Consider the following 72,089-nt stretch of genomic DNA (forward strand, 5'->3'; position numbering starts at 1 on the left):
CCAATAGACAGGACAGTCCATCCAATACAAAGCGCATCCGAAATATAAAGTGCATGTGTCACACTCTAGTTACGGTACTCCATCCGATGTGAGTGATACCGTTTCCCCCAGCCTCTCACCTCATATAGAAGTAAATCAAGCTTGAATATTCCACACTGGCCGGTCAGTTTCCTGGTAGGATTGATTCCCCAGACAGTCAGGAACAGTCAGGCTCTCAAATTGGCAACAATAGCGTGGAAAGGCAAAGGCAAGAGGAGGACTCCATGGTGTAGTAATTTTAACAGTTTTAATAATAAAGTAACAACTTACATGAAAAAAAAAACAAATGAACAGCATAAACAAAGGAGACTTCCGGTCTCGGGCCGCGACCGGAAGTGACGTCACCACGGCTCCTTTCCCTCACGCGTATCGTCACTGACCACGTGACTTTGTCAACGGGTTTAGAGCCGTGAGTGCAAACGTGACTTATATATAGAACCGCTGTCATGGAAACCGGTATTAATTGAATAATAGGTTAAAATCCAGATTCTTCAATACAACCTAATGCATCGCTTGCCAAATATTTCTGATAAAACGCTAAAAGTGGAAAATAAAAAACGTACCTTAAAACAAATACATAGTCACGATTTCTAATTGTAAACCATCAAGCTCCATCTAGTGGCCGATAATAAAATAACATATCACAAAAATGGGCACAGAGGCTGTATATGATGGGCACAGGCTGCATACAATGGGCACAGGCTGCATATGACGGGCACATGCTGCATATGATGGGCACAAAAGCTGCAAATTATGGGCACAGGCTGAATATTATGGGCACAGAGGCTGTATGATGGGCACAGACTGCATATGATGGTCACAGAGGCTGCATATGATGGGCACAGAGGCTGCATAAGATGGGCACAGAGGCTGCATAAGATGGGCACAGAGGCTGCATATGATGGGCACAGAGGCTGCATATGTTGGGCACAGGCTGCATAAGCTGGGCACAGGGTGCATATGATAGGCACAGGCTGCAAATCACGGGCACACGCTGCATATCATGGGCACAGGCTGCAAAAAATGGATACAGAGGCTGTGTGATGGGCACACGCTGCATATCATGGGCACAGGCTGCATATCACGGGCACAGAGGCTGTATGATGGGCACAGGCTGCATATCACGGGCACAGGCTGCATATCACGGACACAGAGGCTGCATGATGGGCACAGGCTGCATATCACAGGCACAGGCTGCATAAGATGGGCACAGAGGCTGTGTGATGGGCACACGCTGCATATCACGGGCACAGAGGCTGTATGATGGGCACAGGCTGCATATCACGGGCACAGGCTGCATATCACGGGCACAGAGGCTGTATGATGGGCACAGGTTACATATCACGGGCACAGGCTGCATATCACAGGCACAGGCTGCATAAGATGGGCACAGAGGCTGTGTGATGGGCACACGCTGCATATCACTGGCACTAGGGTGACCACGTGTCCCAGATTGCCTGGGAATGTCCCTGAATTCATATTTGTGTCCCGGGCGCCTTCATTCCGGGACAATACAGTGTCCCGGAATGAAATAAGGACACACAGCTACACTAATAAACGGCACGGACGGGGGCGGATCTGCTTGGCTCAGGCCGGGGCCAGGTCGGCTCAGTTTGGGCTGGTCCACTCTGCTCCAGCGGGGAGCATGTCCGCTCCGCTCAGACAAGCTACACAAGCCACCTCCCCCACCCCAGTCATCTCTATGGAGGGCTCAGTGTGCCGTGCTGCACGCTGGGAAGTGTAGTTTCCAGCACAGTCCCGCGCGGATTCACTTCTCACTCACATGGCAGACAGGAGGCGTGGAGGGGACACTCGCCTTGTCCCAGGACAGTGAGGAGGAAGAAGAGTCTGACAGGGAGAGCGCAGGCTTCAGGGAACAGCCTACTAGGAACAAGTGAGAACCAAGAGGTCGGGGAGACAGTCAGAGGCAAGTCCTTATGTGTAAGTGTCCCCCTGTCCATCCCACTGTCCCCCTGTCCATCCCACTGTCCCCCTGTCCATCCCACTGTCCTCCTGTCCATCCCACAGTCCCCCTGTCCATCCCACAGTCCCCCTGTCCATTCCACAGTCCCCCTGTCCATCCTACTGTCCCCCAGTCCATCCTACTGTCCCCCTGTCCATTCCACGGTCCCCCTGTCCATCCCTCTGTCCCCCTGTCCATCCCTCTGTCCCCCTGTCCATCCCACAATCCCCCTGTCCATCCCACAGTCCCCCTGTCCATCCCACAGTCCCCCTGTCCATCCCATTGTTCTCCTGTGCATCCCACTGTCCTTCTGACTACTCTGCGCCCCCCCTGACCACTCTGCAGCCCTCCCTCCACCCCACTGCCTCCCCCTGTGCATCCCGCTGGTGTGGGGTTCTTTGGGGTGCTGTGGTTAGGGTTGTCCACTTTGGGGTGCCTTAGATATGATGGACTGATTTGAAGTGTTGAGATAGAATGGGCCACTTTGGTGTGGTGTTGATAGTGTGGGTTGCTATATGTAGGATGGGCTACTTTAAACTGTCAGTGGAAGGGTGCAGTGGATAGAAAGGATTGTTGTAAGGTAGGGTGGGTTTTAAATGTAGGCCCCTTCCACGGTTAACACAATGTGGCTACACCCTCTGTTTGCCACACCCCCTTTAAGCCAATATTTAGCGCAATTTAAGACATGTCCACTGTTCACCACAATCTTTTTTCATATGCCCCTGTCCCAAAAATCAGCAAAAAAACATGTCAAAAATCATCTTTTTTTTTTGGGGGGGGGTCCCTGAATGGCAGTTTAGAAATGTGGTCACCCTAACGGGCACAGGCTGCATATCACGGGCACAGAGGCTGTATGATTGGAACAGGCTGAATATGATGGGCACAGAGGCTGCATATCACGGGCACAGGCTGCATATCACGGGCACAGAGGCTGTATGATGGGAACAGGCTGAATATGATGGGCACAGAGGCTGCATATCACGGGCACAGAGGCTGTATGATTGGAACAGGCTGAATATGATGGGCACAGAGGCTGCATATCACAGGCACAGGCTGCATATCACGGGCACAGAGGCTGTATGATGGGAACAGGCTGAATATGATGGGCACAGGCTGAATATCACAGGCACAGAGGCTGTATGATGGGAACAGGCTGAATATGATGGGCACAGATTGCATATCACGGGCACAGGCTGCATAAGATGGGGACAGAGGCTGTATGATGGGAACAGGCTGCATATGATGGGCACAGAGGCTGCAATTGATGGCACAGTGGCTGGATTTTATGGGGCACAGTGACTTCATATGATGGGCACAGTGAGGCTGCAATTGATGTTTTTTTTCAGAATTTTTCAGTTTGCTTGCACCCCCCCCACCCTCCCAAAAATTTTGAGCGCCACTGGCAGCAATGCTTGATAAATGAGGAAGATGATGAAAGTGCTTTCAACTCCGGATATCTTCAACTAGCCTGATGTTTAAACTGCAGTATTTGTAATCCACAAAGAGAAAATAAATGACTGTAGAACAAATATGCGGATGACAGAAGAAATATCACCACTTGTAGATTCCTCCTTACATGTGAGTGCAATAACAGTACTTACAGCTCAGGGGAGAAGAACAAGGCCCCAATGCCCAGCTGTATGATGCCTGTGAATAAGTAGATTCACCTCTGTGGAACTACAAGTCTCACCAGCATTCTGTAAAAAGAACTCACTCAGCAATACCGTAATCTCTACTGGAATGGGCAGGTGCCCTCTCACCACAATGTACTCCAAGAGCTGTGAGGCTCCATCCAGAATCCCCTCCTGATGTCTCCGTCTGGTGAAGATAGCGCAGCCGCGCCGTGCTGCAACTCCCGATGGACTGAAGTGCAGGGGCTTCCAGTTGCTCTGAAGCGCAGGCCGGTCCGCTTGCTAGAATAGCAAGGCTGTACTCCGAGATCCCTCAGAGGCGGGCGATCCGGCTCTCCGCTGTATAGGCCGCAGTCTCTTACTCCTGGTGGTCACACACGGACCTCCTGCTGGTAGGTGTTGAATGACATCCAGAGAGACTAAAAACAGGCCACGCCTCTCCTTTTATTACTCCTCCCAGCAGGGGCTTTGCATTGTCTGTCCTGTAGTTCAGAGCTGATCCAGCTGACAGAGTCACTTCCTCCAAACTACATCTCCCACAATGCTTTGCTGCATCCCTTTTCAGGAATAAGGAAAAAATCCTGACAGAGCCCAGCAGCCACTAGAGGGAGCCAAACTCATTCGAAACAACAACTGGTCAACTGTAATAACTATAGTAGCAAACCCTCGACTACAGATGTTTTATAGCAGGAAGTAAAAAATATTTTGTTGTTTTTTTTTCAAAAATTGTTTATAGCACAAAAAAAAAAAAAAAAACACCCAAAGAAAGTGGGGGAAAAAAGGACATCAATTTTATTTGGGTACAACATGCGCATGATCAAAAACGCATTTTGCGTTAAAAAAAAGAGATGTGAACGTGTCCCATAGGAAACCATGGCTAATGGACTGAAGTGCGTTTCTGCAAAAAGCACAAAAAAAAACAAAAACGCATAGGAGTGATCGGGGGGTTCAGTCATACTTTATACTGGACAGAGACGGGCGAGGTTTCTTTTGTTCGGCCATGGCTGCCCTAAATGTGACCCGACTGAGCCCACCGACCAATCCCGTGTATCTATGAGAAATCCTTGAGTTGAAGGGAGGATGAGGCACCCATTGGCCGGCTGCTTTCCGTCCAAAACCTGAATGACCAATCCCCTTCTCTGCTCAGTTGATAGTTCCGCCCAGTGACAGGCACAGCCCTCAGCCTCCTCCCCCCGGCAACTGCAAGTAGCCAATCACCAACGTCTAGTCCCGCCCCTCAGTGTCCATAGTGGGTGTGGCCCTGTTTATATACTGTGTGTGTCTATGGATGGATATACTGTATACAGATGGAGACAGACGACGGGCTCCGGGTTTTGGGGCTCAGTCACTTCTACACAACCAATGGCGTCTCCACGCCTTCCTATGTGCATTTTTCTGCACGGTACTTTTTTTTTCCCCCCAAAGACCTGAGGACCGTTCACCTGTGTTTTCCCTCATGGGTAAAGGCAAGTAGCCGCCATGACACCTAGAAAACAATCGTTCTCTGCGCGTCAAATTCATACCAGAACGCCGTGTACCCCTGCGTTCCAGAGCAGTGCGATTTTATCTAACATCTTTACATCGGCTACGCAGGTTGCCATTGATGCATTTTCCCAGAGAAGTTTTTCACACTTTTTTTGATGCGTTTTGATGTATTTTGCGGTTTTCACACTTTTTTTATGCTTTTTTAATGCATTTTGCTTTTTTTTATACGTTTTATATGTGTTTTTAAGTATTTTGCGTTGTTTTCACAAATTTTATGCGTTTTTTGATGTATTTAGCTTTTTTTGACACTTTTTTTAAAATGCATTTTTAATGTATTTTGCGTCTTTATACACTTTTTGATTTTTTTTTAAAGTATTTTGCGTTTTTAACACTTTTTTTAATGCATTTTTTATGAATATTGAATTTTACACTTTTTTGATGCGTTTTGATGTATCTAGCATTTTTCACACTTCTTTTTTTATGTGTTTTTTAACACTTTTTTGATGTGAACTCTGAGAAAATAGGGGATTGGCGCTGTTCACTGATAAAATAATAAACTATTAACAAACTCTCACCACAAGGGAAGAACTGCACTACAGATCTGGGTGAATGACTTAAAAGCGGTGAAACAGAATATGCTTCAGAATGTATAAATAAATATCCACGACTAAAACTACCAATAAGTGTGCAAACTGTTTAAAGTGAAGGAGTATATGAAAAAAAAAAAAAAAAAAGTATCTCCAAACAATAGATAAAGTTGGTAATCGATCAGGTGTACAAAATAACACAAAATCCAAGAATAATTATTAATAATAAGACGTGTAGGTGAATTGTGCCCTGAGAAAAAAACAGTGCTAACCAATCCAAAGTGGTGTTCTACCAATTATGTGAAATGGCAAACTGGATGGTGATCAAATGGAAGTGAAACAAACAAAAAAAAGCTATATATATATATTTCATGTGCATTTAAAATGTTGTGATCAAAAAAATTAATAAATAAAAATTTTTTGAAAAATTAAAAATAATAAAACCCAGCATAATAGTGCATATTTTCAAAAAAAGTGTCCGTGCATACAAAAATTCCGAAAGTGCCGAAAAATTGCTGCATATATTAAAAAGTGTCCAGTGTGTATAAAAAGTTCTTGTGCAGAAATCTAGTATATCTTCAAATGGTTCCAGGTATGTCCGTTCAGATAAATATGTACCGTCCTGTATGGAGCCCCCTCTAGTGTCCCCAGTCGCCGGAACGCCTAACCCCTGCAGGGGTAATAGGCATGTAGACGTAAATCCGATGGTCCAAGCGGTCGGTGTCCCCTTCACCAACTTCTCTCCACTTGTGTCACCAGAGTGCTCTCAATGGCATCCACCAGGATAAAATTCCATATACTCCATGGAAATGGTAAACAGCAATGGAGATGGGTGTGGCTGGAGATCTTTACACTTTTTTGATGTATTTTTAATTTTTTTACACGTTTTGATGTATTATGAGTTTTTCACACTTTTTTTATGCGTTTTTTTTTTTTTTTACACTTTTTTTGATGCGTTTTTTAATGTATTTTGCATGGTTTTTTTTTGTTTTTTTTTTACACTTTTTGATGTATTTTTCATTTTTCACACTTGTTAAACGCGTTTTAATGTATTATGCGTTTTTCACACTTGTTATGCGTTTTTTTATTACTTTTTTGATGCATTTTTTATGTATTTTGCGTTATTTTTACACTTTGTAATGTATTTTGCATTTTTCAAGCTTTTTAAACGCGTTTTAATGTATTATGTGTTTTTCACACTTTTTAAATGCGTTTTCTGATGTATTTTGCGTTCTTATGCCGCGTACACACGAACCGGTTTTGCCGTCGGAATAAACTCCGAAGGTTTCTCCGACGGAATTCCGCTCAAGCGGTCTTGCCTACACACGGTCACACCAAAGTCCGACCGTCCAGAACGAGGTGACGTACAACACGTACGACGGGACTAGAAAAAGGAAGTTCAATAGCCAGTAGCCAATAGCTTCCGTCTCGTACTTGCTTCAGAGCATGCGTCGTTTTTGGTCCGTCGGAACAGCACACAGACGAGCTTTTTCCCCCGATAGGAATTGGTTCCGTCGGAAATATTTAGAACATGTTCTATTTCTAGGTTCGTCAGAATTTTCGAAAAAAAAACACACACGAACGGAATATACAATGAAAAGCTTCCGTTGGACTTTTTCTGTCGGACATTCCGCTCGTGTGTAAGCGGCATTACACTTTTTTGATGCATTTTTTTTGTATTTTGCATTTTACATTTTTTTTGTGTGTTTTTGATCTATTTTGTGTTCATACACTTTTTTGTATGTGTTTTGATGTTTTATTTGCATGTTTACAATTGTTTTAAATGCGTTTTTGATGTATTTCGCATTTTCATACTTTTTTGATGCATTTTGAATGTATTTTGCGTTTTTTTACACATATTTTATGTTTTTGATGTATTTTGCTGTTTTCACACTTTTCTTTTGATGCCGGTGCCACCTCCTGGGCCAGTAAAAGATTCTGAATGCTGAGAAGCGGAGGCAGGCATTCCAATCATGTGACTGTTGTGATTGGCAGTCGCAGTGGTCACATGACCGGAAAGCTCCAAATCGCACGTGTCGCAGCTTTCCGGTGCCCGCCAGTTACTGTGGGAGCATAGCAAGGGAGCGCACTCTCAGCACAGTAAGCCCCCCCAGTCACACCGCGGAGATGAGCCGCCATCGTTGGCATCACAGCTCATCTCAGGTTAATAAACGCACACAACGTCATCATGTGGGGAAATGATCGGCCGTGACCCCTTATTCCTATTAGGAAACCTTGATTTGAATCAGGGGGCCCAGTCCCGCCGGGTGCGGTGGGAATGCGTTGGGTGTCTGTTCCAGAGAGTGCTGTCTTTCCTAGGTGGAAGAAGTGCCACCACAGGTGTGCCACCACAGTCCTCCTGACTGGCTCTGCACCCATCCCAGACGGCTCCATCCCTGTCTTCTCAGGTGTGCCACCACAGTCCTCCTGACTGGCTCTGCACCCGTCCCAGACTGGTCCATCCCAGTCTTCTCAGGTGTGCCACCACAGTCCTCCTGACTGGCTCTGCACCCATCCCAGGCTGCTCCATCCCAGTCTTCTCAGGCGTGCCACCACAGTCCTCCTGACTGGCTCTGCACCCGTCCCAGACTGCTCCATCCCAGTCTTCTCAGGCGTGCCACCACAGTCTTCCTGACTGGCCCTGTACCCGTCCCAGAGGGCTCCATCCTAGTCTTCTCAGGTGTGCCACCAAAGTCCTCCTGACTTGCTCTGCACCCGTCCTAGACTGCTCCATCCCAGTCTTCTCAGGCGTGCCACCAAAGTCCTCCTGACTGGCCCAGCACCGATCCCAGACTTCTCCATCACAGTCCTCCTGACTGGCTCTGCTCCATCCCAGTCTTCTCAGGCGTGGCCTCCCGAGTCCTCCTGACTGTGTGTCACCCACCAGCCCTCTTGGCTGTTCCTGTTGCTTCTGGAGACTTGACTGGCACTGTCCTCCTGCTGTCCTCTCTTTGCTCCCGTGCCTCCTGGCCAGGACATCTCTGTGTGTTTTGAGAAGGTCCTGTCTGCACCCAAGCCCAGGCCCAAGGTCACCCCTTCCCAGACTGGGGATCTCCCTCAAAGGCCACGACAGCCTATCACTCCATCTCTAGCTTCCACCCGAACTCTCCTCCCCAGCTGGGCTGACCCAAAGTATTTGAGGGGGCCTGCCCCCTGACGACTGGAGTTGGAGATTTGTCAGGGCTCTCAGAATACTCCAGGCAGCTCCACCTTACTTCCCCTCCCATTCTTCTAGAACAGGGGTCTCCAAACTTTATAAACAAAGGGCCAGTTTACAGTTCTTCAGACTTTAGGGGGGCTGGACCAACAGAAGTACAAAATGTCCCTGCATCAATGGGCGTAAACAATTCCCCATTATTTGTGCCATTTAGAGGACTTGTGCCCCATCATTGGTGTCATTGGGAGGAATTGTACCCCATCATTGGTGTCATTGGGAGGAATTGTGCCCCATCATTGGTGTCACTGGGAGAAATTGAGCCCCGTCAATGGTGTCATTGGGAGGAATTGTGCCGTGTCATTGGGAGAAATTAAGCCCCATCACTGGTGTCATTGGGAGAAATTAAGCCCATCACTGGTGTCATTTGGAGAAACTGAACCCCATCACTGGTGTCATTGGGAGAAATTGAGCCCCATCACTGGTGTCATTGGGAGAAATTGAGCCCCGTCACAAGGCTATGGGGTTAGATTCCTTGGCTCACAAATGGGACTTCTCCCTTTCTTACGTGCTCCCCCTGTCTAACTGATCCCGCAGATGCTAGCAAAGTTCATAGTGGAATCCACGGATCTAATTTTAATCACACCCTTTTGGCCAAAGACCTTGGTTTTTAGCCCTGCTGAACTTATCAGCGAAGCCCCTGGAGATATTACCAGTCAGAAGGGGCTTACTGAGTCAAGGGTCATTTGGACCCAGCATATCTCAACCTGACGGCCTATTTTCTGTGGAGGACCTACTAAGACACAGAGGCCTGTCACAAAAGCTTTTCAACACCTTTTTATCAAGCGGGAAAAAGGTAACCAGGGCAATTTATGCCAAAGTTTGGAAGTATTATAAACTCCTGGTGTTCCAGAAAAAAACTTTGATTTCAATAGTCTAATTTCTGTTCAGAATTTCTCCATGAGGGAATGGGGAATGGATTAGCAGCGAGCACCCGCGAGGCGCAGGTGGCTGCACTGTCGGTGTTTCTGGAGAAAAACTTATCTAGAGCCATTTGATTAGTTTTTTTTAGACCTATGGCTAGGGGTAGACCTATGCTGGTCAAATTATTCCCGAAGTGGGATTTACCTTTAGTTCTTCAAGGGCTCATGAAAGCTCCCTTTTTTTTTTTTTTTTTTAACCTTTGGAAGATATCTCCATAGAGTTGCACAGATTGAAAACAATCCTCCTGTTAGCGGTAACTTCAGCCTGCAGGATTAGCGAGATGCACGCCCTATCTAATGCTGAGCCTTTCCTGAGATGTTCTCCAGACAGAATAATCTTGGGGACAGATCCAGGTTTTCTTCCAAAAAATCCCTTCAGCGTTCCACCATAGGCAAAAAATGATACTGCCCACATTCTGTCTAGCTTCCTCCAGCCCGGGAGAGGAGACTTTTGACACTCTAGACGTCAGAAGATGTCTTTTAAAATACCTTGAAGTAAAGAAACACCTCAAAGTCTACCGCCCTGTTCATCCTGGCAGCAGAAACACGCAAAGGGGAGAAAGCTTCCAGAAATACTTTGGGAAGGGGGCTAAAAGCACGCTATCAAAGAAGCTGACCTGGCATTTATAAGGCACTACAGCTTAGATCTGCTGTCTGCCTTGGATCAATCCTTTGGCAGGAAGGTCTTATAAGCTGTGGTCCCACCCTGAAGTAAGTACTCGGTTATCCTCTCCAAGGTGCTATCCTGAAAGGCGAGGGGAGAAAACCTTAGTTACTTACCGGTAACTGTATTTCTTTGAACCTTTCAGGACAGCAGCTACTTCCCTCCCTTGCTTATTATATGCAATTATATAGTATCTCCTGTGGTGGTTTTCTATGCTTCTATCTGCCAGCATATCGGAGGAATTCTCGGGCATGGTGGAAGCAGCTGCATTTAAATGGCGTTGTCACGGTAGTGTTTCCTGTGAAGGGTGGAGCTACGCTCTCTCTCCAAGGTGCTGCCCTGAAAGGCTCATAGAAATACCGTTACCGGTAAGTAACTAAGGTTTTTTTTTTTGTGTGTTTTTTATTCATAGCACAAAAGTGAATCTTTTAACTTTTTTCAAAAATATATAACAATACAATTTTAAAAAATGTAACGAAAAATTCCAATGTGATTCTTGTGTGCTCTCTTCGCATTTTAAATGTATATGGTTATTTTTTTTTTTTTAATAAAACTGACAAAAGAAACCAAAAACAAGCCACAATTTTTTAGGTATTTTTGGGGTATTTTTTATGTTATTTTTCAATCACATCATGCTCGATCATGTTGACTGATGATAACAGTTGTTAGAAACCTTTTGGTAGTTAGTGGTGTCTTGCCCTAATTCTACATTTTGCACCCAAGAAAGCGAATGACCCAGAAACACGCGCTGGAGGTCGCTGATGACGGAGAGAAGAGGAAACGCACCATGTGGTTTGATAGGGTCGTCAGCAGGTTAGTGAGCTGTGAGCATACCTTGTGCTGATTAGAGTTATCTATCTCTATAATATATCTTGTTCATCTGTTTGAGACACCATGGAGCTCATCATCATCATCCTCCTCCTCCTCGGGATCATCCAAGGTAAGTACAGCCATCTTGTGCCTTTTACCTTTATGAATAGCATTATTGGAAGGTGTATAGAGCACTATAGAAGGGTTACAGAGCACAATGGATGGTGAACCCTACACACCTACATTGTGTCAGGGTTTTTGTGTGTCGGTCAGTAGACATCTCTGATCTCTCAGTATGCAAATTGTGTATTTCCTCCATGATTTCTACCTTGTTAATAGAAAATAATCCACCAAAGAGATCTTCAGTTTCCAGCAATTTATATATCACACATAAGCCATCTACAATGCGTCTTGATGCATTTCTCTCATCTGAAAATCTATTGTGCAAAGAGCACCCACCAATCCTCCAAAATGGCTATAACAAGATGTGAATAATGTGTGTATACCAGGATATATGCAACCAATGTGAAAATGGAAATCTCTTTTAATGTGGCCAACATAAATGAATCAGAATTAGTCCAATATAATTGATAATGAAGAAACAAAATCCCAAACAGTTCCTTGAATGATCCAGACGAAACCTCCTATATGGATCGTGCATACAAATAAAGTGTGGATTTTCATTAAATAGGAATTCCGCGCTTAGGAGGGGTGCGAACTGCTGCCTCCCTAAAACTTCACGTAGTGAAATCCAAAATAAACTTGTACATTTTTGGACTTTTTTATTCATCATATGTTGATTGCCAATTAATTGTTTTATGCACTTACGTACATATTTCTATATTTATTACCACATACAGTATCTCACAAAAGTCAGTACACCCCTCACATTTTTGTAAAGATTCTATTACATCTTTTCATGTGACAACACTGAAGAAATGACACTTTGCTACAATGTAAAGTAGTGAGTGTACAGCTTGTATAACAGTGTAAATTTGCTGTCCCCTCAAAATAACTCAACACACAGCCATTAATGTCTAAACCGCTGGCAACAAAAGTGAGTACACCCCTAAGTGAAAATGTCCAAATTGGGCCCAAATTGTCAATATGTGGCCACCATTATTTTCCAGCACTGCCTTAACCCTCTTGGGCATGGAGGTCACCAGAGCTTCACAGGTTGTCACTGGAGTCCTCTTCCCCTCCTCCATGATGACATCACGGAGCTGGTGGATGTTAGAGACCTTGCGCTCCTCCACCTTCCGTTTGAGGATGTCCCACAGATGATCAATAGGGTTTAGGTCTGGAGACATGCTTGGCCAGTCCATTACCTTTACCCTCAGCTTCTTTAGCAAGGCAGTGGTCGTCTTGGAGGTATGTTTGGGGTCGTTATTATTTTGGAATACTGAACTGCGGCCCAGTCTCTGAAGGGAGGGGATCATGCTCTGCTTCAGTATGTCACAATACATGTTGGCATTCATGGTTCCCTCAATGATCTGTAGCTCCCCAGTGCCGACAGCACACATACAGCCCCAGACCATGACACTCCCACCACCATGCATGACTGTAGACAAGACACACTTGTCTTTGTCCTCCTCACCTGGTTGCCCCCACACACGCTTGTCACCATCTGAACCAAATAAGTTTATCTTGGTCTCATCAGACCACAGGACATGGTTCCAGTAATCCATGTCCTTAGTCTGCTTGTCCTCAGCAAACTGTTTGCAGGCCTTCTTGTGCATCATCTTTAGAAGAGGCTTCCTTCTGGGATGACAGCCATGCAGACCAATTTGATGCAGTGTGCGGTGTATGGTCTGAGTCCTGACAGGCTGACCCCCCACCCCTTCAACCTCTGCAGCAATGCTGGCAGCACTCATACGTCTATTTCCCAAAGACAACCTCTGGATATGACGCTGAGCACGTGACCTCAACTTCTTTGGTGGACCATGGCGAGGCCTGTTCTGAGTGGAACCTGTCCTGTTATACCGCTGTATGGTCTTGGCCACCGTGCTGCAGCTCAGTTTCACGGTCTTGGCAATCTTCTTAAAGCCTAGGCCATCTTTATGTAGAGCAACAATTCTTTTTTTCAGATCCTCAGAGAGTTCTTTGCCATGAGGTGCCATGTTGAACTTCCAGTAACCAGTATGAGAGAGTGAGAGCGATAACACCAAATTTAACACACCTGCTCCCCATTCACACTTGAGACCTTGTAACACTAACGAGTCACATGACACAGGGGAGGGAAATGGCTAATTGGGCCCAAATTGGACATTTTCACTTAGGGGTGTACTCACTTTTGTTACCAATGGTTTCCAGCAGTTTAGACATTAATGGCTGTGTGTTGAGTTATTTTGAAGGGACAGCAAATTTACACTGTTATACAAGCTGTACACTCACTACTTTACATTGTAGCCAAGTGTCATTTCTTCCGTGTTGTCACATGAAAAGATAGAAGAAAATATTTACAAAAATGTGAGGGGTGTACTCACTTTTGTGATAGTGTGTGTATGAGTGTATGTATATAAGAACAATGAACCTCCTATGCGAGCAACCGCAATAGACAACGGAAGTGATAGAAGCCGCTAGACCCAAGCCAGAGTCAGCGTGTGTTCCACCAAAACCTGGCATAGCGCAATGTGCGTTCCATGTTTACGCGTTTCGTCATCAAGCGTGACGTCATCAGAAGCCCTCATCTGTCCATAGTCCTAAGACCTAGGACAGATGCACAAAACACCTCAAATAACTTTAGGTCTAGGAAATTCACAATAAATGGGGATTTTTAAGGTGCCAAAGAATACGAAATCATGTGTCAAAAAAGTCTCATTTTATGTCACCTAAATAGAATATTAAAAATGATTAAAGAATTTTAAAAATCTAATAATTAAAGAATAATTAAAAATTAATTCCATGTTCATATGAACATTCAAATAATCAGTTTTTTATTGCACTGACCACTTGTCTACTGTGACAGTTTTGTAATCTTTTGCACACATGTCAAAATTTAGATTTTTTTTTTTGCGAGAAATACTTGAACCCCCCCCCCCCCCCAAAAAACAATTTATAAATTTTCGAAAAGCCGAGACACCGGAGAATAAAATGTTTTTCTTTCATGTGGCATGATATTTGCTCAGCTATTTTATCAAACACATACATTGCATATACCTCATATAGAAAATGTAATAAAGAAGAGAAACAACCTTTATACGAAACAGGCAACCCAACAAAAAGTATGAAACTGATGTACAAAATTCCAAATTATTGGAGCCTGTCTTGAACCGTCTTCACCCATCAAAACTGAGGAGATAAAAATGACTATCAGGTTTTGTAACTCCACCCAATCCCTTAATATCCTTTCATATTATTTGTTGTATATTTTCCTATATAATGGTGGAATGCCTTTGCAGGCCTCGTCTCAGTGAAGGTGGTTCAGCATCCGCCAGTTCTTCTCTTGTCAATGGGTGAGAGTGCTCAGATGTTCTGTAATATCAGCGGTGATGAGAAGGTGGAGATGCTCCACTCATACTGGAAACTAAGGAGGTCTCAGGAGGTCACACTGGAGAAGACGCCCAGGATCACCATCACGCCTCATTCTCTGGTCATCTTTCCCGTCACCCCCAGAGACAACGGACTCTACATCTGCTCATACCGGGACGTCTCTCTGGACTCCTACAAGGGGAATGGGACACATCTTATGATCACAGGTAAGAAGCTATAGATAAAGGTGTGTTTAGAAACAACCGTGCCAAAAACCGATGACGATCCTGAAATTTAAGGCATTCGTGCAACCTGGAGAAAATGTATCCATATATTTGTAATAGCTTAATTCCTATGATTATAATAGATATTCCAAATAGAAATAGGGGTGCTAAATGACAAATCACCTTGATAGTGTATGAAAGTGAACTAGTGTAAAGTAAACTAAGTGAATGTAATGAGCCACCTACTAATACTAGTGGGTCCGTGTGATAATCATCCAATATTCCCTACCGCTGATGATCGGGACCTTATTAACTTAAAAAACCATATAAAGTGTAAGAATTAATAGTGACAACAATCCGTACAAAATAAGTAAAAAAATGAATGAAATAAGTAAAAAAAATGAATGAAACAAAGTCCATGCAAAGTATTAAGTGTCAAAGAGTGGATGAAGCAATTTTTCCATGCCATAAAATGTCTTCCACCACACCATCCGTGACTGTGATCCACTCTTATGGAGCCGCACTCACCGGAAAATATTGCCTTGCATTCTCATGCTCGGCCAATAGGCAATAATTTAGCCCCCCCCCCGGGGGCTGGCCAAAGTAAATTATTGTCCTATGATTGTCACCTCCATCTAGTGGCCAAAATGCAGTATAGTTTCTCATTGTGGTATTTCAGAGCTCTATACCACATTTTGGCCACTAGATGGAGCAGGAATTATTCTATTACAGAAAATACGGGGACATCTCAGCTAGCCAGCATGAATGCTTCTGACATTTGTCCAACTAAGGTTTTATAAATACACTAAGCCAGTCACAACAGTCTGTACCACAGGAGCTTTCACTTGAATGCGCCCCCCACGTCACACGCTATTATTAAACCTATATATATATATAACTCTGACATATACCGCAGTGCTGTACACAGAACACTGAGCCGTCACATCAGTCTCTGTACTAGAGGTGCTTACTCTCCAATGTCCCCCCACAGTCACGCTTTATTATTACACATTTATATAGCTCTGACCTATATCGTAGTGCAGTACAGAGAACACTGAGCCAGTCACATCAGTCTCTGTACCAGAGGAGCTTCTCCACCAGGTGGTGATGTTCTGCAGGGTGCTGTTGGCTCACTCTGCTGTGATCTCAGCTGAGAGAAGCAGCAAGCCTGGGGCCTCTCATGCAGGCTTTTCCCAGGCAAGCATGGACCATATTGGGGAAGACGAAGGTGGGGGCTCTCCACAGGCACTGAGGCTTACTCCATGTGCTCAAGCTGCAATGGATCCTGGGCCTGTTCCTATGCAAGAGGAGTCCTTACCAGTCCTCCAGGATAGAGTGGTGAACAGACTTCACCACATTGCTAAGGAGGAACAGAAAATTTCTGTAGTGAAAGAAGATCTCAGGAAAAAGAAATCCCTGCATAGTAAGTCTGTAAACAGTAAGAGGGAAGTCTCCAAGCTGAAGTCTCTGGAAAAGGCATTGAAAAAGCAGGAGAAGTTGGTCGCCTCTCTGAAGGAGAGCAGCGGTGTGTTCAGAGAAAAGTGTGAGAATGAGGAGAGATGCCAACAGATGAAGGAGAATGCCTGTGCCAGTACCAGCCAGCGGGTGGATGCCACAGCAACGGCGACAGTATGGATGGGGGGTAAGGAAGTGGCTTCACATGGTGGCCCCAGTACTACCCCTATCTCAGGATCTGTTGCACCTGAGTCAGTATCTGCCCCCCTCCCTTCCCAGTGGCCTGGGTCATCTCAGGAGGAGGTTGAGGAAAATGGCGGATTGCTGCAGACCATTACAGAAATGGAATCTTGCTTGAGTGGCACTGACTCATCAGATGAAGATTATGGGAATGCAGGAAGAGGTGGCATGTATCCAGACAGAGAGGTTTCTGCTGGCTGTGAGGAGTCCCACATGGACACTTACAGTGCAGAGCAGGAATGTTGCATGAACATTGAAACTGCAGAGCAGGAGGCCCGTATGAACACTGAAACAGCTGATGTTTTTTCTAAACAGAGGACTTTACTTGCTGATGGGACTGCTGGTAACAGTGGTACTTCTGGGACTATGGTGAAGGGGACTGTTGTTCTGGAGGGGAGGAGGGAGGATCGAGTGGTGGGTAATTTACCAAACCAGATTTCAGAGGTTCCTATGCAGCCAGTTAATGTGTCATCTGTCCCAGTTAGGAATTATGCTAAGGCTGTGTTGGACCGAGTCATGCTGCTAGTGGAAGGGAGCCAGTTGTGCGACTTTCACCTAATGCACCTTCCATTAAACGCAGGAATATGGTACAGCTCAGGTGGGAAGGAGGAAGTATTCCACCTATCAGGAGGGTGGTTGTGGATAATATCCTAGCCATGGGATTTAGAGCGGAGGATATTTATGCTCTTATCAGTCCGGCTGGTTCCTTTGAATATGATTTGTCATTTGTGCGTCCAGAATCGCTGGATCTGTTTTGGGAGCGGTAAGAGCGTGTATATGGGGGCCAGCCAGACTGGAAGGGGCTTGTCCCTAAAGTTGTCTAAAGACAGCGCTTGATAAAAAATGTGATTATCCTGACAAGGAATGAGTCTAAACCCCCCGAGGATTTATGGGTCTGGTTGAGGAGGTTTGGTGAAACTTTGTGTCCCCTAAAAAAGATTTTGGATGATAGAGGAATTTGGATGGGTGGGTTGTCAGTGTCAATGAGGTTGAGTGTGTGTGGGAATGTGGTCCAGCATTTGCCCTCCTCTGCCTTTATTGGTAGAGATAGGATTACCGTATTCTACCCTGGTTAACCTAAGGTGTGCCATAAATGTGGAGTCTAAGGAACATTTCTCCTCTAAATGTCCAGAACAGAAGTGCTCTTTGTGTCAGGAACTGGAGCATCTGGCAAGAGACTGTAACATCATTAAATGTAACCTATGTGATAAGGTTGGTCACCCTTATAGCTGGTGCTCTGAGGCTTTGCACAATAAGCCAGAGCTAGTGGTGGAATCATTCTGTCTGGATAGAGAAGAGTCTGGGTTGGTGGAGGTTGTACCAGGGGATCCTAGTGTCTCTGTCCTGTCAGAGGCCCTCTGTGGTGTCAGTGTCCCCCCAGTCTGTGGTTCCCCAATCAGAGTCAGAAAGTGTGGTTGTCAAGTCTGTGTCTGCACCTATTGTTTCTCCTAGTGTAATGAAGGGTGCTGGACCAGAATGTATGGTGGTGCCAACCCCTCCTCCTCGGCGTGGCAGAAGTGCGGGTGGAGGTCGGCAGACACGGAGGGGTGGAGTGAGGGATGGATTGGATGATGGTGGAGGGGGAGGTGGGAAGGGAATGAGAGTGGCTGGTGCAGAATGCAAGGTGAATGATATGGAAGTCAGGGTGAATGATGTGGGGGGAGGGGTTATTGGGGGGGTTTGGAATCGCATCCTGATGACAATTAAATCTAGAAATGTTTCTTAGCCTGGATTGTGTTTAAGTTGAGGTTCGGAGTTTGTAGTCTTTTTTGTTGTCATTAAAATATGTTTCCTAATGTTATCTTGTCAGGAAACAGTTTTCTTTACTTGCTCATGTAAGCACGCTTGTTTTTGTTTACTTGTTTATTTTTGTGTAAATATGTTTTTATTAATAAGTAAGCAGTATGTTTGTATGACTTTTTTTAATAATAAAAATGTACACTCTCTAATGACCCCCCCCCCGCCGTCAGTCTCTGAACCATATTGTAAACTCTAATGCCGCGTACACACAAGCGGACTTTGTGGCAGACTTTGCCCGGCGGACTTTTCGACGGACTTTACGACGGACTTTCTGAATGAACGGACTTGCCTACACACAATCAACCAAAGTCCGATGAATTCGTACGTGATGACGTACGACCGGACTAAAACAAGCAAGTTCATAGCCAGTAGCCAATAGCTGCCCTAGCGTGGCCTTCTGTCCGTCGAACTAGCATACAGACGAGCCGACTTTTCGACCGGACTCGAGTCCCTCGGATAGATTTGAAACATGTTTCAAATCTAAGTCCGGCAAACTTTTGAGAAAAAAAGTCCGCTGGAGCCCACACACGATCGAATTGTCCGACGGACTCCGGTACGCCGGAAAAGTTTGCCGGAAAGTCCGCTCGTGTGTACGCGGCATTACAGGCTTTTATTTGTGGCCGTCATTGCCAGTTCTTTTTATAAAAGTTTTTTGTATTTTCCATTTATGTACTTTCTTCCCAATTCTATGTTTTAATTTCCAGCCACCCCAGTAGTGACCCTGACAGAGGACACTGAGAATCATCTTCTGATCTGCCAGGCGGAAAGGTTTTATTCTGCAGATCTAAACATTTCCTGGAGCGTCCCCTTGGGTGAAGAACAGACCCATGAGAACCTGACCGAGAATGAGGATGGAACTTTCACCAAGGTGTCCATACTGAACCTGACCAAGGAGACCGAAGGAGAGAACGTGGCCTGTCACCTGGTTCACAGCACACTACGTACTGTCCTCTACCGATATGGTGAGCAGGGTGGTTCAGGGGTTGAAGTTGTGTGGACCCAGTTGAGATTTAAATAAATTGTCTGTTAGTGAAAATGACACATAGACAGAAATTTCCAACTCATCAGATTCTATGCAACTCAAGTTTGAGTCTACTGAAGTCCATTGGCTCCACCATTTTCTCATCAATGATGGTGAGATTGTGGCATGGACAAACTTTGAGTCATTCGAAGATGTTTTCCCCTTTCTCCTTTATCTTCTGTATGCTGTACAGTAGTCCTGTGGTCAAGATGTTCTACTATCTTATCTCTCTATACTGTCTGTTTCCCTCACAGATCCTTCATCCATTCTGTATGTGCAGCTCTTTCCTGTTCGCGTAGCTCTGGTCCTGATAGTAATATTGAGCCTGGTGTCTTTCCAAATCTATCATCATCAAAAATGGAAGGTAAGTCTTTCCCACTTTTAGATGTTTCTCATTTTCTAATAAGACAAGCATTTTTTCTTGGAGTCAAGTTGATAAGGAGGCGCTGGACCAAGGATCCGGAAAGGTAAGTAAAACTTGACTGAACCAAGGCAGCTCTACCCTTGAAGGTTACCCTTCAAACACATGCAGGAGCCTGCACCTAGCGCAGATCTCATGCATGCTCATTAACTCCTTCCTTTCCGCACCTTGTAACCAGGCCATAGATCTCCGTAACATGGTCTGGTTGCTATTGGATACCAACCACAAGGGAAGGAAGCCAGACAATGACCCCCTTGCTACCAGAGGCCCTGTAACTCTTACCAGGTACCATACCTAATGACTGGTTGCTTTGTGCCTTGAACTTATACTTGGTTACTCTTAGCAACTACACTACTTCTCTTGCTTGACTTGCCAAGTTAACAGTTTTGTAGTAGTGTTACTTCATACCCCATTGTGCTTTACATATCTAGGATCTTTAGGTACGACAGAACCAACATGCACCCCTTTAAATAACTTCAGACTGGGCCTAAAACCTTTGTTTACTGGAGAGACTTCAACATTACAGTCCAATATGAGCAAGTCCAATCCCTAATCCCTAATCCTAACTACAGCTGTGTGGCTGCCCAGGCATACCTCCATGATAGTCCATGCTGGTATTCTCCATTGCTTGGATGTCTTTTGAAAACCCCAGTGCCTTCAGCAGGCTGCAAGACGCAGCAGTCCCAGTACCACAAGCCAAGAGCAGAACCGTCTAAAAGCCATGGACCTCAACCTTCCCCCTTTTTATATCACAGGTGGGCCGGACTGGGACCAAAATTTAAACGTAACCCTTTCCCCCAGCCTGGGCCAGCTCACTGAACCAGCACAAACACAACCTGCTTACATTTTTATGGTCAGTTATCAAACAGTGTTTTACTCCTATGCATTGCAGTGGTGGGGTCTGGATTTACCCCCTGACCCTAACCCGCTGTTCTTGATAATGCCAAACTGTCCTGCCACTGGTCAGTTTTTACACACTTCTATCTGAAAGATGCCACCCTAAGTTTTGTAATAAAAAACGGTCTCATGCAGACTCCAGAAATTGACATTCTGCTAATTATTATTTAATGTACTTGTATAGTGCTGTCAATTTACGCAGCGCTTTACATATACATTGTACATTCACATCGGTCCTTACCCTCAAGAAGCTTACAATCTAAGGTCCCTAACTCACATTCATATACTAGGGCCAATTCAGACAGATGCCAATTAACCTACCAGCATGTCTTTGGAGTGTGGGAGTACCCAGGGTAATCCCACGCAGGCACAGGGAGAACAGGAGGGGTTTGGGATCCTGGAGGACTGGGCCGACTTCTCAGTCGGTAACCAGTACTATAGAAGGGACGGACTGCACCTAAATGAGGAGGGTGCAGATCTGCTGGGAATGAAGATGTCCAAAAAGTTAGAGGGGTTTTTAAACTAGGCAATGGGGGGGAGGGTCCAGAGACAGAGATAGCCAGCACGGAAGATATTCCAGAGGGTAGTATTGGGGGCATTAGTGGTAGGTTAACCAAAGCACAAAAACACAAGGTGAGTATAGTAGCAAGTCCTAGTTGCAATCTCGAAACACCCAATACGAGGACAATATGCGACCGGTCTAAACTATGTGGCATGTTCACCAATGCCAGGACCATGGCAGACAAGATGGGTGAACTAGAGATACTGTTGTACAAGGAGGATTTGGATTTTGTGGGAATTTCAGAGACCTGGTTCAACAGCTCTCATGATTGGCTGGCAAACATTCAAGGGTATACCCTATACCGCAAGGATAGAGAGGGTAAAAAAGGGGGAGGGGTATGCCTATATATCAAGAATAATGTACAAGTGAATGTGAGAGATGACATCACTGAGGGGGCTAGGGAGGAGGTGGAATCTTTATGGGTAGAGCTCCAAAGGGATGAAGCTAAGGGGAAAATAATACTGGGAGTATGCTATAGGCCCCCTAACCTGAGGGAGGAAGTGGAGACGGATCTCCTATCACAAATTGGATTAGCAGCAAGGATGGGAAGTGTTATCATAATGGGGGATTTTAATTATCCAGACATAGACTGGGCGGAGGGAACCGCGCATTCATTTAAGGCTCGCCAGTTCCTTAATGTCTTGCAGGACAATTTTATGGGTCAGATGGTAGACGCACCAACTAGAAATAAAACATTACTGGATCTACTGATTACCAACAATACAGACCTGATCACAGATGTGGAAATACGGGGCAATATAGGTAACAGCGATCACAGGTCAATTAGTTTCAGTATCAATCACACAAATAGGAAACATAAAGGGAACACAAAGACACTGAATTTCAAAAGAGCCAACTTCCCTAAACTACAAACCTGGCTAAAAGGCATAAATTGGGATAAAATATTAGGAACAAAGAATACGGAGGAGAGATGGGTTTGCTTTAAGAGCATATTAAATAAGGGCATTAGCCAATGTATCCCATTGGGTAATAAATTTAAAAGAGCGAACAAAAATCCTGGATGGCTTAACTCCAATGTAAAAATGCATATAAAAGCAAAGGAGAAGGCCTTCAAAAAATACAAGGTTGAGGGTTCATCCTCAGCATTCAGAATTTATAAAGAATGCAATAAGAAATGTAAGGGTGCAATTAGGACGGCTAAGATAGAACATGAAAGACACATAGCGGAGGAGAGCAAAAAAAATCCCAATAAATTCTTTAAGTATGTAAACAGTAAAAAAGAGAGGACAGACCATATTGGCCCCATAAAGAATGAGGAAGGGCATCTGGTTACAAAGGATGGGGAGATGGCGAAGGTATTGAATTTATTCTTCTCCTCAGTCTTCATGAGTGAATCGGGGGGCTTCAGTAACCAAAACTGCAGTGTTTATCCTCATGACACAACACAGGAAGCACCTCCATGGTTAACAGAGGACGGAATTAAAATTAGACTTGAGAAACTTAACATTAATAAATCACTGGGACCAGATGGCTTGCATCCGAGGGTACTTAGGGAACTCAGTCAAGTGACTGCCAGACCATTGTTCCTAATTTTTACAGACAGTCTATTGACTGGAATGGTACCAGCTGATTGGAGAAAAGCCAATGTAGCACCAATATTTAAAAAGGGCCCAAAAAACATCCCTGGGAATTACAGACCAGTTAGCCTGACTTCAATAGTATGTAAACTCTTGGAGGGGATGATAAGGGACTATATACAAGATTTTAGTAATAAGAACTATATCATTAGCAGTAATCAGCATGGATTCATGAAGAATCGTTCTTGCCAAACCAATCTATTAACCTTCTATGAGGAGGTGAGTTGCCATCTAGATAAAGGAAGGCCTGTAGACGTGGTGTATCTGGATTTTGCAAAAGCATTTGACACAGTTCCCCATAAACGTTTACTGTACAAAATACGGTCCGTTGGCATGGACCATAGGGTGAGTACATGGATTGAAAACTGGCTACAAGGGCGAGTTCAGAGGGTGGTGATAAATGGGGAGTACTCAGAATGGTCAGGGGTGGGTAGTGGGGTTCCCCAGGGTTCTGTGCTGGGACCAATCCTATTTAATTTGTTTATAAACGACCTGGAGGATGGGATAAACAGTTCAATCTCTGTATTTGCAGACGATACTAAGCTAAGCAGGGCAATAACTTCTCCGCAGGATGTGAAAACCATGCAAAAAGACCTGAACAAATGAATGGGGGAGGGGCGGCTACATGGCAAATGAGGTTCAATGTAGAAAAATGTAAAATAATGCATTTGGGTGGCAAAAATCTGAATGCAATCTATACACTGGGGGGAGAACCTCTGGGGGAATCTAGGATGGAAAAGGACCTGGGGGTCCTAGTAGATAATAGGCTCAGCAATGGCATGCAATGCCAAGCTGCTGCTAACAAAGCAAACAGAATATTGGCATTAAAAAGGGGATCAACTCCAGAGATAAAACGATAATTCTCCCGCTCTACAAGACTCTGGTCCGGCCGCACCTGGAGTATGCTGTCCAGTTCTGGGCACCAGTCCTCAGGAAGGATGTACTGGAAATGGAGCGAGTACAAAGAAGGGCAACAAAGCTAATAAAGGCTCTGGAGGATATTAGTTATGAAGAAAGGTTGCGAGCGCTGAACATATTCTCTCTGGAGAAGAGACGCTTGAGAGGGGATATGATTTCAATTTACAAATACTGTACTGGTGACCCCACAATAGGGATAAAACTTTTTTGCAGAAGAGAGTTTAATAAGACTCGTGGCCACTCATTACAATTAGAAGAAAAGAGGTTTAACCTTAAACTACGTAGAGGGTTCTTTACTGTAAGAGCGGCAAGGATGTGGAGTTCCCTTCCACAGGCGGTGGTCTCAGCGGGGAGCATTGATAGCTTCAAGAAACTATTAGATAATCACCTGAATGACCGCAACATACAGGGATATACAATGTAATACTGACATATAATCACACACATAGGTTGGACTTGATGGACTTTTTTCAACCTCACCTACTATGTAACTATGTAACATGTAAACTCCAGGCAGGTAGTGTCGTAGTTGGGATTCGAACCAGCAACCCTTTTTACTGCTAGGAGAGAGTGCTACCCACTACACCACTGTGCTGCCCAATCAGGAGCAAGAGCCTTTTAGCCAGTACCAGCACTCCCGTATTTAGTAGAAACATAGCAAGGGAGTGGTGGCTATTATTCTTTCTCCATGATGAGTTGACCAACTCCCTCTGGCGAGGTTCCAGCTCCAGGCTTACAGACACCTCCAGTAGAATTCTTCCCTGGTTCTCCTTGAGACCAGCTTCTCTCAATACAAACAGATCCAGATGCAGACCTAAGTCCCAAACCAAGTCCTCCTCAAGTACACATAGACCTCTATGGACTCCAGGTTTAAAAAGATAGCAGATAGAGACAGCAGTCCTCCCCAGGTCTGAGTCCAGGGGATAAGAAGTCCAGGCCCAAGGTCACCCCAGATCCTGTTTTTTTTACCCTTTCCCGTCAACACTGCTGGCAATGAACATCCTAGTGGTTGGCTGAAAAAGCCTACTACTAGTCATACCCCAAGCCAACACCAAGGCTGAATTAGGGGACTGAACCAAGGCAGACCTTAGCTTTGACTGCCAAAAAAAAGAAAAGTTCCCAAATTGGGAAGACATCCCTGCTTATAGCTAAACATAAAAGACTATACATTCCCTTTAACCGCTTGCTGCCCGTCCGCAGTAGTTGTACTGCGAGCGGGCGGCAGCTGCAAGGCCGGGTGATGTACTGGTACTAGTGCTAGTGATTGGACACAGCACGAGTTTGACAGCTGATTTCAGCCAATTGGCTGTGGCCAGAAACAGAGCTCTGTGTTTACAAAAACACAGAACTATGTGTACTGTAAGCAGCGATCTGGCTGTTTCTCCTCCCTGCAAAGCGGGGAATAAAAACAGCCAGATAGTTAATTAAAAGCCGCACACATTACATATTGGTAGGCACATAGCTAACCCCTAGATGTTAACCCCTTCCCAGGTATTGCATTTTTCTACTTTATTCTAGAGAGTACACAGCATGTGTAGCAGAGTGCAACTTTACGCACCTCCCTCGGTGGTGGGAGCAGGCTTCTTCAAAGTGATTGTAAACCCTCCATATCCCCAGTGAAGTGACTGGCCTCAGGTGATACACAGAGATGAAACAAATCCTCCTACATAAGTTGTATCTGTTTATTTCTTCTACATCTATTCAAATTCCAGAATTTATACAGCTTATCTGAGCGATCCAAAAAAAAATAGGGCGGAGAGCTGAAATTACACTCTGCAGAGTTCAGTGAGGAGAGCTCTGAGAGCTTATTGAAAGGAAAGGGACACACCCCCTCCACACAGGAAAAGTGCTGAGGCTGTCAATCAGCTGGAGATCCCTCCCCTGTCACCATTTATCTCTTGGTGTCAGGAAAACCTGTCAGAAATGACTCATGCAGATTGCAGAGGAATGAGGCAGCAGCCATACCCTTGTGGAGCCTTGCTAGGCTATCAGCTACAGCCAGCCTCCTAGCGAGAAAGGTGTTACCTCCACTTCTCAGGGAACCTCAAGTGACTGCGATCATGCCTGAAGTGTTAGCTTACCTTTACATTTTTTTGTAAAGGTGAGCTAACACCATGCCCACCCCCTGAGCGCCACTGTACTTACCTCTGAGGATGCCGAGCTGTCAGATCCTGCAGTCTGGGGATTTGAAATCCCAGCTCTTTTCCCTCTTCTTTGTGCAGCGTTTCCGGGACAGATCAGAGTGATACTGATTGGTCGGTGCCTTCACAGAGCAAGGCTCCAATCCATCCCAGAATCACCGCACAGAGAAGAGGGAGCTGAAAGTGGAGACTTCAAATCTCCAGGTCGCTGGACTGGCTGCATGGAGAACTGACAGCTCGGCATCCTGGGAGGTAAGTGCAACAGGGACCAGGGGGTGGTTACTGGTTAGATAGTACATTTTAGTTGACTTTTAAGTTTTTAAACCCTTTTTATTTTTTTCTTAACACTTTAATTATATAGTACTTTTTATATTGTAAATTAACTTTTATATATTGTACTATTTTGCAAGTGAACTTCCCTTATCCCCTATCCCTGCCTCTGAACCTGTAAGACTATACTCCCATCTAGTGGACAAGTGTGGATCTGTAATAATATACTGCCACCTAGTGCTCAAGTGTTAGAACTACCCCCTAGCATCCCAGTTACTGTAAAGGTTTTATTGACTGTTATGCCCCGTACACACGGTTGGATTTTCCAACGGAAAATGTGTGATAGGACCTTGTTGTCGGAAATTCCGACCGTGTGTGGGCTCCATCACACATTTTCCATCGGATTTTCCGACACACAAAGTTTGAGAGCAGGATATAAACTTTTCCGACAACAAAATCCGTTGTCGGAAATTCCGATCGTGTGTACACAAATCTGACGCACAAAGTGCCACGCATGCTCAGAATAAATAAAGAGATGAAAGCTATTGGCCACTGCCCCGTTTATAGTCCCGACGTACGTGTTTTACGTCACCGCGTTCAGAACGATCGGATTTTCCGACAACTTTGTGTGACCGTGTGTATGCAAGACAAGTTTGAGCCAACATCCGTCGGAAAAATCCTAGGATTTTGTTGTCGGAATGTCCGATCAATGTCCGACCGTGTGTACGGGGCATTAGTCTCTGTTCAATACTGATTGCATGCTCTTTTTTTTGTGCATTGTCAAGTTACCCTACGTTCATTCAGTAAAAGCCAAGTTGTACAATGCTGTTTGTCTGATTTGGCTGCCACTGTGACATAACACATGTACAATACAAAATACACGCTGGTGACTTTCAGTTTTCTCGGTTCTCTTTTTCAGGGGTCACCAAGCCGAAAATTGCGAGCAGAAGAGCAGGAAACCGTGGCTGCAGAATTAACAGAGGCTGCCAGTCTACAAACAGTCCCTGGTTCTATGTGAACATTCTCATGGTCCTCATTCTCTGAGGATACCGTCCTATTTTTCTAATTTGATGGCTTGTTATTATTTGGGGTTCGAGAAAGAAAAATCCTAGAAAGCTAACTGCAACGAGTTGCCTTTTTATAGTACCAAACCATAAACTTTATTGCTTTTTGTCTGTAAATTTTGGGTGAATTGCAAAAAAAATTGACATATAGACCTAGAGTAATTACAAGTTTATCATTTACTCCCTCTAGTGGTCAAACCTACAAATGACTAAATCAGTAATAAAATGATAAAAATATGAAAAGTCACATCAAAAAACTAACCTTAAACGCTCAAATCCAGGAACCCCCCACAACATGTACCCAGAGATGTGTTTTATATTAAACCCGGCAATAAAGTCTCTAAATGTTCAATAACTGAAAATGCACCGAGATTTCCATTTCAGAAAATGCTGCGAGAAGACCAGAAATTACAACTTTTTTTTTTTTTAGATTTTTGAGATTGAGTGTATTGTGTCATACTGATACAAAAAATAAACATTTATTGGTATATAATTGCAGTAAATTCACCTCCAAAATACAGCGCCTTGAAAAAGTATTTACACCCCTTGAAATGTTCCACATTTTGTCATGTTACAACCAAAAACCTAAATGTATTTTATTGGGATTTTATGTGATAGACCAACACAAAGTGGAACATAATTGTGAAGTGGAAGGAAATGGTGCGGGGTTTTGTGGCTGTGTGGCGAGGGGTAAGCTCACTTGCTGGTTGCTGCCTGCCTTACCAGTGCCCACCAATGCTGACCACATAGACTGACCTACCTGACATAAACACACTGACCTATCTATACCTGACCTATAAAAGGAATGGCTGGTGCTGCCCTGTTAAAAAATTATAATTAACTAAAGCTTCATAAACTAATAAAAAACACTGTGCAGTATTGCTAAAGTGCTAAAGGTATATGAGCAAAGTAAATGATGATCACAAAGATGAATACTGAGCTGTTGTGCAAAAGATTACTCAGTCTCTTCTTCTGTGCAGAAAACCACACAGTGCAAAGTGCAGAAATAAGGATTTCCTCTTTGTGCAAAAACACACTATTAGCAATGGCCTCTTGCCTTGAGGCAACCACATGTGTGTAAAAAAATGAGGATCTGTGCATGGGCGTCCTTGTGATCATCATTTACTTTGTACATATACCTTTAGCACTTTAGCAGTCCTGCACAGTGTTTTTCATCAGTTTGTGAAGTTTCGGTTATTTTTTAGCAGCTCAGTATTCATCCTTGTGATCATCATTTATTTTGCACATATACCTTCACAACTGTAGCAATATTGCACAGTGTTTTTTATTAGTTTTATGAAGCTTTAGTTACTTAAATTTTTTAACAGCGCAGCACCAGCCATTCCTTTTATATTCTTGGGTATGGGTTGACCCACATTCGGTGTTTGCAGCAGTTGTTTGTATTTATATTCACATAATAGCGCAGGAATATATTTACTTTTTACCTACACTGACCTACACACACTGACCTACCCGACCAGGGGACAGACTTCATGTTGTGTCCTGCAGCAGCAGCTCAGCCGTGGGTGGTGTGCGAGGCAGCCAGAGGAGAGGAGAGCCACCCGCCGGAGCGCCGAGCGGGGATCGATGTGGTGCGGCGTCTGCATTTGTAATTCCCGTCTTCTGGAGCCTGCAGTGCCTATGATGGACGACACACGTCCAGCCATTGGACCAGTGGGACGTCCATCATAGGCACTGCAGGCTCCAGCAGGCGGGACCTTCTTTGTGACTCGGCCGCACTCAGCGGCGCTCGGGATCGGAACGGTCCCCGCTCGGCAGCGCTCGGAGCCAACGATTAAATTGTGCATGCCTGACACCCGGGGCTTTTCAGGGACCCATTTAGGGCTCCAGCCCCTCCTCCCGACGCCCCTGGGCAACACACCTGGCCTGGATTGTGGACTGGAAAATCCATCAAGATGTAAAAGTTTGGGTCATATTAGAACACTCGATCACTTCCCAATGCTTGAGATCCTTACCATGGCTACACCCGCAACATGTATCCTCTCAAACCAAGCTCCACCCCCTAATAGGTCCCACGCTTAGTCTTCAGTACCTCGACCAAAGCAACAAACCCAACTCCCTGGCTGAGCCCGCTAACTCTACTACGTGCTAACCCAGATTTCCCCCAGGCACGAATGACAACTTCCTTGTTCACACTTGGCCCCACAGAGACGTACTAACAACCCACCTGTTCAACAGAGGCATCTTCCTAAAACTGAAAGACCTAAATCTCAAAATATCTCCTAAACGTATACCACAGTGGACATTCGTGCAAATGAGACACTTTCTATCCAGAAATGCAACCACACACCACCGGACAAAAAAAACGTGTCTACTCTGGAAGAACTCTTTTCCAAAAAAACTCCCCAAAGACATTAAAAAAAGAGTTATTTGGGACTTTAAATGAGGAAAGTGGGGCGTTCCAGACCCCTCCTCCATCCCGATTCAATAATGAGTAAAAAAAGGGAGAACAGAGGGCGGGACTTTAAATGAGGCACACGGGGAGCAGAAATGTAAATTAGATAAAACAGCAGTTTTTAATGAGTTCATTTTAGCATTCATATATTTTTACATATTTATGCACATAGCTATAAATTAGTATTTTGTGTTCCATTAAAAAAATGCATTCCAACAATGACTTCTTTTTTTTTAGCAAACATAAGAGAAAAATAACACATAAAACACGTATACAAGGGAATAATGTATTGATGTGTGACATATTGAAATGTCACATGGAAAAGACAGGAAAATCAACAAAGTGGAACATCCATACATGAGTAAGATTGTGTGTACTGTGTGGCCCCATAATCTATTACCTGGGGGGCCCCATAATCTCCTATTGCCCGGGGGCCCCATAATCTCCTATTGCCCGGGGGCCCCATAATCTTCTCCTATTGCCCGGGGGCCCCATAATCTCCTATTGCCTGGGGGCCCCATAATCTCCTATTGCCTGGGGGCCCCATAATCTCCTATTGCCCGGGGGCCCCATAATCTTCTCCTATTGCCCGGGGGCCCCATAATCTCCTATTGCCAGGGGGCCCCATAATCTCCTATTGCCCGGGGGCCCTATAATCTTCTCCTATTGCCCGGGGGCCCCATAATCTCCTATTGCCAGGGGGCCCCATAATCTCCTATTGCCCGGGGGCCCCATAATCTCCTATTGCCCGGGGGCCCAATAATCTCCTATTGCCCGGGGGCCCTTTAATCTTCTCCTATTGCCCGGGGGCGCCATAATCTCCTATTGCCAGGGGGCCCCATAATCTCCTATTGCCAGGGGGCCCCATGAGTTGCCAGTCGGCCCCTGACACCTATATCGCAGCTCAGGAGCGAGCACAAACCATTGCCCCCATTGCATGCAGCTTACTATGGGGGCACTCCGCAGAGGGGAGGAGCCAGGAGTGCAGGTGGGAGACCCGAGAAGAGGAGTATCCAAAACCACTGCACAGAGATGGTAAGTATAACATATTTGTTATTTTTTTTTTTTTTTCATTCTTTACAATCACTTTAAGGTAAAAAAAAAAAATCCTTCTGCCTTTAGAACCACTTTAAGGCAGTCTTTTTAAATAAATCTGTTAGGAATACACCAACTCATCCAATAAAAGAATCTATTTTTGGTTACACAGTGCACCACCATCACACCTTTTTTTTTACCACTACTATTCCTTTATATTGGCTTTTAAAATTTACAAATGCAGCAATTTAGAAATTGGATGAAAGGTTTAGCTCTGGGAAACACTTTTTGAAAGATAAATAGTGCATTTTATATACAACTCTACAGATCAGACCAAAATGAGGGACAAATGAGGGGGAAAGAGGGACAGAGGGACATTGCTTTAAATCAGGGACAGTCCCTCGAAATCCGGGACCGTTGGGAGCTATGACCACCATGCATGATAATGTTATTACTATGTGTTGTGCTGCATATGGTGCTGTGCTGCCTTCCCATTCCATTGGGGTGCCATTCAAGATGAATGTCATCGTAATCTTCTAGAGTTTTGCCAGCAGCTCTTACTTCCAGCAATGCAACAAAACCCCGTCTGTTTGGTCTGTGCAAAGAAATTGCCAACTTTGTACAATTTTACCTAACCAATAATATTTATTGCCGTGTATCTGAGGGATCGTGTACAGTGTAGAGAAATATACAGCAGAGCACAGGATACGTCCAGTCAGTGGCTTGTGGTGGTGAAGGAGGTTCAGTTTCCTGTCTTGTTTGTGTTGTTTGAGTTACCAGTCACATTGTATCAGAAATTTGTTCACCTACCTGGAGACGGCATGGAGCCCATAATCCTCCTCCTGGGGGTGATCTCAGGTAGGTCCGGACAGCACAGTCCAGGCTATGGGGGAGGGGATATTGGGTGGAGCTCATTTCTTTATCCTTTTCTATGTTTTGCAAAGATGTCCTTCAGAACCACGTCCAGTGGCTGCATTTGACGGGCACAAGTGGCTGCATATGATAGGCACAAGTGGCTGCATATGATGGGCACAAGTGGCTTCATATGATGGGCACAGTGGCTGCATATAATGGGCACAAGTGGCTGCATATGATGGGCACAGTGGCTGCATATAATGGGCACAAGTGGCTGCATATAATGGGCACAAGTGGCTGCATATGATGGGCACAGTGGCTGCATATAATGGGCACAAGTGGCTGCATATAATGGGCACAAGTGGCTGCATATGATGGGCACAGTGGCTGCATTTGATGGGCACAAGTGGCTGCATATGATGGGCACAAGTGGCTGCATATGATGGGCACAGTGGCTGCATTTGATGGGCACAAGTGGCTGCATATAATGGGCACAAGTGGCTGCATATGATGGGCACAGTGGCTGCATATAATGGGCACAAGTGGCTGCATATAATGGGCACAAGTGGCTGCATATAATGGGCACAAGTGGCTGCATATGATGGGCACAGTGGCTGCATTTGATGGGCACAAGTGGCTGCATATGATGGGCACAAGTGGCTGCATATGATGGGCACAGTGGCTGCATATAATGGGCACAAGTGGCTGCATATAATGGGCACAAGTGGCTGCATATGATGGGCACAGTGGCTGCATTTGATGGGCACAAGTGGCTGCATATGATGGGCACAAGTGGCTGCATATGATGGGCACAGTGGCTGCATTTGATGGGCACAAGTGGCTGCATATAATGGGCACAAGTGGCTGCATATGATGGGCACAGTGGCTGCATATGATGGGCACAAGTGGCTGCATATGATTGGCACAGTGGCTGCATATGATGGGCACAAGTGGCTGCAATTGATGGGCACAGTGGCTGCATTTTATGGGCACAATTGGCTGCATATGATGGGCACACGTGGCTGCAAATGATGGGCACAGTGGCTGCGTTTGATGGGCACAATAGCTGCATTTGATGGGCACAGTGAGGCTGCAATTGATGGGGGGGTTAGTATTTTTCAGTTTGTTTGCGGCCCCCCAAAAAATTTGAGCACCAGCTGCCACTGGTGTTAAAATCTCAGTTTAGTCCATTTAGATTTTTTTTAGTCAGTACCAGTGACAGTACTTACTTTCAATAAGAAGTGTCCCTTGTGTTTGTGGCTGCTTTCTTAGCTAAAACCTTCAGTCCTTTGCACCCCATACCCCACATACACCCCCACAGCTGTAATCTTCTAGCCAATAAATCTGTCATGGGCACTGATCAAGAGCGGTGACTATGCCCATCCTTCCCTCCCTGCGCTATTCATAGAAGCTGTACTATAGCTACCAATAATGAAAAGTGCTCTGTGAATGGAGGTGGCAGACCTTGTATTAATTTGCCCATCCTCCATTCATGGGGAGCTTTTCATTGATGGAATCTATAGTACAGCTTCTATGAATGGTGGAGATCAGTGACGGCCACTCATGCAGGGCGCACGGGCGCTGACCCCCCTAATCCATGCGCCCGGCCCCTAATCTACATGCAGGGCACCGAACGCATGGATTTCTATGGGTTTTTTTTTTTTTTAAGCACATGATTAGAGCCGGAGGCTTAGCTCCTACCTCAGTGAAAATAACCTTCTTGACCCCTTACAGTCCGGTTTTTGCTCACAGCTTTCCACAGAAACTGCCTTACTAAAACTCACTAACGATTTACTAACTACTATCACCAGTGGCCAGTACTCCATACTCCTACTACTTGACCTCTCTGCAGCCTTTGATACTGTTGACCACCCGCTCCTTCTCAAAAAACTCCACTCTCTTGGCCTTCAAGATTCTGCTCTATCCTGGTTCTCTGCCTATCACAGCGCTCCTTCAGTGTTACCTACAACTCTGTATCCTCCTCTCCATTGCCCCTTTCTGTGGGGGTCCCCCAAGGCTCTGTTCTTGGACCCCTTCTCTTCTCTATCTACACCTCCTCCCTTGGTCACTTGATAACCGCCCACGGCTTCCAATACCATCTATACGCCGATGACACCCAAATCTATCTGTCTACTCCTCACCTCACTCCTTCAGTCTCCTCTCGCATTACTAACTTACTAACTGACATATCAGCATGGATGTCCCACCACTTCCTTCAACTAAATCTCTCTAAAATGGAGCTATTAATATTCTCCCCCCCCCGCCCGTGCCCCCCTCCATGACTTTTCCATCAAAATCAATAATGCAACCATCAATCCCTTCCCACATGCCAAGGTACTAGGTGTAGTCCTGTCCTTTCAGCCCCAAATCCAATCACTATCCAAATCATCCAGACTTCACTTCCAAAACATTTCTAAAATTTGCCCCTTTTTAACAAATGAAACCACCAAGCTCCTCATTCACTGCCTTGTTATCTCTCGCCTTGACTATCGCAACTCCCTTTTCATTGGCCTACCTCTATCATGAATGCTGCTGCCAGCCAGGCTTATCCACCTTACCAACCCGTCAGTGTCTGCCACCCCTCTCCTCCAATCCCTACACTGGCTCCCGATCGCCCAGCGAAATAAATTCAAAATACTAACAACAACATACAAAGCCATTCACATTTCTGCCCCGAGCTACATCACCAATCTTGTCTTCAAACATCACCCAAACTGTCCTTCTCCGCTCCTCTCAAGACCTCCTACTCTCAAACTCCCTTGTCTCCTCCTCCCATGCTCGTCTTCAGGATTTCTCCAGAGCCTCTCCCATCCTTTGGAACTCGCTACTTCCACCTGACCGGCTATCCCCTACTCTTGCTGCCTTCAGACGATCCCTGAAAACTCATCTCTTCAGAGAAGCCCATCACACCTCCAACTAATCTTTTACCACTTCCATCAGCTCATTCCTCACAGTTACGACCTTTTGTACCACCTGCCCCACCCTATTAGATTGTAAGCTCTTCTGAGCAGGGCCCTCTTAACCCTCTTGTATTGTAAAGCTTTGAGTAAACTGTTGGCGCTATATAAATCCCGTATAATAATAATAATAATAATAATAATAATCTTTATTAATACATCTACTCAAGGCAGAAAAAGCATGTATCCCCATATTTTGGAAACAAACTGTGGCTTCCTCCATCAGTCTGTGCTTTGCAAAGGTTAAAACATTTTAATTAATGGAGGAAATCATATAGTTTGCAAATCATTGGCTCTGTCATGAAACAATGAGTTGGATATAATTTCAGGTCCACCTGGAGATGCCATGTACTCTCTCGAGGTTGTTTTTGGTTTGCTTGGCACAGGTTGCACTCATAAACCCCCTTCCCCTTTCATACCCTTGGCTTCCTTCTTTGCTCCTGACTTTTTTGCTCTAACCCTTACCCCTTAGATGTATTGATGTATTTCCCTGGAGTTTCCATGAACATTCTAAGTAAGTCTATTTTTTTCGACTTCTCTCTCTTTCTTTTTCTCTGCAAATTTTACATGGTTGTATGGGAAAAGCCTCCTTCAGTTATTACTGAAATGCCATTGGAAATAAATATGCATTATTGTGACGGTTCTCTTACAAAATTCCAAAAATGAAGACTTAAGCCTCGTACACAGGATCGGATTTTCAGCAGACAAAGCGTCAGACTTTTGTCCGAAGGGCGTGTGCCTGGATTTTGTCTTGCATACACACGGTACACAATTGTCAGCCAACAAACACAAACGCAGTGACGTACTAGATGTACTACGAGTCTGATAAAGGGGAAGTTCAATTGTCAGGCGCCACCCTTTGGGCTCCTTCTGCTAATTTTGTGTTAGTAGAAGTTTGGTGAGTGTTAATTTGCGCTTTTCATTTTGCGCTTTTCATTTCGTGCTTTTCATTTCGTGCTTTTCATTTTGCGCTTTTCATTTTGCGCTTTTCATTTCGTGCTTTTCAGTTAGTTTCTGAACGGCCATTCGTCAACCAGACATGTTGCGGTATCGGAGGAGATAACGTGTTATTTATTATTGGCCTTGGAGTTATTGCTTTGACCCAAGTCCAGTCCAGGAATAGGAAGAGGAGGATTTCTTAGACCAAAAATTGGTTGCTTTATTAATTGTGACCAATTATGTCATATGCCTTTGCTGCGGGAGCTCCAGGAGAATAATCCGGATGATTTTCGGAATTATCTCCGGATGGCAGACCCCTGCTTTCACCAACTCTTAGTATTGTTGACCCCCTATATTAACTACTTGACAACTGGGCACTTAAACCCCACTCCTGACCAATTTTCAGCTTTTCGGTGCTCTCACACTTTGACTGACAATTACTCAGTCATGTAATACTGTACCCAAATGATTTTTCTCCTTTTTTTCATACAAATAGAGCTTTCTTTTGGCGGTATTTGATCACCTCTGGGTTTTTTATTTTTTGCGCTATAAATGAAAATAGACCGAAAATTTTGAAAAAAAACTAACTTTTCTTTTTTTCTGTGACAAAATTTTGCAAATTATTAATTTTTCTTCATAAATTTTGGCCACAATTTATACTGCTACATATCTTTGGTAAAAATAACCCAAATCAGTGGATATTATTTGGTCTTTGTGAAAGTTAGAGAGTCTACAAGTTGTGGTGCAAATCATAAACAATTGATCACACCTGCGATACTGGCGGCCTCTCTCATTTCTTGCGACCCGAACAAGCCAGGAAAGTACAAATACCCCTCAAATGACCCCTTTTTGAAAGTAGACATTCTATTTAGTAAGAGGCATGGTGAGGTTTTTGATGTTGTCATTTTTTCCCACAATTCTTTGTAAAATTAAATTTTTTTCCCCCACAAAATTGTCATTGTAATAGGTTATTTTTCTCACATGGCAAGTGTATACCACAAATGACACACCAAAATACATTCTGCTACTCCTCCTGAGTATGGGGATACCACATGTGTGGGACTTTTTCACAGCCTAGCCACATACAGAGGCCCAACATGCAGGGAGCGCCATCAGGGGTTCTAGGAGCATAAATTACACATCTAACTTGTTGACTACCTATTACACTTTTGAAGGCCCTGGAGCACCAGGACAATGACACGTGACACTGATGACAGATGGCACTAATATGTGGCACTGATGACACGTGAAACTGATGACAGATGGCACTAATATGTGGCACTGATGACACGTGGCACTGATGACAGATGGCACTAATACGTGGCACTGATGACAGATGGCACTAATACGTGGCGCTGATTACAGATGACACTAATACGTGGCACTGATGACACGTGACACTGATGACAGATGCACTAATACGTGGCACTGATGACAGATGGCACTAATACGTGGCACTGATGACAGATGTACTAATACGTGGCACTGATGACACGTGACAATGATGACAGATGGCACTAATATGTCCCACTGATGACACGTGGTACTGATGACAGATGGCACTAATATGTGGCACTGATGACACGTGGCACTGATGACAGATAGCACTAATACGTGGCACTGATGACAGATGGTGGAAAAAACCTGCGCTAATGAGCAAAACGTATGACCCGTAGAAGACGTCACGCATGACGAAACATGTAGGGCGTGGCCTCGCAGTGCTTGCCATCACGTGTTCCGAAGTTCCTATTTGCACGGGCGTTCAGCTTTTGTTTTATGCCGGCTTTTTTAGAGAAATATTTTTTCCTATTGGAATCTTTTATATGTACATCTGTGTTTTTTTTTAACCAATAAAACCCCAAACGTTATTACACTATTGGAGTTCTTCTCCTTATGTTTTTTCCTAAATATGGACTCTTCCACTCCTGAGTCCCCCCTCTGATGTTGGAGCAGTTGGATTGACCGGACCACATTGGAGTCGGTGGTACATGCTGACAAGACCCGGATATCAACATTCTGTCCCTGCAGAGGGTTATATCTGCAAGCCCATACGACCTTGCCATAGAGGAGGTCCAATGATTGGGGTAAGCGCACATCTATTACTCCTTTTTCTGCAATCAATGTACATTCGATAAGAGTCTCTTCAGCTCATTATTTCTCATGATTCAGTGATGAGATATACCAAGTGGACTTTCTCTTTCTACCAATTTTTTTTGAACCCAGTTATGGACTGATTATAAATTCTTTTGATGTGTGATTACTTATTTTCAGCATATGCTAATATTGTGTTGGATCTTTTGAGTAATGATTGTATACACTTGTTGTTGTCATCATTTTTGCTGGGATTCACACATACATTGTGTCTCCTAGGCACTCTTCATTTATTTATATTATTGCTAGCGCACAAAAGTTTTATTTATATACTGATGACAGATGGCACTAATATGTGGCACTGATAACATGTGACACTGATCACAGATGGCACTAATATGTCGCACTGATGACACGTGGCACTGACAGATGGCACTAATACGTGGTACTGATGACAGATGGCACTAATACATGGCACTGATGACAGATGGCACTAATACGTGGCACTGATGACAGATGGCACTAATACGTGGCACTGATAACATGTGACACTGATGACAGATGGCACTAATACGTGGCATTGATGACAGATGGCACTAATACATGGCACTGATGGCAGATGGTACTAATACGTGGCACTGATGACATGTGACAATGATGACAGATGACACTAATATGTGGTACTGATGACACGTGGCACTGATGACAGATGGCACTAATACGTGGCACTGATAAAACGTGGCGCTGATGACAGATGGCACTAATACGTGGCACTGGGGACAGATGGCACTATGTTGTGTTAGTGTAATGAGATCATCTCACATTGGACACTCCGATCGAGTGCTAATTAGCCGCTGTGATTGGCCATTTAGCACGATCTGTGATTGGCTGTGTCCAAGGGACACGGCCAACACAGAATTTTCCCGATGCGTGCCCGCGGGCGCTCGCATCGCGGAAGTAAACAGGAGGATGTCCAGGGACGCCCTCCCGGCAATTGGAGTCCGCGCTGTAGCCGTCTTTCGGCTATAGCGCGGATGCCTAGTGGTTAAGAAGCAGGACACATGCACGAGGCTTTTATTTTATTTTTTTGAGTTGAATAATAACGATTTGATTTGGTATATTTTCCATATTTTTGGATGCATAGAATGCACTTTTTTGTTAAGTTCTATTGGCAGATAGCATGTCTAATTTTATTTGTTTTCTTTTTTTTAATGCACAATAAAAACATTGTGTAGAATAATACTTGGCTTTGTGTTTTACTTCAAATGACAGTTTGGGAGTCGGCGGTTACATTTTATAAAATACAATGTAAAATTAACAAGGGACACCAACATAGTTGTATCTTTTTTCTTATAAACTAAAGGATAATGGTGTTGTGGTAACTTGCCCAAATAAAAATAACAAGCATAATAATATTATTCTTGATATCACTAGAAAAAAAAAAGTCTTTAAAAATTAGTTTGCAATAACTCCATCAGTATCACCAGCAAAGCAGCTTCATTATAATCCCATTAAAGAAGAAGAGAATTGGGCGCTGCATTTTCAGATTTCATAATTTGCCGCGTCACGAATGTTAATTCTCCATCACGAACGATGCGTGTTTGTTCTTTGGACTTTTGTATGACGGACTCGGAAAATCTGGCAACAAACATTTGTCCGCGGAAAATTTTAAAGCCTGCCATCCAAAATTTTCCGCGGAAAATCCGACAACAATTGTCCAAGCCAACCGCCTGTCATCACAGATTTCCCGGCGGAAAATCCGATCGTGTGTACGAGGCTTTAGTCTTAGACAGTGTTGTCTGCTTAACTAGATTCTCATGGGATGCTGATGTTTGTTTTCTGGCTCTTGTATATGTGAGAAGTACGAGGCCTGATTGTATATTCTCTCTCTTCTCCAACTGGACTGTTTATTCCCCTATGACCCTAAAGGGAAGTATGGGTTTTAGTCTTATTTAATAATCATACTTACCTAGTCGGATGCAACATCTGTCCCCTGGCGCCTCGAAGACTGAGAACCGATCGATTTAACACTGCAGATCGCTCAGTTCTCACAGCTCCCCGAGCAGAGAGCTGTGACTGTCAGTCCCTGGCTCTCTGCTCTACCCCACCCCCACCTAATGTGCTAACTGGAGCGCTGAGCCGTGGGGGGTGGCGGAGTGGCTGGGCCGGGTGCCGGACCAGTCATGTGGGTGGTTACCGACTCCATTGTCACGATCTTGCCCGAGCCTGGACCGGGTAACAGGAGTGCAGAACGAACTACACTCCTCTGATCCACAGGAGAAGTACAGTCAAACAAGCTTTCCCCCTGTACTTCTCCTTTAAGACTGAAAATAAAGAATGAAAAAATCTAAATGCAATAAGCAGAATTGGTCAGTGAAATCCTGCAAAGTACAGTGCTGCGAAAAAGTATATGCCCCTTCCTGATTTTTTTTTTTTTTGCATATTTGTCACACAAATGATTCAGATTATCAAACACATAATAATATTGCACAAAGATAACCTGAGCAAATACAAAATGTAGTTTTTAAATGAAGGTTTCATTTATTGAGGGAAAAAAAGCTGTCCAAACCTGCCTGACCTTATGTGAAAAAGTAATTGCCCCCTAAACCTAATAACTGGTTGTGCCACTCTTGGCGGCCACAACTGTAATCAACCATTTGTGATAACTGGCAATGAGTCTTTCACATCGCTTGTGGAGTAAAGGAGAGCACAGAAATGGGACTTTGGAGGTGCAAATGATTTGGAAATAATATCAAATATAGTATAAAAAATTTGTTTATTTTGATAAACAAAAAAAGAATTCATGCATTAGAAAAAGAGGGGAAGGGGAAAAGGAGATACAGGGCTTTAAGCCCGTCCTATGGGCGAAACATGTTGGGAAATTCATCATTGGTGTATTGCTGCAATTATCTACTTCTGTATTAGTCAGAGTATTGACTAGTACAGAAGTAGATAATTGCAGCAATACAGCAATAATGAATTTCCCAACATGTTTCGCCCATAGGACGGGCTTAAAGCCCTGTATCTCCTTTTCCCCTTCCCCTCTTTTTCTAATGCATGAATTCTTATTTTGTTTATCAAAATAAATGAATTTTTTTATACTATATTTGATATTATTTCCAAATCATTTGCACCTCCAAAGTCCCGTTTCTGTGCTCTCCTTTACTACCTATATCTTGGGATGTGGTGCCAGTAAATTAATTGGTGTGTTCGTGCTCATAAAAACGTAATCGCTTGTGGAGGAATTTTGGCGCACTCTTATTTGCAGAATTGTTTTAATTCAGCCACATTGGAGGGTTTTCCAGCATGAACGGTCTGTTTAAGGCCATGCAACAGCATCCCAATTGGATTTAAAAAACGGACTTTGCCTAGGCCACTCCAAAACATTAATTTTGTTTTTCTTGAGCCATTCAGAGGTGGCCTTGCTGGTGTGTTTCTGTTCATTGTCCTGCTGCATAACCCAAGTGCGCTTGAGCTTGAGGAACTGATGGCCGGACATTCTCCTTCAGAATTTTCTGGTAGGGTGCAGAATTCATGGCTCCATCAATGATGGCAAGTCCTTCAGCCCCAGACTATCACACTACCACCACCATGTCTGACTGTTGGTACGATGTTCTTTTTATGAAATGCTGTGTAAGTTTTATGCCAGATGTAACGGGACGCTCACCTTCCAAAAAGTTTTGTCTCATCAGTCCACAGAATATTTGCCCAAAAGTCTTGGGAATAATCAAGATTTTTTTTGGCAAATGTAATGCCGTGTACACACGGCCGGACTTTTCAGCATCAAAGGTCCAACAGCCTTTTCGACTGACTTTTGACGGACTTCCGATGGACTCTCGAATGAACGGACTTGCCTACACATGATCACACCAAAGTCCGGCAGATTCGTACGTGATGACGTACGACCAGACTACAATAAGGAAGTTGATAGCCAATAGTCAATAGCTGCCCTAGCGTCGGTTTTCGTCTGTCGGACTAGCATAGAGACGAACTGACTTTTTTACCGGACTTGAATCCATCGGAAAGATTTGAAACATGTTTCAAATCTAAAGTCCGTCTGATTGTCGACCGAAAAGGTCCATCGGAAGTCCGATGAAGCCCACACACGGTTGTATTGTCCGACGGATTCTTTCCGGCAGACGAGTTTGGTCGAAAAGTCCGGTCGTGTGTACAAGGGCATAAGACAATTCTCTGTCTTCTTTTTGGTCAGCAGTGGCTTTGGCCTTGGAACTCTCCCATGGACGCCATTTGCCCAGTCTCTTTCTTATTGTTGGATCATGAACACTGATCTTACCTGAGGCAAGTGAGGATTCCAGGTCTTTAGATGATGTTCTGGGTTCTTTATGACCTCCTGGCTGAGTTGTCATTGGGCTCTTGGAGTAATTTTTGCAGGCCAGCCACTCCTGGTAAGGTTCACCACTGTTCCAAGTTTTCTCCATTGGTGGATAATGGCTCTCGCCATGGTTCACTGGAGTCCCAACGCCTTAGAAATTGCTTGGTAACCCTTTCCAGACTGATACATGGTAATTACTGTATGTATACATTATGTATTTGGCAGCTTGCCTGGTGTTTCCTCTCTATTTTATTGTAAAATATTTTATTATATTTTGTATAATATTGTACGGTCGGTTATCCTAAATACATGTGTAGCGGTACCCTCGTAGGGGCTGCTGAGTGTTGTAGTCCGTGTGTCACCCTGCCCAGCCAGGCACACACTTCTCAAGCATCCACAGGCATGAAACAGTCCTTGCACTTGTTTTTATTTTTTTATTGAGGGGAATAAACTTGGATGGGTCTGGGATAATAATGAGATGCCCAACTGATTGCAGAAAATACATGGGGCCAACTGTATACACCTCCGGTATATACAACTCCACCCTTCAGCTCCAGCACATCACTTGCTTGCAGACTATCTCTCCTTAGCACCTTCAGCACATTATTTGCTTGTACATCCAGGACCAGCTAGCACTGATTTGTAGGCCTGACACTGACTTAGCCAGGCCTAAGGTGAATGCCCTTTGCAGGCAGGGACCACGGGCTCCTTTAGTGTAGCAAAATGTAGGTAGTTCCAGTGCTAGCTGTCCACGTGGCTACTGAGCCCAGTACCACATCTTCAGGTCCTGCCAACCCCCCTGGCTGCAGCAGCCTCTCTCCACTACCCTTGCCACCACAGTCCACACTGGTTCTGCCCCCGTCCCATGCTGCTCTTTCCCAGTCCTCTCAGGCGTGCCTCCCCAGTCCACTCCTGACTGTGTCACTCACCAGCCCTCTTGGCTGTGACCTGTTGTACCTCCCTGGAGACTTGCCCGGCAGTGCTCTCTCCTGCTGTCCTCTCCTTGCTCCTCCTGTGCCTCCTGTTCAGGACACCTCCACATTTTCTTAGAGGGTCCCATCCGCACCCGAGCCCAGGCCCAAGGTCACCCCCCATACTGGGGAGCTCCCTCCAAGGCCACCAACAGCCTAGCACTCCCTCTCCAGCTTCCTCCCAAACAACTCCTCCCCAGCTGGGCTGACCCTGGGTATTTAAGGAGGCCTGCCCCCTGCCAATCCAAGTTGGTGATTGGTCAGGGCTCCTCAGAATACCCCAGACATCTCCACCTCTCCTCTCCTCCTTCCTTTGTGGAAAGGCACCAGAACATTCTGGAAAGAAGTGGGAGATCTCTGTGATGCTGCCTGTGAGTCACCAGCTCTACTCTGAGTTACTCCCAACCCAGATCTAAACACACCCAGGGTGACTGTCTAAATTTATCTACTCTGTCAAAAAAAAATAAAAGTACTTTCACTTCTAGCACACTAGAGGGTACTACACACATCTGAATTTTATTTGGGATGGTCTGGAAGTGGCCATATTGCCTTTTTCTTAAAGAATCTGATATTTTATTTTGTTAGATTTAGTTAATTTGTTTTACTATTCAACCTATGTTAGATGTATTTTTTTTTTTGCTTTTCCATGTTCTTCATTCTTTTTATCTAGGACTGTTGACCATCCTAATCTCCCCGGTGTCATCAGATAAAGTGTACATACCGGTTGGATCAGACATCAGCCATTGTAGTATGAAGTGTCCTAACGCCGATGGTGTCCTGGAGCTGTACAGACGATGTGAAGGGTTTGAAGATACTTTAATGGAGATTAACTGTGACAAATATCTTACCAGAAACTACCACATGTCCATACTTTACTTGAACACACAGAGCGGCTGCTGGAAGCTGACCCAGGCTGGGAAGGAAGACTCCTGTGTGTATATTACAGAGTATTCTGATGGCGTAACAATAAGACAACATTCCTCTATAGATGTCTTTGTAGGTAAGTGTCCATATACTGCATGACCCTTCTCTCCACACTGCATTGTACTATACGGGGGAAGATGAAGTGATACACTCATTTAGAGAGACCAATAACACCAGGGGGGCGGGGGACCGTATAGTTTAGGGTTCATTGCATAGTAATGACCAAGGGCTATAGAAAATGTCCAGAGGGCAAGAAATCTATAAAATCAATAAATGAATACACTTTTTGATAGGAGCTCTGATGTGTGGTGCTTGTCGATCCAAAAAAAAAAAATTAGCAAATCACTGCACATAAAAAAAAAAAAACATGCAAGAGGGTACTTTGGTAGGCCTCTTAGGAGGAAGGTCCTCAATCTCTGAACCCCAGAGTGCTAGGCTCCTTACAGGGTGAAAGCACTCTAGTATACATGGCCGAAACCAGGTGGACTCTGCTCCTTAGGGACCTGCTGATGCAAGTCCATCAAGCACTTGGTGGAGGCTGTTTTAAAGAGAGACCCTCAGTTGAGGAATAAGCCCCTAAAAGCGACATATCCTCTTCCTGACATCAGGGCAGGTCCTGATAAACCTGCACCCTCCATCTCTGTGAAGTGAAAAACACAAACAACGAGTGCACACTTCTGTCCAAGTGCCTTGCAGAAATAGGGAAGAAATAAATAAAAAGTGACATATGAGATACACATGGTAGGTCTTTTGGCCAGTGTAAAAATTGCTCCAGGTTAGCCAAAAGGCACAGTGCAAGAAAAGCATTAGTGACATGACATTAGTGACATGACCTACTGCCAGTGAAACTCAGTGGGGTCCTAAACCAATAGTGTTTTTCTGGCACCCCTGGGAGACCATCCCAGAGAGCACATCACTGGGAACTCCTTGCACCTCCCAGCCCATGGCCAGACAAAGTATTAGCACTTAGACAGACTCCTGCCAACAACTTGGGGCAAGCCTGGAGCACCAGGCCAGAATCAACCCAAGAGGAAAGGATGCCTCCCCATCACCCGCTTTATTACATCAGAAATATCTAACTGGTGCCTCTTCCCCCATCCCTGTGCAAGGGATTCATTCTTTTGCTGAAAACCAATAAAGCAAGGTAACTCTGTGATTAGGCACTCCTGAAGACTCCTCCCATGTGCTGGATGTCAGCTCTTCCAGACTGGAGACTTCTGAGGGGTCAGTGTCAATAAAACCTATATACACTACACTCCCCGGCAATCTCTCCAACCCTTAAAGCCCTGGTGCCCAACCTGTGGCTGAGAGGTGGCATGCAGCCCATTGGCACATGGCAATGTCATACTCACCTGTTACATGATCTTCCCCTCTGCAGCCAATGACTTCTGGATTCCACTGAAGCCGCATCCAATCATAGAGTTGTCCTGTCTTAAGAGGCTAGCATGTATGTTTCTCAGCGTTCAAGTGACATGTCTCTATCCTATTTGCCACGTCTCCTGTGGCAACAGCTGTGTCAGACGCTAGCCACTTTCACCAACAAACAGCTGGTTGGATCCCACCATTCTACCACCCATGCTTGACAAACATGGAGTAAACTCATACTCAGTGGTGGCCGCTCCATTATGGTTGCATTGGTGCCGCCCCCTTAATCCATGCGCCGGCCCTAATCTACATGGAGGGTGCCGGACACATGAATTTCAAGGGTTTTTTTTTTTTTTTTTTTGAAGCACGTGATTAGAACCTGAGGCTCTTATTGGCTTCAAAAAAGGGTGGGCTCAGGGCACAGAACACTGCGCCCTGAGCCAACCCAGTTGTGTGACATTAATATTTTCTATTGTCTCTCCTCCCGGCCAACCAGGAAGCGGGTCCTAAGACCTGATTGGCCAAAAGGAGAAGTGACCGTATTGGCCCGCTGAGGAGGAGACGCAGGGGAAAGCCGCCTGCGACCTAGATGGGGTAAGTGCGAGGTTTGCCGATCAACCGAACAACAGGGGGGTGGGGGATTTTGACTGATGGACCAACCAACCCAAAAGGGGGGGGGGGTTGGGGGTGGAGGGGGACTGACTGACCGACCGGAGAGGGGGGGGGGGGGTGGGTGGTTTGCTTGCCACCCCACCCCCCCAAAAAAATGGAGCACCAGCCGCCACTGCTCATTTTTAGAAAAATTGTTTAATAAGAAAAAAAGTAAATTGGTGCAAAGCAAACATTTAGAGAAAAAAAAGATTTTACAAAAGGAAACAGACAATAATACAACATGAAAAAAAGGGATCAAAAATAAAAGTACTTAAAGTGGTTGTAAATGCAACTGCAACCAACTGCAAGACACAGGCATAATGAGCTAGTATGCATCGCATGCATCCGGGTTCGTGTGCACCGGCACTGTGATTGGCCGGAGCCGCACAGACCTCACTCCCGCGTGCGTGAAGAAGCGACACGAGCGAGCCGTTTCTTCAGAGCGCATGTGCCGATGACGTGGGCACATGCGGATACAATGAATATCTCCTAAACTATGCAAGTTTAGGAGATATTCACGGTACCTACAGGTAAGCCTTATTATTGGCCTTATTATAGGCTTACCTGTAGGCAAATGTTGGGAAAAAGTGTTTACAACCACTTTGATGAGAAAAAAATTAATTAAAACTGTAGCATCAGGCTGCAACATAACAGCATTGAAAAATGTAAAAGGGGATCTGAATACCTTATAAATACCTTATAAAGGAACTGTAAATACCCACAGTGGTCTCCACCACCACTTTCCGCTCTTAAGCCTCCCCCCTATCTCGACCCTGACCATTCCACCTCCCTTCAACCCACCAAAACTACTTATCCTTAACATCCCCTATAGTCACCTTAACCAGGAGACAGGCTGGCCCAGGAAAGTTTTTATGATAAAGATTTCAACCAAATTCAATAGTTAACCAACAAGGCACTACAGTCAAATTTATTCTTGGCACTACGAAAGCTGTGAGATGCAGTTTCCTCAGTCGCAAAATACAGATAAAGACGTAAACTTAACTCCACAGCAGTAGAACACTGCCAATTTGCGCCCCCCCCCCCCCCTTCTCGGCCTGCGCCCCTGGCAGGCGCCGGTCTCGCCAACCTGTTGGTACGCCCCTGCTCCACAGTTATATAAGCTTCACTTACAACTTCACAGTGTCAGAGAAGTGCTCCATTGGAGGGGTGGTGATAACATTAATTAATGCTGGATTTTTGCCAGGTTTTAATGGTATATGATGGCCAGAGGTTATGTGTCCAGATATAGTACAGCATGAACACTCTGAAAAAGAAGTCTACACATCCCTACTCACCAGGACTATCTCCCTAATACTACACCTTTTGCCTACCCCGAGGAGCTATTTTCCTTCCTACTGCCTCACTGCGGGGCGCTAAATGTTGTTGGTCCCCTATATTTAGAGGGTCCTTCAATAAAGTTGGCCACCCAAATCTTGTGGGACTTTGGCATCCAAGGGGATTATTGTCCTCCCCAGAATGGTTGCCTAGAGCCCAAGATGGGAGACATTACAGTATCTCCCCACTGAGCTCCTACCAATCTGAAGTGATGGCACGATACTACCTTCAGGTTGGAAAAATACTGCTGCCTGCACCTGCCTACATGCCCCTTAGGAAGGCCTTACATGGAGCTCTTGGTGGGGAGGGGGTATGGTGATCTTACTTTGCCCTTCCCCCCACCTGGTACAGTTTTACTTCACTGACCTGAAAGCTTAAGACAATCAAAAAATCTAATTCTGATGGCTTATAATTCAGGGATCTCCAAACTACGGCCCTCCAACTGTGTTGGAACTACATGTGCCATGAGGCATTGTAAAACCCTGACATTCACAGACATGACTAGGCGTGATGGGAATTGCAGTTCCTAAACAACTGTGGGCGCTAAATAAATCCTGTATTATATAATTATAATCAGGGCTTTTTTTTTCAGCAGGAACGTGGGGGAACGCAGTTCCGGCACCTCCAGAACTGAATGGCAAGGGGTGCTGCCTTCCAGCAATCTATTGTTGCTGGAGGGGATCTAATTTTGCGGAGGAAGGGGGTCTATTGTTGCTGGGGGGGGGGCTATTGTTCCTGAGGGTGTTTTCTGTTGCTCGTAGGGGATCTATTGTTGCTGTGATTGGGTCTTATGTTGCTGGGGGGTCAATTGTTGCTGTCAGGGATCTACTGTTGAGGGAGGGGTTCTTTGTTGCTGGCTGCTGGAGGGTCTGTTGATGCTGGTTGCTCAGGAATCTATTGTTGCTGGATGGGATCTATTTTTGCAGGGGGGGGGGTATATTTTTGCTGGGAGGTCTATAGTTGCTGAGGTGGGTCTTATGTTACAGGGGGTCAATCATTGCTGGGAGGGATCTACTGTGGAGTGGACTCCATCAATGCATGAGGAATCTAGTCTGGAGCTGGCAACAGTGTCAACCAGAAGGGATTCACTCGCCACAGCGGCCTAATTTCTGGGCCTATAACATCTATCCTTACCTTACCAAAAAGGAGAATGATCAGATAGCAGATGGGGCTCATATGCCAAGCTCGATATTCGCTGCATAAGCATCTCATTTCCCAGACCCAGATCTATACGCGACAGGCGGCAATGAGAGGCTGAATAGCAGCAGTAACATTTGACTGTAGTATGCCTTTCCCGCCATATATCTCTCAGACCCAGATCAGACAATAGGAAAGCAAATATGGTCCTACCAGTAGTATGTTTTACTGTCCTCAAAGTTAAGGATAGTCTATTGAGGTGTGGGTCACCCATAGCCAGTACCGGGACGTTAGGATATAAGGCCATAAATTGGGCTAGTCTTTTAAGAGAGTCTGAGGCGAAGGGCGGGGAGATATACATAGCTGCAAGAATACATACAAAGTCGTTGAGTTTGCATAAAAGAAATACAAATCTGCCCTCCCTATCAATCCTCTGCTGCAAACACTCAAATAAAATGCTGCTAGAGATGAATACACTAACACCCCTCGAATAGAATTGTGTGGGAACTTTGCGTTACCGCAGCAGATGAATCGAGTCCGATTGCAGATGTGTCTCCTGGAGGCAGATCAAGTGGGGCTGCAGCCTGGTAAAATATTTAAAGATTGCACACCGCTTGATTTTGTCCCCCAATCCCCTTACATTCCATGAGAGGAGTAATAGCCCCCCAACACTCCTATTCGCCATATACAGTATAGTTGAGGGTGGAGCAGAGGCCTGATGGCCCGACTCCATTGAAAAAAATAACCACCATTTTATTAGAGGTAAACGTTGATAGCAATTGAATATAACAGGAATCCCAACATACCCATCCCATCACAGACTCAAAATGTAGCTCAGTGCTCCATCTAGTGTAGGTTGAATCTAATTGCAGCAATGCATATATAGAGAAAAGTCCCACCTGTACGGAAGATAAAATAAAAGGCAGAAAAGAGAAAGAAAAAAATGTGTACATTCAAAGTTAGTGCAGTGTTCGGCCAACTGGGCCTCATAGAACCAAACTACTCCCCAACAATGGAGGGGGGTAGAGTCCTCGCAGGACCATTCTCGGGGGGCTCATGTGTAGCCCTGGAGGCATAGAGCCACTTCAGGAATTAGAATTTTAATGGTAAAATCAGTACCTTATAGACACCAGAGCACGAATGTGTAAAAGTCTTGTTCAGGTGGGGAAAACAAAAACAGTCAGAAGCATCCCTGCCAGTGTGTTAGATAGCAACAGGGCACCTGTGAATCATAGGGTTAGCAGAGGGAACATGTCACTGTTCCTATGGAGGATGTTGTGCCAAAAGCTGCTCCTCTCTGTCCAGCCAGTTCATAGCTGCGGAAGGATTTTCAAAAAAGTGTGAGTTTCCATTGGCAATAACCTTCAACTCTGCAGGATATAGCATAAAATATTGGACATTGAGAGCCCGTAGCCTTTTCTTTATATCCATGAATTTGAATCTCTGCCTCTGCACCTCTGCCGAGAAATTTGGGAGTAAAGACACCTTTGCGTTGTCCACCTTTAGGATTCCAGCCATCCTAGCTTTAGACAGGATGACATCTCGATCCTTGTAATCCAGTAGGCAAAACAGGAAGGGATATAGTGGGGCCCCCTGTTGTGGTGGCCGGGAGGGAACTCGATGGGCCCTTTCCACTACAAACATGGGAGAGAATGCATCTTGGCCAAAGGTATCTGTCAGCCAGGCCTCTATGAAAGCCACCGGATTCTTGCCCTCTGCCAGTTCAGGGATGCCCACTGCCCGCACGTTATTTCTGCGTAAGCGATTCTCCATGTCCTCCAATCTGGCTGCGTAAGTAGAGGCCACAGATTGCACAAATCTGACACCTCTTTGCAGGGGTTGCCACTCATCTTCTAGGGTACTAAGGCAGCCTTCCAGGGCAGAAGTGCATTCCCGCAATTTCTGTATATCATGTCTTATTAGGGAAATCTCCACTTTCATGCCCTTTACTTCCCCAGTCAGATCTGCAATGGATGAACTGGAAGATGTACCTGCAGCTAAAATGTCCCTCACCGTTGGTTCAGGATCAGAGCCATCTTGGAAGCATGTAGCAGGGTACTCACCGTTAAGAGTGTCTGCCAGCAGATGGGAGATCCCATCCAGGGATCTTATTCCTGCCTCCTTAAACTCCTCCTCAGGGAAAGGCATTTGGGGTGGCAGAGGATCCTTGAGGACATTGTTCCTGGCAAAGAGGCGCTGAGCTGTCTCCTTCGCCCTGTGCAGGGCGGCAGGCCGCCATCATGGCCGGGGGTGTCAGGAGGTGCTTGGAGTCCCAGCCCGCGTTTAGACATGGTGGATCAAGAAATATCACCAGCCGGAGATAGCAGGAGGGCAGCGGCAGCCGATACAACGTGTCCCGGGTCTCAGCGGGGGGAGGATGGCGGTGCTATCAGGATGATAGTGTAGGATTCCTGGCGGAGCTAGCTGAGACACGTCTTACTCCATGCCGTGCGTGGCCACGCCCCCCGCACATAAACTTTAATGGCATCCCAATCTTAGTTTGTAGGGTTAAATATTGAGTTAGCCCACCCTCTTCTGGGAAGGCTGTCCACAAGGTTTAGGAGTGTGTCTATAGGAATGTTTGACCATTCTTCTAGAAGAGCATTTGTGAGGTCAGACACTGATGTTGGACGTGAAGGCCTGGCTCGCAGTCTTCACTCTAATTCATCCTAAAGGCATTCTATCAGGTTGAGGTGCAGAGAAGTCAAGTTCCTCCACCCCAAACTGGCTCATCCATGTCTTTATGGACCTTGCTTTGTGCACTGATGTGCAGTCATGTTGGAACAGGAAGGGGCCATCCCCAAACTGTTCCAACAAAGTTGGGGGCATTGAAATTGTCCAAAATGTCTTAGTATGCTGACACCTTAAGAGGTCTTTTCACTGGAACTAAGGGGCCAAGCTCAACCCCTGAAAAACAACCCCCCACTATAACCCCCCTTCCATCAAATGTTACACTTGGCACAATGCAGTCAGGCAAGTACCGTTCTTCTGGCCAAACCCAGACACGTCCATCGAATTGCCAGACAGAGAAGTGTGATTCGTCACTCCAGAGAACACGTCTCCACTGCTCTAGAGACCAGTGGCGGCGTGCTTTACACCACTGCATCCGACGCTTTGAATTGCACTTGGTGATGTAAGGCTTGGATGCAACTGCTTGGCCATGGAAACCTATTCCATGAAGCTCTCTACGCACTGTTGTTATGCTGATCTGAAGGCCACACAAAGTTTGGAGGTCTGTAGCTATTGACTCTGCAGACAGTTGGCAACTTGTGCGCAATGTGCGCTTCAGCATGCGCTGACCCAGCTCTATCATTTCACATGGCCTACCACATCGCGGCTTTGTTGCTGTTGTTCCCATGTTGCTTCCACTTTATGAAATACCACTAGCAGTTGACCGTGGAATATTTAGTATCAAGGAAACTTCACGGATGGACTTATTGTACACGTGGCAACCTATCATGGTACCACGCTTGAATTCACTGAGCTCCTGTCCCAGCAATTTTGGCAATATAGTGTATATCTAGGACAACAGGGTAAAAGCTACATTAACAAATTTTTGTGTCATTCTCAGTAACTCCTTTATTCAGCCTGATGGAGGACACCAAGGATAATCTTCTGATCTGCAAGGCTGAGAGATTTTACCTCCCAAAGCTGGACATTTCCTGGAGTGATTTCCCAAGAGGTGACCGGATTCATGAGAACTTGACCAAAAACGAGGATGGGACCTTCACAAAGACCTCCATTGTGTCCATCACAGAGGACATAAAAGGACACGCCATCTCCTGTACCATACATTACATCACACTCAGTAAGACCATCTACCTAAATGGTGAGTGATAGGGAGACCCATGACAAAGACAGGACACGTGTCCATAGGGGGTGTCATTACAAGACATTAAATGCACAACAATCCCAGATATGTGGAAACTTTGCAGAGGGATAAGACATTTTCTACAAAGACTGAACAGAACAATGCTTTTGTATCTGCATGTATAATAGAGAGGAGGCAGGGTCTGGGTCCAAAAAATGGGGCATTTAGTCTTTTTTTTAAATTTGAACAAAAACAATTATGGTTTCTCTTTCTTGAGAGTTTTCAATCAGGTATACTATGTCTAGTGTATAGTAGGTACAGTAGTTTGTCAGTTTTTGAAGTTTCCAGACTCCTAGATATTAAGAACAGCTTCAGTATTACATAAAATTATGAAAAAAGAGGAATGAAAAATTGTGGTTACCCTGGTCTAATATGTCATCACTGGGTCTTGGTGCTTCTATGTAATGCAGACAGATCATTGCTGGTGGGAGGGGCCGGCAGGATGCCGTACATAGTTTCCTGAAAACATCTATACAGAGGGAAACCAGCTGCATAGGAATGTCCTTGCAAGCTCCCTTCTTTCCCCAAGCTGGTTTCCCTCTGTATCGATGTTTTTTATCATCAGCCACTTGTTTATATTCATATTTATATTTTTGTTACACCACTGACTGATCTACTGTCTGTTAATAAATTTTGTATTTTTATATTACCACTGCCTTGCGTCCATTTAAAGTCCCAAATCCTGAGGAATCTGTTCTTTGTTTAGTTTTATTACATTTAATTGTCTAAGGAATGCAAAAAAAAATTATTGTTGCAGGACAATATTCACAAAAAGAAAGCCTTGTTTGTCCTTAAAAAAAAAAAAGTATTCAGTTGTTATCTTAAATAATGACAAAATTATTGCCGAATAAACAGGCTTTATAAGCAAAAAATTTAAAATTGCTTTGGTCCATTAGGGGTCAACAGGTGTGAGAGCCGAAGTGGTTAAACTTGTAAAAATAGTTCATGTAAAAAGAGCTTAATATTACCATAATGTGCCTAAACTTTAATCAATTGTCTTGAAACTTTGCACAGCACAACAAGTTCTCAACTTCCCAAACCTGTCCTAGACATTTCACTGATTTTGGTCTTCCACAATGAAACTGGGGGACATTAAAGTGATTGTAAAGTCTCATTTTTTTTTTTCTCTATAAAAATAACAAACATGTTATACTTACCTCCTCTATGTAATGGTTTTGCACAGAGCAGCCCGGATCTTCCTCTTCTCGGATCCCTCTTCTGTGATCCTGGCCCCTCCCTCCTGTCGAGTGCCCCCACAGGAAGCAGCTTGCTATGGGGTGGCACCTGAGCCGAGTCACAGCTCCCTGTGTCCATTCAGACACGGAGTCCCGACCCAGCCTTGCACCCTCTCTCTCTTGATTGGCTAGCTGACTTTGATTGACAGCAGCGGCAGTCAATGGCGCCACTGCTGGGTTTCAGCCGATCAGGAGGGAGAATATTAGATGGCTGAGATACTCTTGGACATCACTGGATCTAGATGGGACTCAGGTAACTGTTAGGGGGGCTACTGCACACAGAAGGCTTTTTATCTTAATGCACAGAATGCATAAAGATACAAAAATCTTCTGACTTTACAATTCCTTTAGACTTGTTTTTTTGGGGAGCTTAATGTGGCTTAAAGTGATTGTAAAGGCAGAAGGTACATTCTATGCATTAGGATAAAAAAAAAAAAACCTTCTGTGTGCAGCAGACCCCCTCTGTCCCTCTAATACAGTATCTCCCAAAAGTAAGTATACCCCCTCACATTTTTGTAAATATTTTATTCTAAAGCCCCTTTCACACTGGGGCTGGGGCTGCATCGGCGGTAAAGCACAGCTATTGTTAGCGGTACTTTACCTTCGGTATTCGGCGGCTAGCGGGGCGGTTTTACCCCCGCTAGCGGCCGAGAAAGGGTTAAAAACCACCACAAAGCGCCTCTGCAGAGGCGCTTTGCCGGCAGTATAGCCGTGGTGCCCCATTGATTTCAATGGGCAGGAGCGGTGAAGGAGCGGTATACACACCGCTCCTTCACCTCTCCAAAGATGCTGCTAGCAGGACTTTTTTTCCCGTCCTGCCAGCGCACCGCTCCAGTGTGAAAGCCCTCGGGGCTTTTACATTGGAGACACAGCAGCGGCACTTTCAGGTCAGTTTACAGGCGCTATTTTTAGCGCAATAGCGCCTGCAAACCGCCCCAGTGTGAAACGGGTCTATCTTTTCATGTGACAATCAAAAAAAGTCGCGCTGGAGTGAGGGTGACATTAAAAAGTGTCAAAAGAAATAAAAAAGTGAGTAATAATTACTGGATGAATAAAATAAAATAAAATTGTGTGGATCAATGCGATTGAGCGCTAAAAATTAAACAAGCAAAAGTGCAAATGACAATTGATTGATGGTACGCAGATATTGATAGCTGTGTCCAAAAAATAATCAACAATATGTAACACAATAACTCACAAATGAAATCTCAAATGTCAGAAATAATAATAGTGTGACAAATCTATAGAAAGTAAAAAGTAATGTGTAGAAAATTAAAACCAAAAAGAGTCCATAACTTTAGAAAAGAATAATGGTTACAGTCCTTTCATGCCAGATGACATGCATGAAACAGAATTAATCTCCAAGTGCTCTGTGAGTAATGACACAAAAAACTTGTTGTGATGATGTTAGAGTGCGCAGAAAAACCACCACCTCCTGATAAAAATGCTGCCTCTTACCAGATGGAATGGTCTCTTAATTACAGGAGACCTAAAAAGCGAGTGGCTGCAACCCCAGCCAGGGATCTTTAAACAGGCACTTAGCGTCCAATTCCAGGGGCTCTCTCCAGCTCACGTCAATATAGATGCAAATATCCCCATGTAAAAAACAAAGTGCTCCACATAGTGTAAAACCAACGTTTTATTAGATAAAAAAGCAGAAGTTGCACTTACAAGACCATTGAAGTTATAAGCGTGAATACAAATGCCGGCCGGCTCCAAGGTACCCGTGTCTTCCGGGTATGTGAGTAGCGGTGTTTGTCGGGACGTAGCTCCTCCTCCCTACGCCGTTTCGTCTCAAAAGGACGTGGTCACGGGATATGAGCAACGTCCCGACGCACCGCTTAAATAAGCACATCAGCATCACCTAATAAATATACACAAAACAAAAGCGCCATCTTGTTTGAGGGAAACAGTATGGGCAAACGTAAAAACGTAATTCAAATAGCAGAAGTGACATGCAAAAAAGGAAGATATACATGGCGTCTCAAAATAGACTGTCAGGATCAAACTAAAATCTCCAAACAACTATAGGACTACTGGTAAACCAGATTAGTAAAAAGAAAGGAAAAAAAAAAAAAAATATCATGTAGTCCCCTAGTGTATAAGCAACAACATGTGTAAATAGACACATGTATATTATGTCCACATGTCACAGTAATGAAAAAATAAATGAAAAAATATTCCTAATTGTACCTCAGGTACAAAAATGTTAGATGAATACATAAAAGGAGTGGAAGTAAATGATAAATGAGGCAAATACATATATAATATTTGATCCATATATGTTTGAGAGACTGTTTCCCTAAAATGAGAGGGCCCTCAAAAAGCACCTAAACATAGGTCATGCCACATAACATCAAATAAAATACTCATAATATTAAGTTAAAAGAAGGCAAATATATAATACTTAATAAATTATTTACAACAAGAGTATATTAAAAAAGAAGTAATAATAACGGAATAAGCCGTACACACTAAGAGTTGTCTATAAAGGCGTTAACATCGACATCGATGTTAAGGCCAAAAGGGGTATATGACTTCAATTTGTAAACCCAGGCCATTTCTAATTTGGAGATGCTACGTACCAAGGCGCTACCCCTCCAGTGGGGTTTAAATTTATCTATCCCCAGAAAAATGGTACCTGTGGGGTCTCGTTGGTGGGCTGTCAGGTAATGTTTAGATACGGAATGTTTTGTGAACCCTCTCCTGATATTATTAATATGCTCGTTTAATCTCACCTGCAGGGGTCTTTTAGTGCGGCCCACATACTGCAGGCCACACGGGCACTGCAGCAAGTAGACTACTCCCGTAGTGGAGCATGTAATAAAGGGCTCAATGGTGTAGGACTTACGTGTGCAGGTGGAGGTAAAGTTGATCGTTCTTCTATTCCTACAACCATTTAGCGAGCAAACCTGACATCTCCTGCATTGGAAATATCCAGTCAGCTCAGAGAAAAAACTGGGCTTAGACAATGGGGGGTCAAAAACATTGGGTGCCACTTTGTCCTTAAGTGAGGGCGCCCCCCTAAACACCACTCGCGGTTTGGCTGGTAGCATAGATGCCAACACCCTATCATTTCTGAGGACATGCCAATATTTATTGATAATACGTTTGACTTTAAAATGTTGGCAAGAATAGTCAGTGACAAAAGGGCAACTATATGAAGCATCAATCGGATTTCTAATCCGCTCAACAAGTAAGTCCTTGCGGTCCACTTTCTCAACCTGATCCAGTGTACTAGCCACAAAGTCAGGGGAATATCCCTTAGCAACAAACCTTTGAGTCAAAATCTGTGCCTGGTTGCGAAAAGTAGCAACATCAGTGCAATTCCGCTTGAGCCGAAGGAACTGGCTCTTAGGCACAGATTTGAGCCACGAGGCGTGGTGGCAGCTATCATGGGGGATAAAGGAGTTCCTATCAGTCGGTTTGAAGTATGTAGAAGTGACGAATTGATTGTTATGGATAGAAATAGTAGATTTTATATGATTTACGGTTTACTACTTTTTAGTCGCAGCTTCTATCTTATGTGTGTAAGCGCAATATTTATTTTTTACTTGTCTAGATTCTGTATTTTTTATTGCTGCTAACACTTGTATTATTGTTCAATTGGTCCTCACTGCGTTGACCTATCTGTCCAAATCTTGCCCATGGATATTTTTGAGTTCAGAGCCACCAGGGTAGTTAACACCGAGGGTGTCTTTGAACCCTACAAAAATGGAGACAGTGACATCGGGGGACTGTTCATACGATTAAAAAATCTGGTTGTTTCAGAGATCCATACTCAATGGGATATCGCCTTTTTAGAAACATATGTCAAGAAACATATGGTACCCCGAAGTCTTAGGTGGGATGTAGGCCCCCAGAAAGGAGAGAATGACTTAGAGGGCTGGTACAGACACTTCAATGAAGCGGGTATTAGTCTTCTGAGGTTCCTTCTCGAAAGAAAGGCTACTAAACTGGCCAGACTTGACGAGGAAATCAAGCAGATTAAGGACAAACTCACCCCTTTTCAAACGGGAGAGGAGTATGTGGATAGATCTAAGGGCTTACTCAAACTCTTGGAAAAGGAGGATAGAGAACAAAAAATAAAAAAAAGGAAAAAATTTAATAGGGACTTATCAGACTACGAGTCTCATTTAGTATTTGATTGGCAAAAGAAACTACTTGCTGAACAGAATGGGGAGACCACCCAATCGATGGATACTACCCCACCTGTTGGCAATCAGGTCATGACCGACACCCAGAGGGGCCCTCACGTTGCTAATAATTATGTTACGGCACCCTCTCAGGGGGTACGCTCGTTTCCGGGCAGGGCCCAATTACCACTCCCTCAGAGAGCTAACACCAAACGTTCTCCTACCCCTTATCCGCATTCTAGTCAAGCTGGATTGGGTGTTCAGTACACCCAAGTGGGACCTTTGCCTCAACAACCGTTTAGGCATGGTTCCCCCCACCGGGGATTTCAACGAGGTCGGGGAAGAGGCACAACGCGAGGCCCTTCCACAGGACGGGGGCGCGGTAGCGTTCCTAGAAACAACAATTATTACAACCACAATAATTATACAACCAATGGACATCCACAAGGAGGCCATTTTGACCAGCGTTTGCCTATCCCACCTCATCTTCGAGGCCCCGGATATGTTCACCCTAATTATATTGGTGAACAACCTGTTGTTCATTATGAGGGAGAATATCATACTGGTTATAATGTACCAGTTCACAACAGTTTTGCACCTCTGGGGGACTTGAAGTACCCAGAAGGAGATTCTTACCCACCACCCTCTGATATCAGGGAGGACCATGATATTTCCAGGAGGGATTTTGTCCCTCATTCCACTGAAGGTATAGAAACTAACCAGCCTTTTAACCCTGGATATCAGAATTGGGATTTTCCCAGGGCAAACCAGGGTACAAAAAGACTGGTAGAACTAAGAGAGGAACTAGAGGGGGGAGGCGCATTAAGTCCAAAAAGACCAAGGACATAGATGGTAATGGGATTTTCAACCTTAGCTCACACACTCTGACTGATTCTGAGATCAGAGTTCTTGATAAAGGTTTAAAATTTGCCCCACCCCGGAACATCAATAAGTTCCAAACGTATATGGATATTCATAAATATGTGAGAAAACTTAATATCCAAAGATATATGGTTTCGAATTCTGCTAATCCCCTTAGAATTATGAATGATGGCTATTCCCATTCAGGTTTATCCAATGCATCTCTGTTCAACCCTCCAGGCCACCTCTCCCCCTCTCTTAGAGTTTTTAGAGATTTGGCCTTGAGGGAATTGGACGATATGAATTCAAAATTTGTTAGGATTAAGAAGGACATCCAGTCTGGCATTGAGTCTTTGTGCAACAACAAACAACTTGTCATTCGCCCTGCGGATAAGGGGGGTGGGATTGTCATTTTGAACAGGAGTGATTACATGCATGAAATGTACCGCATTCTGGGTGATGATACGACCTACACTAGGTTACCATCTAATCCTAATGCTACTTACAAGATGGAATTGGAGCTTTTGGTCACTAGGGGCCACAGCTCCGGTATTTTGACTAAGAAAGAAAAGACTTTTTTGATCCCCAGGGCACCCAGGGTGCCGGTTATTTATTATTTACCAAAAATACATAAGAGTCTTGTTTGCCCCCCGGGACGGCCCATAGTTAGTGGGATAGATTCTATCACGTCCCGGGTGGGCAAATACATAGACTTTTATTTGCAACCATTGGTGCGTACCATGAAGTCCTTTGTTAAAGACACCCGTGATGTCATCAACCTCCTCTCGAACCATACACCTAAGGAAGGGATGTTGTTGGTAACGGCTGATGTTACCTCTCTTTACACGGTTATCCCCCACCAATTAGGTTTGGAGGCCGTATCAGACCACCTCCACCGACTGTCCAACCTCCCGGAGGATCAAATCCGATTCATTATGTTATTGCTAGAATTTGCGGCAACACATAATTTTTTTTGGTTTGACGGGAACTATTACCGTCAGGATAGGGGGGTTGCCATGGGGGCAAAATATGCCCCTAGCCTGGCGAATCTTTTCATGGCCAGGTGGGAGGAGGATGTCGTCTATGCCCAGCCAAGACCTCAGGTAGCCTTGTGGGTTCGTTACATAGACGACATCCTCCTCCTGTGGGACGGCACAGCTTCTGATCTATCGGAGTATATGTGCTTCCTCAATACCAACGATAGGGGCATTCAGCTTAATTATGAGACTAGTCCAGAACAGATCAATTTCTTAGATCTTACTATTTCTATCCATAACAATCAATTCGTCACTTCTACATACTTCAAACCGACTGATAGGAACTCCTTTATCCCCCATGATAGCTGCCACCACGCCTCGTGGCTCAAATCTGTGCCTAAGAGCCAGTTCCTTCGGCTCAAGCGGAATTGCACTGATGTTGCTACTTTTCGCAACCAGGCACAGATTTTGACTCAAAGGTTTGTTGCTAAGGGATATTCCCCTGACTTTGTGGCTAGTACACTGGATCAGGTTGAGAAAGTGGACCGCAAGGACTTACTTGTTGAGCGGATTAGAAATCCGATTGATGCTTCATATAGTTGCCCTTTTGTCACTGACTATTCTTGCCAACATTTTAAAGTCAAACGTATTATCAATAAATATTGGCATGTCCTCAGAAATGATAGGGTGTTGGCATCTATGCTACCAGCCAAACCGCGAGTGGTGTTTAGGGGGGCGCCCTCACTTAAGGACAAAGTGGCACCCAATGTTTTTGACCCCCCATTGTCTAAGCCCAGTTTTTTCTCTGAGCTGACTGGATATTTCCAATGCAGGAGATGTCAGGTTTGCTCGCTAAATGGTTGTAGGAATAGAAGAACGATCAACTTTACCTCCACCTGCACACGTAAGTCCTACACCATTGAGCCCTTTATTACATGCTCCACTACGGGAGTAGTCTACTTGCTGCAGTGCCCGTGTGGCCTGCAGTATGTGGGCCGCACTAAAAGACCCCTGCAGGTGAGATTAAACGAGCATATTAATAATATCAGGAGAGGGTTCACAAAACATTCCGTATCTAAACATTACCTGACAGCCCACCAACGAGACCCCACAGGTACCATTTTTCTGGGGATAGATAAATTTAAACCCCACTGGAGGGGTAGCGCCTTGGTACGTAGCATCTCCAAATTAGAAATGGCCTGGGTTTACAAATTGAAGTCATATACCCCTTTTGGCCTTAACATCGATGTCGATGTTAACGCCTTTATAGACAACTCTTAGTGTGTACGGCTTATTCCGTTATTATTACTTCTTTTTTAATATACTCTTGTTGTAAATAATTTATTAAGTATTATATATTTGCCTTCTTTTAACTTAATATTATGAGTATTTTATTTGATGTTATATGGCATGACCTATGTTTAGGTGCTTTTTGAGGGCCCTCTCATTTTAGGGAAACAGTCTCTCAAACATATATGGATCAAATATTATATATGTATTTGCCTCATTTATCATTTACTTCCACTCCTTTTATGTATTCATCTAACATTTTTGTACCTGAGGTACAATTAGGAATATTTTTTCATTTATTTTTTCATTACTGTGACATGTGGACATAATATACATGTGTCTATTTACACATGTTGTTGCTTATACACTAGGGGACTACATGATATTTTTTTTTTTTTTTTTTTTTCTTTTCACTAATCTGGTTTACCAGTAGTCCTATAGTTGTTTGGAGATTTTAGTTTGATCCTGACAGTCTATTTTGAGACGCCATGTATATCTTCCTTTTTTGCATGTCACTTCTGCTATTTGAATTACGTTTTTACGTTTGCCCATACTGTTTCCCTCAAACAAGATGGCGCTTTTGTTTTGTGTATATTTATTAGGTGATGCTGATGTGCTTATTTAAGCGGTGCGTCGGGACGTTGCTCATATCCCGTGACCACGTCCTTTTGAGACGAAACGGCGTAGGGAGGAGGAGCTACGTCCCGACAAACACCGCTACTCACATACCCGGAAGACACGGGTACCTTGGAGCCGGCCGGCATTTGTATTCACGCTTATAACTTCAATGGTCTTGTAAGTGCAACTTCTGCTTTTTTATCTAATAAAACGTTGGTTTTACACTATGTGGAGCACTTTGTTTTTTACATGGGGATATTTGCATCTATATTGACGTGAGCTGGAGAGAGCCCCTGGAATTGGACGCTAAGTGCCTGTTTAAAGATCCCTGGCTGGGGTTGCAGCCACTCGCTTTTTAGGTCTCCTGTAATTAAGAGACCATTCCATCTGGTAAGAGGCAGCATTTTTATCAGGAGGTGGTGGTTTTTCTGCGCACTCTAACATCATCACAACAAGTTTTTTGTGTCATTACTCACAGAGCACTTGGAGATTAATTCTGTTTCATGCATGTCATCTGGCATGAAAGGACTGTAACCATTATTCTTTTCTAAAGTTATGGACTCTTTTTGGTTTTAATTTTCTACACATTACTTTTTACTTTCTATAGATTTGTCACACTATTATTATTTCTGACATTTGAGATTTCATTTGTGAGTTATTGTGTTACATATTGTTGATTATTTTTTGGACACAGCTATCAATATCTGCGTACCATCAATCAATTGTCATTTGCACTTTTGCTTGTTTAATTTTTAGCGCTCAATCGCATTGATCCACACAATTTTATTTTATTTTATTCATCCAGTAATTATTACTCACTTTTTTATTTCTTTTGACACTTTTTAATGTCACCCTCACTCCAGCGCGACTTTTTTTGATTTTATATGATTTACGGTTTACTACTTTTTAGTCGCAGCTTCTATCTTATGTGTGTAAGCGCAATATTTATTTTTTACTTTTCATGTGACAACACTGAGGAAATGACACTTTGCTACAATGTAAAGTAGTGAATGTACAGCTTGTATAACAGCAGGGCCGGAATGGGAATAAAAACCAGCCCTGGAAATAATTTCATACCAGCCCCATAGCATCATTATACCAGCCCAACATCGTAACCATCATAACGTCATTATTTTCTTGTTCATAAAAAGGGAAAACCATGCATTTTAAAGCACATTTGAAGAGCATATTATATATAGATAAGACATATATGAAAGCACATAGGGCTAGGGATATATAGATAGAGATATATACATATATAAAACAGTAAATTTCAGTTAAAAGTAGTAAAAGTGGAGCAATCATCAAGGGGGACACCTGGGACTCTGGGAATGTGGGGGGGGGGCTCTGGTGACCAGAGACCACCTTCCGCAGAAAGAATACACTAGGGTAAGGGGGGGCGTGGGTAATGATATAAGGGGGAAACCTTTATATCAGTGTCCCCTTACATTATTGTATTTACTCCCCCTTACATCAGTGACCCCCCCCAGACTGGACTGGCGGTGCTGTCACTGACCTCCTCTCAGGTGCACCTTGCAGGGATCAGTCAGTTGGCTCCAGCTTGGTGGCTCTGGTTTTCCTATAGTCTCCTCTCCACAGTCCATACACATCTGACTTCTTCCATGATCCCCATCCCAGCGGTGCTCCCATTCTTGACTTCTCTCCAGACTCCCTCAGAGACTGCAGACATGATATAACCCAAGAGATGGTCAGAGGTTGCGGACATGATTCAATAAATGGTTAGAGGCTGCGGGCATAGTACAGGAGATGGTCAGAGACTTAGGACATGAAACTAAAGATGTTAAGAGAATGAATACATGATACAGGAGATGGCCAGAGACTGCAGACATAGTACAGGAGACGGTCAGAGACTGCAGACATAGTACAGGAGATGATCAGAGACTGCAGACATAGTACAGGAGATGATCAGAGACTGCAGACATAGTACAGGAGATGGTCAGAGACTGCAGACATAGTACAAGAGATGGTCAGAGACTGAAGACATGGTACAGGAGATGATCAGAGACTGCAGACATAGTACAGGAGATGATCAGAGACTGAAGACATGGTACAGGAGATGATCAGAGACTGCAGACATAGTACAGGAGATGATCAGAGACTGCAGACATAGTACAGTAGATGATCAGAGACTGCAGACATAGTACAGGAGATGATCAGAGACTGCAGACATAGTACAGGAGATGGTCAGAGACTGCAGACATAGTACAGGAGATGGTCAGAGCCTGCGGACATAATACAGGAGATGGTCAGAGACTGCGGACATGATACAAGAGATCGATGCAGCTTCACCAGTGCCCATCAAATGCAGCCTCACTGTGCCCATCAATGCAGCCTCACTGTGCCCATCATTGCAGCCTCGTTGTGCCCATCATTGTAGCCTCAATGTGCCCATCATTGCAGCCTCACCGTGCCCATCATTGCCGCCTTACCATGCCCTAATTGCAGCCTCAACGTGCTCTCATTGCAGCCTCACCATCATTGCAGCCTTACTGTGCCCATCATTGCCGCCTTACTGTGCCTATCATTGCTGCCTTACTGTGCCCTTTATTGCAGCCTCACCATGCCCATCATTGCAGCCTCACCGTGCCCATCATTGTAGCCTCACTATGCCCATCATTGCTGCCTTACCGTGCCCTCATTGCAGCCTCCCTCACCATCATTGCAGCCTTCCCGTGTCCTCATTGCAGCCTCCCTCACCATCATTGCAGCCTTCCCGTGTCCTCATTGCAGCCTCAGCAGTCAGTGCATGCATTACGCACAGCGGGCATCTCCCGCTGTGTCACGGAGCTGAGTGTGAAAAGTTTGGCCGCGCTGTGATAAAAGTCCCGCCCTCCTCCTAGACCAGCTCATGTGATAGACAGAACACTGCGTCAATCCACAAGCTGGTCTAGGAGGAGGGCGGGACTTTTATCACAGCGCTGCCAAACTTTTCACACTCAGGTCCGTGACACAGTGAAAAGTAGGCAGGAGGAGGAGGGAGGGGAGCATTGCAGCCACAGCATAGATCAAAGTGGCCCCAGGGCAGGCAGCCTACTGGGAAATGTCCCGGTATCCCAGTAGGCCAGTCCGGCCCTGTATAACAGTGTAAATTTGCTGTCCCCTCAAAATAACTCAACATACAGCCATTAATGTCTAAACCGCTGTCAACAAAAGTGAGTACACCCCTAAGTAAAAATGTCCAAATTGGGCCCAAAGTGTCAATATTTTGTGTGGCCACCATTATTTTCCAGCACTGCCTTAACCCTCTTGGGCATGGAGTTCACCAGAGCTTCACAGGTTGTCACTGGAGTCCTCTTCCCCTCCTCCATGACGAGATCACGGAGCTGGTGGATGTTAAATGTGTGTTAGAACCTCGTGAGCTGCTACGCAAAGCCAACAAATAAATAAATAAATAAATAAAAAGCTGCCAGCACTCCCCACTATTCCTATTTATGTGATAATGCTAAAGCGAATATGGTGGATGTTAGAGATCTTGCGCTTCTCCACCTTCTGTTTGAGGATGCTCCACAGATGTTCAATAGGATTTGGGTCTGGAGACATGCTTGGCCAGTCCATCACCTTTACCCTCAGCTTCTTTAGCAAGGCAGTGGTCGTCTTGGAGGTGTGTTTGGGGTTGTTCTCATGTTGGAATACTGCCCTGCGGCCCAGTCTCTGAAGGGAGGGGATCATGCTCTGCTTCAGTATGTCACAGTACATGTTGGCATTCATGGTTCCCTCAATGATCTGTAGCTCCCCAGTGCCGGCAGCACTCATGCAGCCCCAGACCATGACACTCCCACCACCATGCTTGACTGTAGACAAGACACACTTGTCTTTGTCCTCCTCACCTGGTTGCCGCCACACACACTTGTCACCATCTGAACCAAATAAGTTTATCTTGGTCTCATCAGACCACAGGACATGGTTCCAGTAATCCATGTCCTTAGTCTGCTTGTCTTCAGCAAACTGTTTGTTGGTCTTCTTGCATATCATCTTTAGAAGAGGCTTCCTTCTGGGATGACAGCCATGCAGACCAATTTGATGCAGCGTGCGGCGTATGGTCTGAGCACTGACAGGCTGACCCCCCACCCCTACAACCTCTGCAGCAATACTGGCAGCACTCATACGTCTATTTCCCAAAGACAACCTCTGGATATGACGCTGAGCACGTGACCTCAACTTCTTTGGTGGACCATGACGAGGCCTGTTCTGAGTGGAACCTGTCCTGTTATACAACTGTATGGTCTTGACCACCGTGCTGCAGATCAGTTTCAGGATCTTGGCAGTCTTCTTATAGCCTAGGCCATCTTTATGTAGAGCAACAATTCTTTTTTATCAGATCCTCAGAGAGTTCTTTGCCATGAGGTGCCATGTTGAACTTCCAGTGACCAGTATGAGAGAGTGAGAGCGATAACACCAAATTTAACACACCTGCTCCCCATTCACACAAAAGATTTACACAAATGTGAGGGGTGTACTCACTTTTGTGAGATACTGTACTTACCTGAGCCCCATCTCTATCCAGCAATGTTCACGAGTGCCTCGGTCGTCTGGGATTCTCCCTCCTGATTGGCTGAGACACAGCAGTGGTGCCATTGACTCCCGCTGCTGTCAATCAAAGTCAGGTAGCCAATCAGGAGAGAGAGGGGGGTGGGGCCGCACCATGGTTCTAAGTCTGAATGGACACACAGAGCTGCGTCTCGGCTCAAGTTTCCCCAACTTTTACCTCCGGCTTCACACTCTGTCGCTTCTTTGCTAAATGCTTTATCATGCACGGCTTTCTTTTTCCTGTACTCTGATTTCAGGCTCACCAGCTTTTCCTCCTCCTTCTTAATCCTCTGTAAATGGTCAGATGTCTGAAAGTGGGGGGTAGACTCCCCTTTTTTAGGGCCATAGCCGAGGTCTTCAGGTAAAGATGAAGCTTGAGAATTTAGGTTGAATCCCCCAGGAGAACCATCGCCCGGGTCATCTCCAGAATCTCCCGTCCTCACTGGGGCTGGGGAACTCACCTGACCCCCCGATGTCTGGAGAAGGTGAGCTGCAGCGCGCACAACCTCTCTGGTACAGAGACTGATGTGATTGGCTCAGTGATCTCTGTACAGCACTGCGGTATATGTCAGAGCTATATAAATGTATAATAATAATAGTGTGTGACTATGGGGGGGAGGGGACATTAGAGTGTAAGCTCCTCTGGTGCAGAGACATATGAACATAAAATGTGCTCTAGATAATGAAGTCTCTGTATAAGCTCCTGTATTGTCTGTTTCTCGCACAGATCCCGGGTCCTCTCTGTATCAGCAGTTGTTTCCGGTTCGGGTTCTTCTGATCATTCAACTGATACTAAGTCTGGTGTTGTTCCAAATCTATCATCACCTACAGGGAAGGGTAAGATGGTAAAAAGAAAACCCCCCATATATGAAGTATGTCTTGATAGCCAATCAAATTTAAACTAGTATTAAACCCTCAGTGTTATTTTACATTAACACTGAGCACAATAAATAAACATTCTCTAGTCATTCCTGCCCCCTCCATCCATGCCTGATACCCCCCACAGTCTAGTCATTCCTATCCTCTTTTGTCCATGCCTTTACTTCTCTCTTCCAGTCATTCCCAGTCTTATAGTTACATAGTAGGTGAGGTTGAAAAAAGACACAAGTCCATCAAGTCCAACCTATGTGTGTGATTATATGTCAGTATTACATTGTATATCCCTGTATGTTGCGGTCGTTCAGGTGCTTATCTAATAGTTTTTTGAAACTATCAATGCTCCCCGCTGAGACCACCGCCTGTGGAGGGGAATTCCACATCTTTGCCGCTCTAATGCCCCGTACACACCATCGGATTTTGGATGTGAGCTTGTTGGCTGAAAGTCTGACCGTGTGTATGCTCCATCCAACATTTGTTGGCGGACTTTCCGCCAACAAATGTTGGCTAGCAGGTTCTCAAATTTTCCACCAACAAAACGCACAAAAGTTCACGCATGCTCGGAATCAAGCAGAAGGAGCCGCACTGGCTATTGAAGTTCCTTTTTTTCGGCTCGACGTACGTCTTGTACGTCACCGCGTTCCCACGTTCCCACGTTCCCACGTTCAGGAATTGTTGGCCAACATTTGTGTGACCGTGTGTATGGAAGACAAGTTTGAACCAACAACCTTCAAACAAAATTCCACGGTTTTGTTGTCGGAAAGTCCGATCGTGTGTACGGGGCATCACAGTAAAGAACCCTCTACGTAGTTTAAGTTAAACCTCTTTTCTTCTAATTTTTGTGGCCACGAGTCTTGTTAAACTCCCTTCTGCGAAAAAGTTTTCTCCCTATTGTGGGGTCACCAGTCCGGTATTTGTAAATTGAAATCATATCCCCTCTCAAGCGTCTCTTCTCCAGAGAGAATAAGTTCAGAGCTCACAACCTTTCCTCATAACTAAGATCCTCCAGACCCTTTATTAGCTTTGTTGCCCTTCTTTGTACTCGCTCCATTTCCAGTACATCCTTCCTGAGGACTGGTGCCCAGAACTGGACAGTATACTCCAGGTGCGGCTGGACCAGAGTCTTGTAGAGCGGAAGAATTATCGTTTTATCTCTGGAGTTGATCCCCTTTTTAATGCCGATATTCTGTTTGCTTTGTTAGCAGCAGCTTGGATTGCATGCCATTGCTGAGCCTATCATCTACTAGGACCCCCAGGTCCTTTTCCATCCTAGATTCCCCCAGAGGTTCTCCCCCCAGTGTATAGATTGCATTCATATTTTTGCCACCCAAATGCATTATTTTACATTTTTCTACATTGAACCTCATTTGCCATGTAGTCGCCCACCCCATTAATTTGTTCAGGTCTTTTTGCAAGATTTCCACATCCTGCGGAGAAGTTATTGCCCTGCTTAGCTTAGTATCATCCGCAAATACAGAGATTGAACTGTATATCCCATCCTCCAGGTCATTTATGAACAAATTAAATAGGATTGGTCCCAGCACAGAACCCTGGGGGACCCCACTACCCACCCCTGACCATTCCGAGTACTCCCCATTTATTCTCTTCTATCCATGTCCACTCCCCCCCCCCTCTATTCATCCTCATCCTCAAGCATCCATGCCTTATCCCCTCCAGGTCTCATACTGTCAGGTCTGGGCTCAGCCCTTCCTTCTCTGAGCTGGCCGCTCTGCTGTCGCCTAATTGCCAGCTCCTATCTCTCTCCACAGTTACTCAGCTGTTGAATATATCCTGCTCGTCAGTCCTGCCTACTTATGGCCCGTACACACGATCCGAATATTGTGCGGCCGATCGTATGACTGTTTTCGCTTAATAGTCGCAAGTAGAAATTGAATAGCTAAATAAAGTCATGAAAATTCTCGTACGACAGAAAAAAAAATCGTAAGCGATGTCATGTGTTATAATGTATTTGTATTGAATTTTCGGACGACAACTATACTGACTAACCAAAAATCGTACGATCTGGAATCGTACGAGGAAAATTTTCGTGCATGCCCGATCGAATAAGATTGGACGAACAGTCGTGATCAGCTGTCGAAAGTAGTGTACACACAATCCGAAAATTGTACGATCCTTCCTCGGACGACCGTTTTCAGACGATATTCGGATCGTGTGTACGGGCCATTAAGCTGTCCAGCCCAGTGGATCTCTGCCTTCACCATGGTCACATCACAAGAAACTATCTCCTGTGTTCTTGTTTAAAGACTGGCTTTGCTGACATCCCTTCTGGCTCCAGATCCTGCTGGCTGTTCCACTACGTTGATCCCTGACTTTTGGCTTGGCTGACTATCCGTTCCGGTTACTGAACTTTGGCTATGTTTTGACTACGTTTGTACTTTTTACTTTTATTATTAAACAAGTGTGATTTAACTGTACTTCTGTCTCAACCTGATTTCATGGTTTCTGACACATACTTTTCCATCCATGCCATATAGCCTCCTCCCTCCAGTCAACCCCATCCTCTTCCATTCATGCCAGATCTCTTCCACCTCCAGTCATTCTCATCCTCTGTGCTAGTATGATAATAATGACATCTATATAAATTAAGTCACATAAATTATTTCTTTACATTGATAAGCGATTCTTTCTTCTATTCCTCTAGTGTTCAGGTGAAAATACAAATGGAAATGCGACACGCAGAGATATTGAGATATCGGAGGCCGCGGTCTCCTCCCTCGGTCTTCATACATTGAGAGATGATTGACCTTTCATGATCTGACCCTTTTCTCCCACTGCTATGAGAAGTCTGACATTTGTGTTACATTGTATCTGTAATGCTGAGCTGTTGTTTCATTGTATTATTCTGTATTGGTCATCAATATAAAATGTTTCTTAAATAGTAAATACAATGAAGAAGTCAATCAGTCTGTGAACTGTCTGCTGTCCAGCTAAGGCCACATTCACACGGGGTGGAATCTGTCCAAGCGGGGGATCTCTCCGCTGAGCAGGCGGATGAGAGCTCGCTCCTCTCTAGTGGGCTACTTTCATCTATCGTAGAGCATCAGGGTTAAGAACAAAAGAGGTCTATAATATACCTGACCCCCCAAAACAGGGAGTAACCATGTTTGACTACAAAGGGTTTTTATCGTTGTGGGAGGTGTACCAAGCCAGCACCTAGACAAAGATCCACAGTTACTTCCCACCAAACACTTAAACAATATCCCATAAAAAATGTCATCACATGTGGGACAAAGAATGTTACATACATCATGGAATGTACCTGTGGGTGCCAATATGTAGGAAGGACATCAAGAATCCTTACTAAACGTATTAGTGAGCACATCACAAATATACGTAAGGGGTTCCAAAAACACGGTGTTTCAAATCATTTCAGATTGAAACACAACAACAATCCAGCTGAAATGACCTTTTATGCTATTGATAGTGTCAAAGGGCACTGAAGGGGTTCTAATATATGATCAAGAGAATGTCCCAAAATGAAATCAGATGGATATTTGAACTCCAAACGCTGACACCCCAGGGGTTAAATGTTAAGCTAGACCTAAATTGCTTTATCAGCAACTATTAAAAATTAAAATATTGTCCAAAAAATATATATTGTATGTCCTTATGTCATCCTCAGACCTCCATTTAATTAAATAACAAATTCATTTTTTTATATTTTTTTTCGTTTTTTAACCACTTCAATACCGGGGCACTTTCCCCCCTTCCTGCCCAGGACAATTTTCAGCGCTATCGCATTTTGAATGACAATTACGCGGTCATACAACACTGTACCCAAACTAAACTTTTATTATTTTCTTCCCACAAATAGAGATTTCTTTTGGTGGTACTTGATCACCTCTGGGGTTTTAATTTTTTGCTAAACAAACTAAAAAAGACCAACATTTTTTAAATTAAAAAAAAGTTTTTCTTAGTTTCTGTTATAAAATTTTGTTTTCTCCTTCACTGATGGGCACTGATGAGGCAGCACTGATGAGGCGGCACTGATGAGTTGGCACTGATAAGGTGGCACTGATGGGCACTGATATGCAGCACTGATGGGCACCAATATGTGATACTGACGGGCACTGATAGACGGCACTGATAGGTGGCACTGATGAGCACTTACAGGCAGCACCAATAGGCACTGAGAGGCGGCACTGATGGGCACTGACAGGCAGCACTGATTGGCACTGATCGACACTGATTAGTTGGCACTGATAAGGTAGCACTGATGGGCACTGATAGGTGGCACTGATATGCAGCACTGATGGGCACCAATAGGCGACACTGATGGGCACTGATAGGAGGCACTGATGGGCACTGACAGGTGGCACCGATAGGCACTGATGGGCACTAATAGATGGCACTGATGATGAGGTACTGACATGTATTACTGATGGGCACTGTGATGGGCACTGATTGGCACTTTTACTGGTACTGCTTGGTGTTAATGATGGGCACTGACTGGCAGCTGATCTGCACCTCTCATGGGGGCTGTGCTGATAATCAATGTGCTGATTATCAGCACAGACCCCCCCCTCTGACAGGGAGAACCGCCAATCGGCTCTCCCTGTCAGTGCGAACCGAGGAAAGCTGTTTACCGGCACTTCCTGGTTCACGCGATGATCAGCTGTGATTGGTCACAGCTGATCATGTGGCAAGGAGCCTCAGACTGACACACAGCACCAGCGATCGCCATGCTGTGCTCCCCCGCGCCGAAATGTTATCCTGCTGAACGTCATATGACACACAGTCAGGATAACAGAACAACTTCCCGGCTGTCAATCTGCTATAGGCCGGGTGGGAAGTGGTTAATCAATATCTTCCACTATTTTGGATCTATTTAAACATATGTAGACTATAAATAGAATACATTACAGTATTCATTTAACTCTTGTGGCTGATTGGGTTATGGATTTTATGCTGAATGTAGTTTACAAATCAACCACAAGATGGAGCCTTGGGCTCCAAGTCTATATTACTAGCTTCACTTGTAATTACCATTGGCCCACCACTAGATGGAGGCACATAAACATATATACAATGGTAACTAATTGTCATTTAATGTTCGTTTTTTTAATTATCACATTTTTCATATTTTGATAACATCAAAGATTATATTGAAAGTGCCCAGAGGTGCACAGCATGTGTGAATTAAATTTTACTTCAATCAGGCATTTTTTTAAGGCTTTTTGCCTGTATGGGTATATAAGCCCACACTTAAGGTGGCGGATTTAGAGCTTTCTGATGACCGCCGTTCCCTA

The 72,089-nt window shown here is 44.6% G+C and overlaps 1 protein-coding gene across 1 annotated transcript; it reads left to right on the plus strand.

The window, feature by feature from the left end:
* Positions 1-11,273: 11,273 nt before the first annotated feature.
* On the plus strand, positions 11,274-27,794 carry LOC141130153 (tyrosine-protein phosphatase non-receptor type substrate 1-like). The gene is made up of 5 exons (XM_073618102.1): positions 11,274-11,446; positions 14,718-15,014; positions 19,211-19,468; positions 19,782-19,891; positions 27,254-27,794. The coding sequence occupies exons 1-5, from the start codon at positions 11,401-11,403 to the stop codon at positions 27,350-27,352; spliced, it is 810 nt and encodes a 269-aa protein (XP_073474203.1). The 5' UTR covers positions 11,274-11,400; the 3' UTR covers positions 27,353-27,794.
* Positions 27,795-72,089: the final 44,295 nt, after the last annotated feature.

This window comes from Aquarana catesbeiana, linkage group LG02 (assembly GCF_042186555.1).
Source record: "Aquarana catesbeiana isolate 2022-GZ linkage group LG02, ASM4218655v1, whole genome shotgun sequence".
Lineage (NCBI taxonomy): Eukaryota > Metazoa > Chordata > Amphibia > Anura > Ranidae > Aquarana > Aquarana catesbeiana.

What these genes read in the sequence shown, in the direction of transcription:
- LOC141130153 (XM_073618102.1), top strand. Translation starts at nt 11,401, where the DNA reads ATGGAGCTCATCATCATCATCCTCCTCCTCCTCGGGATCATCCAAG. An exon ending in CCTCCTCGGGATCATCCAAG is followed by an intron (nt 11,447 to 14,717) that starts GTAAGTACAGCC and finishes ATGCCTTTGCAG; the next exon opens with GCCTCGTCTCAGTGAAGGTG. An exon ending in TACTGTCCTCTACCGATATG is followed by an intron (nt 19,469 to 19,781) that starts GTGAGCAGGGTG and finishes TTTCCCTCACAG; the next exon opens with ATCCTTCATCCATTCTGTAT.